The sequence below is a fragment of the Lycium barbarum genome, chromosome 10 (assembly GCF_019175385.1).
Source record: "Lycium barbarum isolate Lr01 chromosome 10, ASM1917538v2, whole genome shotgun sequence".
Taxonomy (NCBI): Eukaryota; Viridiplantae; Streptophyta; class Magnoliopsida; order Solanales; family Solanaceae; genus Lycium; species Lycium barbarum.
Genome location: NC_083346.1, coordinates 93512893 through 93584981, shown reverse-complemented (window position 1 = coordinate 93584981; position 72089 = coordinate 93512893). Strand labels below are relative to the sequence as shown.

General features: G+C 38.4%; 1 protein-coding gene and 1 non-coding gene across 2 annotated transcripts; both read left to right on the top strand.

Annotated features, from left to right (window-relative positions):
- The first annotated feature begins 30611 nt into the window (after nt 1-30611).
- On the top strand, nt 30612-30718 carry LOC132616324 (small nucleolar RNA R71). The gene has a single exon (XR_009573113.1). It is a non-coding gene; the product is annotated as a small nucleolar RNA R71 (small nucleolar RNA).
- A 27690-nt stretch (nt 30719-58408) lies between these two features.
- LOC132613132 (uncharacterized) lies at nt 58409-59035 on the top strand. The gene has a single exon (XM_060327181.1). The coding sequence runs from the start codon at nt 58409-58411 to the stop codon at nt 59033-59035; it is 627 nt and encodes a 208-aa protein (XP_060183164.1).
- The last annotated feature ends 13054 nt before the right edge of the window (nt 59036-72089 follow it).

Below are 72089 nucleotides of genomic sequence, written 5' to 3'. Positions count from 1 at the left end.
CCTTTGTGACCACACAAATGCTATCAATATTGCCAAAAATCTGGGTAAGATTAAGCTCATATGTCATGTTAATATAAGGAATTACTCTCGAAGGACAATAAAAACGGGTCTTAAATCGTCCCAAAATTGTGGTTTGAGATATTTGAAAAAGAAATCCCACAACTGGATTAGAAAAGAAAGAACTAAGTTAGTATTGGAATGAATAAAGCTGCACATGTGTTCCTTAAAATTGTCAAGAAAATGTGTCTCAAACTACTTGGCTCTCCATGTAATGTAAATATTTTACTCAGTCTTGCGCATTTAGTTATATGTCCTTACCACAATAGGTGCATGATCCCTTGAAGTCTAACATTGTGATTATCATAGAAACTGACCTTAAATCAAAGATTGCGCATGGTTAGACATTTACACTTCAGGTATGTATTCTTTCCCTTGCGGTCAATTAAATATTCAGATCATGAAATAACTTGGACAACCTATTTTCACTACCCTAGTTAAGTCTAGCGATCACTAAGAGTGTATTGAGAAAAACAAAAGTTGAGTCCTGATGACTATCTTGAAAATCTACCATAATCAAATCTCCCTATTCCCCAAAAGTATCTTCAAATGCCCGTTCACACCACTTTATTATTTATCTTCTCATCTACTTAAACTGACTCGCATATCACTTCTTTTCATCTCAAATCACCACTTCTCTCTCTCTCTCTCTCTCTCTCTCTCTCAACAGAAAAGCAAAACAGAAAATGTCAGATTCCTCTCCCTCCTCTGATCACCCATACACTCTTGTGATACAACTGATTCCGACTACATCCCCCACTACACTGTCATCAACCCTCCATTTCCTCAAGTAAAAATCTATGGATTTGAAAAGCCGAAAATAAAAGAAAATTGGACAGAGCCCATAGACAGGGGGAAACTTAAAAAGACCCCAAATCCTAAAGTGATGAAGGAACAACCTTAGACTGGGAGTTGCTAGTATTGAAGATTTTTAGGCTAGTATAGAATATATTATGGGATTAGAATCTACGAATGATTCATAAGGGGTTTAAGAACAAGTTTTAAGGCTATAAAAGGCTTGAGCTTTTGATTTACGGTAGAAATCCCTAGAGTTGGTTAAAGTTCTAAAATTTGTTATTAATAACCATTGTAGAATGATTTTTGAACCAGAAGAATTACGTTTCCTAGATTTTAGCAGGAATTGAGGTATGTCTATTTTTATATCTCTTTTGAAGCATGTCTACTTTCATTGAAAATATACTCAAGTATGAATATAGTTGAAACCCTTGTTTAGCTGGATGGTTCTTTTGAACTTATTTGGGAAAAAGGTTCAAAACACATCTAACTTTGGCCAAAATTTCTATAACACACTCCAATTTTGCGAGGGTCCTATGACCTCTCTGGACTATTTTTTTTTTGTGTATTATTGACAAAATTACAAAAAAGAAGGATTATTTGTAATTCAACATGGCAAATAGAGACCGGTCCGTTTAGTTTTAAGTCCACTCTTATGACAAAAAAAAAATAGTCTGGGGGGGGGGGGTAATAGGACCCCGGTAAAGTTGGAGTGTGTTATAGCAATTTCGGCCAAAGTTGGAGTGTGTTGTGGATGCTTTTTCCAACTTATTTTTGAAAATTGAAGATGGTTTTGAACAAGGTCATGCATGTGTAGGGTCAAGCCCGCATCAAACCTTATATGAATTATATTATTGTGACGAACGTGTTTTGCCCCGCTATGGGATGATTTAACTTATGTTCTAAAGATTGAAGCTTGGGCTTTTATCTTGAGATTTAAATTGAACAAGTGATTTGAATAAGGTTTTTAAATTGGTTATGAATTGAAATACCTCTATTGTGAGAAGATGACTTGAGAAGTGAATTCGGCTATAACCCATGATTGATGATTCGGTTAATATGCGATGAATTGTATTTGTTTGTGTTTGGGACTATATGGGAAATCTGTGCTAGTTCAGAGGATGATTAGCCATTGTAGATCCTAACGTATTGATTTTGAACATTGCTATGTCAATCCAGAGGATGATTGACCTCCGAGGTGTGTAGCCCGGTGTATCTATTGCTGCGCTACTCCAGAGGATGATTAGCCTTGGTGGGATAATAGCCCCGGTGTATCGAATGATTGTTCGCCATGAGTTAGCACGTATTGGTTCTTTGGTTTTCCATGAATTGGCTTGTTGATGTTTTTGAATTGGTAGGTGAAAGACTTGATGTAGTAAACAGTAAATGAGATAAATGTGTTGTATTTGTTATTGGTTTCTCTCTGATGACTTTTACTAAGTTTGATGTTGTGCTCTGTCTTTGAATCTTTAAACTGTTTCATGGATATTGCTTTACTGATTTTTACTATCTTATTTTTCTATATTAACTATTGCCCCTTAGACACACACTGAGGACCCAGTACTAAGGCATACTATTGTTGTTTTTGATGGTGTGTCAGGTAACGTTGAGGAGCAAGTTCATGATACGCGTGCAGACTAGGAGAGCTTGCTACTTTCTGGACTATTTGGTGAGCCCACATGTGTTGACACCTAATTTTTGACCTCCCATAATTTATTTTAATTACCCAGAATCATTGAATATCAAATGGAGTTAAATACACATTTCTTGAAGCCAAAATGATTTTTATAAAAATATTCAGATAATATTTTACCATTATCATTTGGTAAAATAATTTCTAAATATTATAGATCGCTTGGGAAATGATTTACATATTGTTATAAATATAGATAACAAATTATAACACTTATCTTATTGCCTAAATTAGCAAGTATTTGTTTTACTCCATTTAATTCAAGGAAATTGGCTAATTAAAATAAACAACCATTTTACCCCTTAAACTTGGATTTTCTGCATAACGAAGTTGTTTGTATAAGTTTCAAATTAATCATAACTAATTTAAAGTAAATTAATTATGATCATATTTGCAAATTTTTCCTATTGGTGTCTAATTACGGCTATATTTGAAGTAATCAATTAATTATCCAATTAGGACCATAATTAAAATAGTTAAAATTCATTATTTAGTTAACTTGAATCATTTGTTATTCTTTTTTTTAATTGCGACCCTCATTAAATATATATATTTTTTTTAAATTGCGACCCTAATTAAATTTAGTCCAACTTATGGTTTAAATTTAATCAAGGCCATCTTTGCAAATTTAGTTATTAATTGGGTCAATATGGCTATAATTGAAGTGTCCGGCAAATTGACATTTTGGCTATATGTTTAATGTGCCCCATATCCTTCCCATATACATATATACAAGGACATACGCTCGTGTATACATATACATGTGTATATCACGTGTATACATGTATATTAGGCCCGCCCTTCCTTTTTTTTTTTTTTTTGGGACTAGGCCCAGTCCACTTAGGACCGACCCGACCCAAAAACCCCTAACTATAAAAACCCTTTCGACGGAGCCAAACAGACCCTATAGGGTCATTTGCACTTCCTTTGCTAGGGTTTCTATTGAAACCTTGCACTGCCAGGCAGCGACCTCTCTCTCTCCTCGTCATATTGCCATTTCTGGCAAGTTTGCAGGACCAACCCTTCTCCAGGCCGGGTGTGACCAGATCAAGTAGAACTTTTAATGCTCTACTCGTTTCTCACCAAACACCGCCCAAACAAGGTGCTATTCCTCTTTCTCTCTTACCTTTTTCACTTCAACGTCTCTAAAATTTTGCAAATCTTAATGGGTTTTGTTTGCATGTGTTTGAAATGCTTGGTTTTCATTGGTTCATGAAGAACCTCTCGGATCGACAAAGTTTGGGGTCAAATCCGGTCCTCTATATGTTTGTTGGATCGATTTCTAGCCATGCATACTTTTGAACGTTGAAATTGTGACCCTTGAAACGGTGTGAAGAAACAATTGCTGTTTGTCCCACATCGATTAAAAAGCTAGGGTTTTGAGATTTGGGGAACCCCCAAATCACATTATTGACCAGTTCGTTCGCAACATCGAATATTACAATATTCACGAAAGAAACTCGGAACACTTACGTTTTCGGGCATATTTTGCTTTAAAAAAAAACTTTAACCTTTCCTGAGTTAAGTTTAATTTTAAATATCTTTTCTTTTATTTTGTCTATGTGGCTGTGAGAAATTTGGGGTTTGAGGAGCAAGAGGCATCTTCCAAAGTCCATTCTCTATGATAGGGTGCACATCAAAAAGTTATTCTTAGTCCCTTTTAGTTTAATTTTTGTAATTTTCTGCATTTTTGTTACATGTGATATTGTTGTTATTTTCTGCATTTTTTGTTATGTATGATTTATTCTAGTCTTTTATGTGAATTTCTGTAAATTCAAATTTGCCTTTTTTTTTTTAGATAATCTGTGTTTTGCTTAATGTTTATCCCTTTGTTTAGTTTTGGTTCTGCTTTAGATTAGTAATTAATTATTTTTTGTATGATTAATTAAGGTTAAATATTCATAGCTTTGATAAATTTTGTTTAGGGGATGCTTTAGCTTAATATGCATAGACATTAGTCTTATTTTAAAATATATTGATTCTTTGTCAAGCAGTGTAGTATCATTTCATCTTTCCTTACTTATTTATCTGAGAAATTGTGAGTTTGATAATTGTTGGGACACTCAGTTATGGATTGGAACTTGAATTATTAATATTGCTCCTATTTTCCTTAATGAGTCATTGACCTTGTTGTTCATCACCCCCCTTAACAAAATACATCATTGTAAAACTAGAGTGATACCTATAGCTGAATCTGTATAATTTTGTTCTTCCTGGATACTTTTACAAGTGATACTTGCTCTACTTAATCTAAAAAATGGAAAATCTGGTTTCTTTATTCGTGTTTGGTACAGTTTGGTGTTGTTTCGTATATTGAAACATAATAAGCATACCTAGATTCTCTTCCAACATGTTCCCCTATTTTAAGACTAAGTACTGCCTCTGAAAACTAAAAAATGCTTATGTGTGTGTTCAGCCTTTTATTGTTTGTTTTTAGGACCTGCAATTCGTAGCTTGCTCTAGTTAACCTCACTATATTAACTTTGGAGTTTACTTGTTTCAAACCTACATTAGTATTCTGTTAAAGTGTTAACTTGTTGAAAAGAACGTATCCTCATCCTCTTAGAACTTTGAAACACTGTAAGTTTAGGAAACTTAAATATGTGATTAAGATTCTGGTCATGTGTAGAGAACTGGTTATAGTCCTAAGCTATTATTAAAGGTTGTCACTTCAGGTTTGTTTGGATCATAGGTGTGACTTATCAAGGACTAGAAAGAGAGTGGACAAAGCTTGGAGTTTCTAGCCAAACTCAGCCTAGTCATCCTCCTTTCTAGTTGCTGGGGTTCCCCTGTGGAAGAACACACCTCATGGGACCCTTAGACACTAAAATGAGTAGAAGTATGTGTAAAATTCATGATACAACTGTATGCTAATTAGTAAAAATGGTTAGAGATACTTCCTTAAAAATGGTGCTCTGTATGCTTGAAGTAATCTGTTTGGCTTAATCATATAATCACATAGGAGTTTGGTTTAGCACATCAACTAGTTTATGACTGTTTTATCAAACTTAGAGTTAAGAAATTTAGTAAAAAATAATTTAGGTTTTCAAACCATTCTTAGGATATAAGACTGTCTTCTTCAGATGATTTTAAAACTATTGTGCCTTAGGGTCAGGATTGCAACATTTTAACTATGAGTGGTATATCCTATTTGTGTTGGAATCTCTTTTTCCTGAAACTTCGTATTTTCCTACTGCTATGTGTTGCAAACAGTTGCTGCTATATGGGGAGTATATGGAATATACTTGTCTTATATACACCAAGGGTGTATACAAAAAGTATACCTCATAGATTTCTTTGGTTTGGGTTCTGGCACTTGCTAGGAAAGCCAATGAGTTGGGCCAATTTTATTTTCTTTCTTGTTCAGACATGTTATCATATGGGTCAGTGTTTGAATATGGTTTAAGTAGAAACATGATTTATATGGGCTTTGCTTTTGTTGTTTCAAGTCTTTGAATCATATTGATTTTCATTTGGAAACATGTGACATCTGTTATGCGAAAAGTATATGTTTCTCTATGTTTGATGTTTATTTAGGTTTTCTTAAACATTCTTAGTGAATTCAAACACCCACTAATCTTTATGCTCTTTGTGTTCTATGTGATTCAACGTCGGGCACTTGGGTCGTCTCATTGCATTAAAACCTGTTGGGCCAAAAGGCCCAACCCCATTCTTGATCAAGACCGGAGGAGAACTAAAAAGGAAGCTAATATTTATGAAGGCCCATCCATAGGTGAAAATGGAGGCTGGTGGGCTTGGTAGGCTCACCAGTTCAATCTTCTTCTTTCATTTATGTTTTATATGTTGTTATGTATATGTATTGTATATGTAAACAAACTGTGTAGATAGTGAAACACCTATGCATGTGTAGAACCTAGGAAAATCACACTTAGTATTTTAGGAATTCTCCTAAATTGAATTTCAAACTCGCTTAATTCTATATCCATGCATGAAACTGGTACTGTTTTCACTATGAAACTGGTACTGTTTTTCACTATAAAACTCGTTCAACATAAGTGGATTTCGAAATGGTTAAAACAAAAAGAATTTGGGCCTTCAGCCTTGCTTTTTCTAAATTCTGACCAAGATAAAACAAATGAATTTCTAGGTTAATTTTTGGGCCTTAGGCCTAACCTCTAAATTTTTGTCTACTTAAACCAAATATAAAAATGGGATTTTGACTCGGAGACGAAATGGATAACAAAATTGGTTTGGTTAAAACCTTTTCGGGACTTAGAGCAATTTCTGATTTTTAGTTAATTGATAACTTCAAATTTTGCATGATACAAAAATGGACTGATTCATATTTGGGCCTTGAAAAGATTTTCTGTAATAGTTTGGACTAAGTAAAGACCAAAGATTTGTTAACTATTGGAGGAAAATACACTTTTGGGCTAGGAAGCCCAAACTTTACATGCGGACTGTATCATGAATGATTTGGACTCATTTCTGGAAAAGATTTTGTGCCTGGAAACGCAACACCTTATTTGACTGAAATAATGAGAGGAATAATTAAGACCTAAATGAAGTATGATGGACTTTGGGTGTAGACTATGTTTTGACCTTTATGGGCTTCAAAGATGATAAAATTGGTATAAATAAAAGAAAAACTCTCCCTTTTTATATATAAAACGTGTATGTGTGTGTGTGTGTGTATGTATATACATATATAGGAGAATACTCCAATATTTTCATATAAATTAAAAATCTGTAATAACTAAACTCATTTTATTAGGACTAGAATAGTAGCGGCTCTACTTGGAAGAAATTCCAGGTGTGTCCTAGTCCGTTAATAAAGTGAGTTCAACACTTACATGGATTTTCAAACCCCAAAAACCCCTTTTCTAAGGGGACCTTTTTGCCAAAAAAAATTTCTCGGATTAATCTTATGAATAAAGGACAGTTTTGCAAGAAAAGAAACACTTTAGAAAATATTCACAATTAATCACACATTGAAGCTCGTAGGTCAACCGTAATTTACAGATCTTTAATACTAGGGTACGTAAAACCTTCCCTCGGGGATCACCAGATCCCTTACCTCAAACTTTGGTACTAAAAGATTTCTCTCTTGCTTGAAAAATCTCTTACCCGGTTTTTCTAATTTCCCTTAATAAATTAGGTCGCGACTCTAAAAACTAAAGTCCAATTTAGAGCACCAACAACCTCGAAGTAGCTTTTATGCACCTGCGTAAAAGTGAACCGTAACAGATGGCTATTCCACTGGGGTTTTTCTAGGTTCTAACCATAAGGGTTTCAATATAATGTGATTTTAACTCTATTTATTTGCTTATGTGTTTAATTTTCGCAATTATAACCGTCATTCATTTCATATCATAAACTCCACCACTCCTGGCAAAAAGAATGGTTTCAAAGTGGACATGCGGGATCGCGGTCTAGCCTTCACTAAAAAAAATAGAAATACATTTTCTTTGGAACACGTTGAACGTTAAGTTAGTGTGCGGTCACCCAACGGCCGACCCGAGTAGTTCGCTAGGGTCCAAGGTCAATTCGAAAAACCCACTCTTGCATATGCCTAGACTAGAGCTAAGACAAATCCAAATATAAAGTAGACTGGGTGGTTTGGATATTTTAGATGTATCCAAACCCGATAGGAAGATTATCCCATGTCAAGTACGGTCTATGGCCTGAAAAACACCGCATCTCATATTATGTGCTATTTGGAAACATGTAATGTGCCTATGAATGGAACCATTTCCTAGTGGGGGAAGGGTGGGGGTGGGGGATTAACCTTTTCTTCTATTTTGTAGATGTCGATCACCTTGAATTTTAATATGGTTTTCACCACGCCGGAGTTGCTGCGTATTTGGTGGGGCCAAATGTCCCCGGAAGAGAAAAAGGGGATTTCATGTCATTTAGGAAATCTGACATCCATCATGACTATGACGGGTTGCAAAGAATTGATAGAAATAATTACCGGGTTTGGGACAGAGGTAGGATGGTTTTTCGATTTGGGGACAACATCGAGATGACGCCGACTTTAGAGGAGTTCAGGGATGTGTTAACTAGTGTAGGCTCGGGATTGAAAAGAAGAAAGAAACCCGACCAAAATGCCTTAATCCCAGAAAAAACCGCCTACTCCCAAATTTACAAAACGCTTTCCTTGATCTACGCCAATTGGGCCCATGGCCTAACCATACCCTTTAGAGAGTTATACAAAAATTTTGGAAGCCGAAATGGATTTATGGAGCATCCTAGGGAATTCAAGACTTATGCAGAATGGACGGCCACCAGACCTTTACTTTCGCCATTTTTCTTTCTGGGAACCATGGTTTTTCCCAAAGATTGGTCCTTAGCCATAGACACCCGAGTCATTTCGATCACCATGCCATCTTCTACGGCATAACCCAACAAGAAGAAAGTAAATACTTTGACCTAACCCCAATCATCCTAGCCAATTTGTACCGAGCCTTGAGCCTCTATTGAAACCACTACAAATACTTCCAAGGTTGTAACTTACTCCTACAATGGTGGATCCTCAAGCACATGATCAAAGTTAGGGGTGAAGAACATTTAACTAAGCTAGCTGAAAGGGATAGTATCTGGCATTTTCGCTCGAACTTCGGAGAACAAAACAGACAAAGTTGGACATTTACCTTTTCCAGGTTGAAAGAGGAAAGCGTTCAATGGATGTTCCACGACTTCATGTCCAATAAAGTTGTGGTTAAGGGTAGAAAGTGTCCATTCTTACTGCTTATGGGAATTCGCCCCTATGCGCCTGCTAGGGTCTTGAGACAATTTGGGAGGATCTATGTCGTACCCCAGGTCGGAGGCATGGGAGCTTTTATCATTGACTATGACATCGATAGAACACCAAGGGCTTTAGATTGTATATGAAAATTGAAGGTTCGCATGATTTGGGGTCCTGACACCTTAGCCAAAGATAGGTTTCGTCCGGGTTGTGTCGTGGAGTATAAAGATTGGTTTAAGGGACGACTTACAAGGTACACTTCCTCCCAGATCTATTCTCTACAGTTGTGTGCAAGATAAGGATTCATGTCACGACCCAACCGGAGGGCCATGACGGGTACCCATAGCTAACCTACCGAGTACCACCTAGCATGCTTCTTATAACCGTATCTCGGTGGGCCAGATAGCTACTAACAGCTATCATAATCTGTACGAGCATGAATTCTTAAATAACAACTCATCTATATGGTTATCATCAACTACTCCCATGCACATGTATATATTTATACAAGCCGACAAGGCTACGAAAATGATATACAAAACGTGAACCGGTGAGGTTGTGAGACGTCTACTATACACATCTATATACGAGACTCTATATAGTGAATAAGAAATCATAAGGATGGGACAGGACCCCGCTGTTCCCAAAATAAATATACAAAAGGGTAATACCAATAGAATGCAACTACGAAGTAAGTGGAGCGCTCCTGAAACTCCGCTAATGAATCACCTAGGGGTCTGATCCATCTCCTTGCCTACCTGCGGGCATGAACACAGCGTCCACTAGAAAAGGACGTCAGTATGAAGAGTGTACTGAGTATGTAAGGCATGAATAACGATATAATAAAGATATAAATGAGCATGAGATAGAAAAGATAACCTGTACATCTGATTGCCTCTTAAGGAGAATATCATGCATGCTTAGCTTTTCCTTTCAAAACAATATCTTATACATACATACATATATATGTATAGTATACTGCCCGACCATACAGGTGCGGTGTTATCATCATTATCCCGCATCCAGGAAGATATGATAAGCTGTCCACTGCAGTGGTGTGTACATCTATATGTCTGCCCGACCGCCTATAGCGCGACGCGGTGTGAGAAAATACATACATATATATTAGGCATGCGTGAGAGCCTAATGAAACATTACTACTCTATCGGAGTGACTTAAGGTCAATAAACCTCCGATTTCTATTATGGAATCATCATCATCGCTATATCTCACCTTGAAAGAACAATTATTATAAGATGAGACCAACAACAATAAGTAAAATCAATAATCATGGAACAAGCTCAATAATATTACGAGAACATCAAGAACTATAAGCTTTGGTATCATTAAGAATAGGATCATCATCATCATCATTATCATCATCCTCATGGAGAGCATTTATCAACAATATCGTAGGAACTTTGAGTATTATGAGCTTCTAGCATTTCTAGGAGTAGGACATTATGGACACCAAATATGGATTCACAATAAAGGAATCATGCCTTTAAAAAGAAAGGGTTAGCCTTACATACATTTACATCTTCTTAACTACTAAATTTTCTCCCCTCGAGTCCCGTAAAATCTACATTCAAGAGGATTTATACTAAGATTAAGTCTTAAAAATACTCTTAAGTTCAAACTAGCATAATTAACGAGCTAATGAAATTTGGGCAGCACTTCCCTATTATATCAACTTCCACCATATCATAAAACAGCTCTCAAACAACAATAACAACATTCACAATATCATAATCAAGAAGTTATATTCAATTTAGTCTCGAGTTTATCCAAAATCCCCTTTTTAGGTTCATCTCCTAGTCATCTTCTTCACTTTAACTCTTATAACTTCTCCACTTTAATTCTTTTCCTTTCTAGGGGTTACTAAACCTTTACATCAACTTAACCATATGAATAAGATGAAGAACATACCTTATAATAGAAGAACTTCACCTCACTCAACTTCCTCCAAGATCAAGTTCACCACAACTTTGAAAGGAAGCAAGAACCATCTCTTTCCATGGATTTATCTTGAGGTGTTAATGTTTGATCTTCTCTCTTGATGATATGGAAAGGTTTGGAGTGATATGGAACCTTCAAGAACTCTCAAGAATCCTCTAGAAATGTGGGGAAATAAGTGTGGGAAGTTGGAATGAAAATGAGGTCTCTTGGGATTTAAAAAGGTGGAAAAGTTTCCCCTTCGCTCCAATTCGGGGTGAGTATGCGGCCCCGGATACTGAGTATGTGGCTGCATACTTCCTCCATAACATGCGGGTGGTTCTGGGCAGAAATCTCACCAGAAATGGGGAGTTTGCGTCCAGTATGCGGCAGCATACTGCTCCAATTTCTCCATTTTCGCGAAATTGCATTCTTATCGATTCGTTTGACCTCCAATCCTTACGGAACCTTCTTGGCACTTGTATAAAACTTCATTAGCCATCTAAGGGCCCCTATATATCCTTCTCAAGGTAATGCTAAGCAATGTATAGCTCAGATTCTACGAAATTTTCCCAAAACATAACTCAAACTCTAATTCTCCAACGAACTTACTTCCACCGCTTCATATGGCTCTGAAACCTTCAGGTATAGACTTAAAATTATCAAATTACCTTCCTAACCTTATAAGGGCTTCATGTCCACTTTATTCTTGCATTAGTTCACTCATAATGCAAACGTCACGAAATTTCTAAGGTGTAACATTCCTCCCCCCTTAGGAACATTCGTCCTCGAATGTTGGGCCCTTAGGGATTCTACAGAAATTTCGCCAGAGTTTCTCCTGTAATATGTCATTACCATCCTGTCACAGCAACCCAAAATATACAACGCCTCACAGGGATACCAAAACAACAACAATAATGGCCACACACGACCAAACAATCTTCAAAAGAAAGCATTACATACCTGAGGACAATGGTATCTCCGTCGAAATGTCCTCTGGAAGTGGAAACAGATGTGGATACCTGCACTTCATATCTTCCTCAGATTCCTAAGTCATCTCTTCCCTATTATTATTTCTCCATAAGACTTTAACTGAAGCTACATCTTTGGTTCTAAGTCTCCAAACTTATCTATCTAGAATAGCAATGGGAACTTCTTCGTAGGATAATTGTTTGGTGACCTGAACATCATCTACAGGTAAAATTCTGGAAGGATCTCCAATGCACTTGCGAAGCATTGATACATGGAAAATTGGGTGGAATGTCTCCAAGTCCGAAGGTAGATCTAACTCATAAGCCACCTGGCCTACCTTACACACAATCTTGTAAGGCCTAATATACCGAGGACTAAGCTTGACCTTCTTTACCAAATCTCATCACACCTTTCATAGGTGACACCTTCAAGAATACCCAATCATTAACTTGGAATTCCAGGTCTCGTCGACGATTGTCTGCATAAGATTTTTTTCGACTTTGGGCAGTCAATAATCAGTCCTGGATAAGCTTGATCTTCTCCGCTGCTTGCTAGATCAAGTATGGCCCTACTAACTTTGTCTCCCCTACTTCGAACAATCTAATTGGTGATCTGCACTTTCACCTATATAGAGCCTCATACGGGGCCATCTGGATGCTGGAGTGATAGTTGTTGTTATGTGTAAACTCAATAAGCAGCAAATGATCCTTCCAACTACCTCCGAAGTCTAACACACATGCCAGTAGCATATCTTCGAGAGTCTGAATGGTGCGCTCAGCTTGTCCATTAGTCTGTGGATGAATGCTGTGCGGAGTCTCACCCGAGTTCCCAAACCTTATTAGGACTTTCAAAAATTAGCTGTAAATTATGCTCCTCTGTCGGAAATGATGGATACTGGAACACCATAGAGTCATACTATGTCTTTGACATACAACTTTGCATAATCCTCAGCTGAGTACGTAGTTCTGACTGGCAGAAAATGAGCCGACTTCGTAAGTCTATCCACAATTACCCATATAGAATCATACTTACGCTGAGAACAAGGAAAGCCTGCAATGAAATCCATATTTATCACTTCCAACTTCCAAGTTGGAATTTCCATGGCTTGTAGCAATCCCTCGGGCTTCTGATGCTCAATCTTTACCTGTTGACAGTTAGGAAATTGAGTCACGAACTCTGCTATATCTTTCTTTATTCCGCCCTACCAATAAATGGATTTAAGATCATGATACATCTTTGTTGCTCCTGGATGAACAGAATAACAGGAATGATCGGCTTTCTCTAGAATCTGTCGACGTAATCTTGTAACACCAGGAGCACATAATCTGCCTCAGTACCTGAGAACTCCATCTCTAGAAATTTCAAATGGTGACTTTTTCTTCTGAGAAAGTATATCTCTATAATGAATTAACATGGGGTCCTCATATTGGCACTTTTTCACTTCCATTACTAAAGATGAAATAGCTGCATTTCGGATAGTAACTCCCGCATTGCCTGAGTCCATCAAGTGAACTCCTAGACTAGCTAGCTGTTGAAGCTCACGAGCCAATTCCCTCTTCTCTGGCTGAACATCACATAAACTGCCCATAGACTTGTGGCTAAGAGCATCAGCTACTACATTCGCCTTTCCCGGATGATATAAAATACTCAAATCATAATCTTTCAATAGCTCAAACCACCGCCTTTGCCGTAGGTTCAACTCCTTTGCTTGAAAATATACTGGAGACTCTTGTGGTCTATATAAATGTCAACATAAATGCCATATAAATAATGTCTCTACATCTTCAATGCATAAATAATCGCAGCTAACTCTAGATCATGGGTCGGGTAGTTTATCTCATGTTTCCGAAATTGCCTTGAAGCATAAGCAATCACTTTACCGTGATGCATCAACACACAACCCAACCCAACACAACACAAAAAGCATCACTATAAACAACATAGCCCTCTGATATTTCTGGAAGTGTCAGGACCAGGGCCGAAGTCACGCTGTTCTTCAGCTCCTGAAAACTGAGCTCACAAGCATACGTCCACTAAAATTTAGCTGATTTCTGAGTCATCTTCGTCAGTGGTGTAGAAATAGAAGGAAATCCTTCTACAAATCTTCTTTGAGAACCTGATAGACCCAGAAAACTGCGAACCTCCGTAGTTGTTGTAGGCCTTAGCCAAGTATTTACAGCTTCAATCTTCTGGGTATCCACTCGAACACCATCAACCGAAATAATATGCCCAAGAAAAATTACAGAATTCAACCAGAACTCACATTTCGAAAACTTTGCATATAGTTCCCAAGCCTGAAGAACTCTAAGGACAGTACATAAATGATGTGCATGCTCTTTCTCAGATCGAAAATATACCAAGATATCATCAATAAACACAATCACAAATAGATCTAGGAAAGGCCTGAACATATTATTCATCAAGTTCATGAATACCGCTAGTGCATTAGTCAATCTAAACGACATTACCGGAAACTCAAAATGACTATATCTAGTTCTGAAGGCTGTCTTCGGAATGTCCTCTTCTCTAACTCTTACTTGATGGTACCCCGATCTTAGATCTATCTTTAAGAACCATTTGGCACCCTGCAACTAATCAAATAAGTCATCAATCCTTGGAGGTGGATACTTATTCTTTATAGTTACCTTATTGAACCGTTTGTAATCAATACACATCCGCAAGGAACAATCTTTCTTTCTTACAAACAACACAGGTGCTCCCCAGGGTGACGAACTAGGGCTAAAAAAGCCATTCTCTACCAAATCTTTTAACTACTTCTTCAACTCTTTCAATTCTGCAGGAGCCATTCTATAAGGAGGAATAGATATGGGCTCAGTATCCGGTAACACATTAATGGTAAAATTAATCTCCCGTTCTGGTGGAAGACCTGAAAGCTCGTCGGGAAATACATTCGAAAGCTCATTCACTACCGGAACAGATTGCAGAGTTGGCGATTTTGCTTCTTGTTGACACCTAATTTTTGACCTCCCATAATTTATTTTAATTGCTCAAAGTACGTGAATATTAAATGGGGTATTTTAAATGCGATTTTGCTTCTTGTTGACGCCATAATTTCTTTTTGCCACGTCAGTCGAAAATGGTACTAAAATACTAAAAAATTAAGACTGGGGGGTAATAGGTCACCCGCAAAGGTTGGGTGCGTCATAATTAATCTGGCTATACGTTGGGGGGGGGGGTGGGTTTATGTATTTTCCCAATGAATTTATAAACTATGCAGATAATGTTTTACCCGTAAGGTTAGTACAATAATTTTTATAATACACCATTTGAAAATTATTTTTACAGCAATTAATGATGCATTTTACCAATTTCAACCCGAAAATAGTTATTTATTCAATTGTCCGAATTATCTGAAATTCATTAGCAAATATTTATCCCATTTTAATTCAATAAAATTGATCGATTAAAATGAATAATCATTTTTACCCCTAAATTTTAATTTCTGTACAATCAATTTATATGGACAATTTTAAAATTAACTATAATTAATTATGGTTAATATTTGTAGTTTGGTTATTACGTGTTTAATTATGGTTGGAATTGAAGTAATCAATTAGTTAGTCAAATAGGGCCATAATTGAAATAACAAAATTCATTGTTTAATTCAATTAAGGCCATACTTGTGAATTCAATATTTTGTGAAAATCAGTCATGTTTTTTAAATTAATTGATTATTTAGCTTTAATTACATTGTTTAGTAATCATTCTTTTTTTACCTACTCATATGCATTAATATATTATTTATTAATATATTCGCATATCAAGTGTGTGTGTGTGTGTGTGTGTGTATATATATATATATATATATATATATATATATATACACCAAGAAAATTAATTAGAAATATAACTACATGATAAGAAGAAATATAGGAGTGAGGAAGTACCGAGTAGGATTGTTAAAAATTTATTTGAAAATAACATTAATTTCCTGCTTTGTTCTTTGAACTTTTCTTATTGAAGGAACTTATTGAAAAATTTAGTACCCCCCTCTTATAATTTCATTAATATTAGAAATAATAAAGAAAATAGAAATAATAGTCTCCAAACCCAAATATTAGACATTAAGAAGTTTAGAGAATAACCATATACTAAGAATAACAAAATCATGATGACAAGGAAATTACTTAAGCATAATATATATATAGATATATATATATATATATATATATATATATATATATATATATATATATATATATATATACACGAATCGGGCTGCCCCTCTGTTTGTTTAAATGGACCGAGTCCAGCCCAACTGGGCCAGACCCGGCTCAAATGACTAATGCATACAGGCAAAGATCTTCTCCCTTTTCCTACATAAGGCAAACAAGTTTTAAGTGGCTTTAGAGGGTTTCCTTGAGTGAAACCCTAGCCGCCGTAGGGCCACCTTCTCTCTGATGTCGTCATTGTGCCATTTTTGCCAAAGCTATAGAGCGGGTAAGGCTTTTTACAGGCTTGGTTGGGTCAATTTGAGGCAAAGCATTAATTGCCTTCGATTGTAACCTATCTCTACCCAAACGAGGTGTTATCTCGTCCTTATTATCATGTTTTTCTCTATTTTGTGAACGTTGAACGTTGATGCTCTGTAAATCTTTAATTGTTTTTTGGTCATTTGTGAATTTTGAACCTCGGGTTGCTACTGGTTCACTTGGAACCTAGAAGATCGACCTTTTTGAGGGAAAAATCTGACACTTCATTCGTTACATCTAATCCTAACCCTCCAAAGTAGAGGTGAGGAGGAAACCCCTAAAAGGGGAGTTATCCCACATCGAATGAGAGTAGGTTTTGAAGTTTTGGGGTTTTCTATTTAAAGGGCCCTATTTTCTTTGTTGTAAACCAGGCTTTGAGATATTTTGGAAAAAAAATATACTCATTAAGACTCAAAATACTTAAAGATTTCTTTCAAAATTTGATTGAAGTCTTTTAAAGGAATTGTTTTAGTCAAGTAAAGAATTTTAAAAGAAAAAGGGAAAAATTGTTCTTCTTGTTCTTGTTTTGCTGAGTTATGTGGCTTGAGTTTGGGGTTTAGAGGTGTAATCTTCAAGTTTGAAGCTCAATCAGTGGCTATACTCGCAAAATGTAACCTGTCTTCTATTTATTTGCTTATGAGTATAAAACTGCTAGTTCAATTATCATTTAATGTTGCTTAGGCCTATCATGTTTAGCTTAAGTTAGTTCTCTTTTTTATTTTAGTCAGATGTCTAACGTTTGTTTGATTGTTAGCTAAATAAGAATAACTTAGATTCATTTAGTTTTGGTTGGCTGATTTAGATAATATTGGAAGCTTTGTGAAATTGTCTAAACTTTTTAAAAACTCTGTTAAGTATGGCTTTCAGTGATAGGGTCTGTTGCTTGCTAGGGATTTAAACAAAGGGAAATAAGCCTAGTTGATTCAAATATGATGAGTTGAGGTTCATTTGATAGTGAAGATGTTCACATAGAGTAAAACGGATCAATAGTTTATTGATGTTATCGTCTGTGTTATAAGGTTTATATGAGGAGTTTGCAACAATGATGTTTTTTTCCTTCTCCCGAAAAGATGTTTAGTCCAATTAATTAGTCTAATAAGAACTCATGTTTGAATCCCTTTAGGAGCCTGACAGAACTTGGGATGGACAATATGAAATCTTGCTTAGGAGACTTGTGAATGTGCTAGATGACTGATAAACTGTGATGGGACATGGCTCTATATAGTGAATTATTCATTTAAGTGTTAGGTAACTTCTATAGTCAGCCGAAGAGGCATAGTGCTAGACCCAACAAAGATCAAAGCAATCCAAGAGTTGCCTCCTCCTCAAACCAAGAAAGAAGAAATGAGTTTCCTAGGAAGGCTAAATTACATCGGGCGGTTCATAGCTCAATCCACCATTATTGTGGAGCCCATCCTCAAGCTTTTGAAAAAGGACACTCCTACAGAATGGACAGAGGAATGCCAAGAGGCATTCGACACTATCAAGAGATATTTGTCCAACCCACCAATCCTAGTACCATCAAGGCCGGGGAGTCCTTTGTTGTTATACTTGTTAGTTGCTGAAAAGGCATTCGGATGCGTATTAGGACAACATGATAAAGAAGGGAAAAGAGAGCGTGCCATTTATTGTCTGAGCAAAAAGTTCACAGCCTGCGAGGCCAGATATACGCTAGTGGAAAAAACTTGTTGTGCTTTAACTTGGGTAGCTCAGAAATTAAGGCATTATTTGTCTTCATACACCACTCACCTCATCTCCATGATGGATCCTTTGAGGTACATATTCCGTCAACCCATGCCCATTAGGAAGTTGACCAAATGGCAGATCTTGTTAAGTGAATTCGACATTGTATACATAGCCTAGAAAGCCGTCAAAGGACAGGCTTTAGTGACTTACTAGCCGCAAGCCTGGTGGATGAAGAACTTGAACCACTTCGTATCCATTTCCCAGAAAAAGAGGTATTGGCTATAGAAGAAGGAGCAGCAGAATCCTATACTTGCTGGAAATTATTCTTTGACGGAGTAGTGAATTACGAAGGTTCCAGAATCGGAGCGATCTTGATATCAAAAAATGGGCAACACTACCCTATGGCTGCTAAGCTCAAGTTCCGCTACACTAACAACATGGTCGAATACGAAGCCTGCATCCTAGGTCTCAGAATGACACTAGACATGGACATCAATGAAATATTGATCATTGGAGATTCTGACTTGCTGATTCACCAAGTGCAACGCGAATGGGCCATTAAGAATGAAAAGATCTTACCATATGTGAACCTGGCACAAAGATTGTGCAAGAGGTTCAGAAAGATTGATTTTTGACATACGCCAAGGGTTCAGAATGAATTTGCTGATGCACTGGCCACCATAACGTCAATGATCCAGCATCCTGAAAGAAGTCACATCGACTCGCTAAGGATAAGTCTGAAAGAAGAACATGCCCACTGTTGCCATGTGAAAGCTGAGCCAGAAGGCAAGCCGTGGTACAGCGATATCAAAATGTATCTGGAAGGACGGGAATACCCTGAAGGCATTACAAATGGACAAAAGAAGACCATCCGAAGAATGGCAAACGTTTTCCTCCTAAACAAAGAAGTGATGTACAAACGGATGCCGGATTTGGGTCTTCTCAGATGTATTGTCACGACCCAAATCGGAGGGCCGCGACTGACACTCAAGACCCTACTCGGCTGAGTGCCCTACTATCTTTACGCTCATAAGTCACAATCTTGTGTGAACCTTCAAATTATGAAGTGACGCTTCCGTCGAGTAAAACCGGAAAAACCTTTTGATAAAACTCGTTCACCAGGTCAGGGACTTCTCCCTTATCGTGAATTCAGAGAAGACTTTGGTCACAATAAAATATTTAAAACAATGCATATGAACACGTCGAACTACATGGCCGCTTTACACAACTGTCGATATCTCGACACACTATCCACAGGACACTGTATGCAAGAGCCTCTACAAGGATCAAGTTAAAATAACATAAGTTGAGACAGGGCCCCAATATACCCGTAATGCTTCTGACTTGTGGACATGCGTAAGTACTCTGACTCGACAACACTCTGAATAGAAATGGAGTTAGCTAATCCAGCTGATAGCCCGGGAACATCCTATGGCAAGTGTCCTCTACTGAACAGTCTGCACCTGTGTGGCATGAAACACAGTGCCCCCAGGCAAAGGGATGTCAGTACGAATAATGTACCGACTATGTAAGGCAGAACTGAAACAATATATCTCGATCTGAATGATAAAAGGAGTAACAGAATCAATCTGTACCTGTCACTAACACTGCGAATCATGTACGTGCATATGAACTTTTAATGCATCATGAGTATACATATATATAAATATAATGCATGCCTTCACCGTCCTCATGAAATGATGTCGTGCATGTATGTAAATGTGAAAATGCATGAAAATCTTTGGAGACCATTAAAAGACTCCCTTCGGAGCAACTTTTAGTTCAAAACGGGAATCTCTTCCTTTTTCTTAAAAATGGGAACTTCTTCCCCTTTTTCAAAAAAGGGAACTTCTTCCTCTTTTATTTATCTCATTCGAGACTCAAAAATCAAATGTGAAATTCATAGGAATAAGGAAATCTTATGAATGTCCCTGATACGCTCAAATTACACCTATTAATGGTATAATGCGGACGTTGTCAAATATAATAACCCAACAAGGTTGGGGTCGAATCCCACAGGGAATATGGTGTGAAAAGGTTACTAAAGTCGTAGGATGCTAAATTTAGGTCTAATGTCTTAATCCGATGATTTTGGTAAAAAGTGGGTTTTCTATGACTAATTGCTACTTACTTGCTTTGGTGGAAATTTATGGTAAAAGAAACTAACGTTGTATCCCCTTTAGATGAGGTGTATAATCATGGGTATTGATCTCGATATACTTCTAATGGATTGCTATATGAATGCACTTAACCTCTATGTGAATCTCTACTGTTTTCTAATAAATAAAGATTATTTCTTTCTATGATTTTCCCAAATATAAGAAAGTGATATGAAGAACAGTTAATTGTGCCAAGTAGACTCGTCTTATTCCTAAGTGAATCTATTAAACAAAGTTAAAGCTTTGAGTTCTTGTTATTTATCCTTACCAACCCTAATCAAGGTTTATGACTTTAATCAATGCTTGCAACCATTAATTATGAATGAAGAATGAAGAATAAATAAACCCTAACAATCCATTATACATATATCAATCACAAACCCAACCACAAAACACCCATCAATGGGTTAGCAACCCTAGTAAGGAAACATAGCTACTCAGAGAAAAAGAAGAACAATTGACAATAATTGAAACCATAATGCTTACAAATTGATTGCTTGATATTGAGAGGAAAGTAATTGTAATTGTTTGTAATCCAAAAGACTTCCAAAACTATGAGTATTTAGTGCTATGAAGAATAAAACTAAAAACTGGTGTAATCTCATATTAGAAACCTATAACAGGTATTTATAAAACCCTAAATCGTGAGAAGTGAAAATACCCAATTGCCCGTCGGGTCCAGTGTACGATCCATTCTACGGTCGGCAAAACAGTTATGCGGACCGTCAAATTGCTTCCTTTCATCCGTCAAAGAGTCTCCAACATTTTTCGCAATACATTTTGACGGACCGTCAAATATTATGCGGTCCGTATAATTGTTCTGCAGGAATGGATCTTCGAAACACAGCTCACAGTGACCATTATACGGTCAATTTGACGGTCCGTAGAATGTTTTATGGCCCGTCTAATTTCTCCGTCAAATGCCTCTTCAGGGATTTGTTATTTTCTCCACTTCTTCAACTTTTGCCGTCAAAACACTTAATACCTAAAATCCAATAAGAAACACGTAAAATCATGTAAACTTGCTTAAAAACAAGTAAACTTATAGCCGAGAAGCATCGATTGTGGCGTAAAATCACGCCGCATCAACACCCCCAACTTAAAGTATTTGCTTGTCCTCAAGCAAGCCACACAACACAACGACTCAATCTAACACCTAGATATCACAGAGTAAGAATGTCTACATTGATTTTGACTCTCAACTGCCGGCATGCCTGTATTTATTTATTTATTTTTCGTGAAAGAACCACCCCATTCTTAGATTTTCAAACCATATACACAACCCAAGAACGCTATGACTAATAATGAAGCTTCAATGCATGACATTACCTTATCGACATATTACGCTGCACACAAACGCTATTGTAGGCGGTCACTTTATTTTGCTCAATCCTCATCCTTATGCCCTCACATAGACCAAAGGATGTCCCAACACACATATATACAACAAGAATGGGACGAATAGGAATGAGAAAAGAAAACACTCACACTCACAAAGAATTTCATATCTACACATGCAAATACCATAGGCTTGCTTTTATTTTCTATGTTTTCATCCTAGGCTTGTTCGGTTTTGATCACATTAGGACTTGTTTTGGCTTCTAATGTAGGCTTAGGGACGGGTAGGATACCTTTTGGATATTAGTGACTCACCCTCCTTGAACGGTACCACAACTCTTCACCTTAATTCACCTCTATTCTTTCCAACCCCTTTTATTTTCTTTCAAGTTTTCAACCTCGATGTGGATTTATTCCTTAACAACTTACAAATCTTTTTGTGTTTCAATTTTTCTGATTTTTTTTTACACACTTACCACATCGAATCTCCACTAGCAGACTCCACCACCCCCAACTTATGTTTTTAACATCTACTTCACATTTAATTCACCCCCAACTTAGGTATTTTTCCTTATTTATCTAGTAGCATCAAGGAGGGAACAAGTGCGAAAATGGATTAATTGCACAAAGGGTAAGGTTTCATAATTGGCTAGCCAAGAAAAAGGTCAAAAAGGGAAACTAGGGATATTTTCAATTTTTTGTAAGGCTTATTTAGGCAAAGTGACTAGTTATACAAAGAAAGCCTAAGATCATCTCACAACCAAACTAACTTTCGGATTTCAAACACGACCAACCGGGCAAGTTCTAGATTATACATGCATAAACAGAACCAAACTAACAACTCACACACACATTGGCATAAGGACAATTATTTTTACAATTGTGTCCTAAGTAGTCATTTATCACACATAATATCCTCCAATAACTGTTCTAAGTATGCATTTTTCAAAATTTCGAGGGGTCCAACATTTCCACCAAATGATAACAACATGCCATTAGTTACAGAACAATACCAAATAAGTCAAAACTACTCTATTCAACCTAAGCAACATCCTAAACATGCCAGTTTCAACAAAATGATTCCCCTCAGGAAAAGAACTCTGGCAAAGAAAAGCCGAGAGGGTCCTAAACACATATATATAATATTAACAATAAACACATAGCCCACCCCCAAATAAAGAGCATGCATTGTCCCCAAGGCATGAAAATATGTCAGTCGGCCCTTCCTGCGGTGTTTCAGGGGCTGCTAGCTCATGTACCTGGGATGCTAGAGCAGGCAGCCCAATTGTGAGATCTATAGGAATATCTGGAGTAGGGTGAATGTCCCCATCTCTACTCTTCCAGAGATCATACACATTCTAGGCTAGTAACCGATGATCTCGGTGTGCATAATGATCTAGATTTTTTCGTAAGCATAACGCTGTAATGAGGCAAGGATATGCGAGTGACAACTCCTTTGTCATTGCTCTCTGATGAATTTGTTGAACCACCAACTCCCCCACATTTATGTTGTACCTTGATATGATGGAAGCTACGAGTATGGCCCGCTCAATTGGCAATGTGTTATCTGACTGACTGGGGAACAACCTATGGATCAACACACTCCACCAAAATTTTCCTTCCACTGACAAATCCGCTTTCTTCACCGGTAACGAGGTGTTTCTACTCCACTCAGGGGAACCCCTTGCTATCACCGAGGCAACCCACGGCAACTCAGACTGTTTGTCATTCCGATCACCACCCAACTTGTATTTAAGCTCATCTGTGTTTCGCGGTGGTACATAATCGGGGCCAAAGTAGAAACGATTGATTGTCTCGGTAGAGATATTAATTCTCCGACCTCGGACTGTCACTTCTTCCAACGGAGGTGGCTTCTTCTTCCTAAGCTAAACTGGCTTGAAAGTATTTTTCACTTCCGCCGCATAATTAGCATAGAATTCCCGCACTAGAGACGAGATGTACTCCCCTGGAGGGTGGCTAATGAAGTTCCACTAATGGTGGTTAAGAGTAGCAAGAATACGTGGAAAACCCTCCAGTATGTCTAGGCTAATTCATTTCTCCTCATGGATGCTTTTCTTCGGACCACCCCCCTCTTTCTCTTCAAGCCCCTGATCATATATTTCTTTGGAGCCCGGCACAAAAAATACGACACTGTGCTCTGATCTTTCTTTCATTCGGATTTCCCGCAGCCTGGCAGCTTCCACTTCGTCTTCCGAGCTACTAGAGGATATAGAAGTGCCCCTCTCTTCAGAATGGGAGGACACTTGTACCTGAGTAACACCCCTAGCTCGGGTGACTCTTGCTGCCAGTGGCTCGTCATCCCCTACACTAGTTGCCCATTGGCCGGACTCATCACGGAGCCCCCTGCGACTTTGAGCTTTGTCCCTGCCTCTACCTCATGAAGTAGTTGGAGCACCTCCTCGAACCTTGGGAGGCATACATGTGGAAAGCATATCAGTATCACCTTCAACTTATGTATTAAATGCACAATAATTCTTTTTTATCTGCTCAGAACGAAAGCGTCAAATATTTTGACGGGCCGTAGAAAATTATACGGTTCGTACAATTGGCCGTCAAATGGTAACAGTCGACATTGTTATAGCTAAACATTTGACGATGGGGTTTGACGATCCACATAATTTTTTGCGGTCCGTCAAACCTCTCGTCAAATGGTATCAGTGATTGGGTTTTGGTTGGACCATTTGATGATGAGGTTTGACGCTCCGCAGAATTTTCTGCGGTCCGTCAAACCTACTGTCAAATGGTCACAGTTCATTATGCTTGACTTAGACTTTTGACGACACCTTTTAACGGACCGTCAAAATTTCTACGGTCCGTCAAACTTGTTGTCAGAATTCTTCTACTCAGTTCATGTCATTCGATTGTTACACTCCGATTCTTTAATTCAACACACAAGGTTATACTTCACAGCACCATTGTAGAACTCATATAAAGTCGGGGTTACTCAGACTTCACCCTTTTCTTTATCAATTTTTATGATTTAGGCATTTCGTCGAACAGTTGGCGGGCATAACAATGATTGAATCCAAAAGCTTGAACACAATCATTGGAATGCCCTCCAACCCATCATACCATCACTTATGACTTCATCAATATCCAACCTTGTGCACAAACCCCACCCCCAACATATATTATGAATTATGGAATATAAGTCCTAGTGATGATCACAGGAACATAGAATCACATACCTGCTTGCTTGTTGTAGTAGAGAGTATAGCACAACAATCACAATTCTTTCACAGGGGCCTTGCTCTCTCTTAAGAACAACCAACACCTTAATTTATGATTTTCTGATTTTTTTTCGTTTTCTGAGACGGCTGGGAAGTTGTGGGCAAGGGAAAGAAAGAGTTATAAATGGAAAGGAGTAGTGTAGATACGTGGGGCATAATTTTAGGGAGTGGATAGGAGGAGTTGTAAAGATTTATGCTTTAGTGGGAGAGGGAATGTGAAGGATGTTGAGGAAACGTATCTGTTATGTGAGTGGGAAAGGGAAGGTTTAAACCCAGCCGCCTTTGACTATTTATACTAAAATAAATAAAAAATTAAAAAGCCCTACCGTCAAAATTTTTTACGGACCGTAGAAATTTCTATGGACCTTTCTACGGTCCAACAAATTACCTGGGGCAAAGAACTGGCAACCTTCAAACTGTGACACTTTTACGCTTTGTTTGACGGACTGTAGGATTTTCTACAGTCGTCAAATGTTGGCGTAAACGCGTCACAGTGAGCAGATTTTTCTTGTACCATTAAACGTTCCATTATGTGGTCCGTCAAAATTTTGACGGTCTGTCTAATGTACCATTTAACAGTAACAGTGAGTACTATTTGTTGACTTAATTCTGCGCTTCCTTTTGCGGTCCGTATAAATTTGACGGACTGTAAAATTTGGCGCAGAATTTCCATCGGCGTTTTGCACTTTTTCCTCCAACTTGTTCATATCCTGCACCAAAACAAACATTACCCTATATGCTGCAAACGAAAATAAATAAAAATAAACATTACACTTGGGTTGCCTCCCAAGAAGAGCTTGATTTAACGTTGCGGCACGACGGCTGTACCCCTTCATTCCTTATCTGTGAACACCAAGTCAACGTTCGTTCCGAGGTGTTTCAACCGGTATCGGTCAACAATTCTATCTTTCGAAACCATCCCGTGATAGTGCTTCAACCTCTGCCCATTCACCTTGAATGTCCGAGTTCCATCTCCGGACTTCAACTCAATCGCTGCATGGGGTGAAACACCTACCACCTCAAATAGACCAGACCACCTTGATTTTAGCTTACCCGGTAGCAACTTCAACCGAGAGTTAAATAACAAGAAAGGATCACCCTTGCAGAACTCTTGCTTTAGGATTTTCTTGTCATGTTATTGCTTCATCCTTTCTTTATATAGTGCTGCAATCTCATATGCCTGGTACCGAAACTCATCTATCTCATTTAATTGAAACAACCTGTCCTTGGTCGCTTCTTCCCAATCCATATTCAATTTCTTCAAAGCCCACATGGCCTTGTGCTCAAGTTCAACCGGCAAGTGATAAGCTTTTTCGAACACAAGCTTGAAGGGTGAAGTCCCAATCGGAGTCTTGAAAGCAGTCTGGTATGCTCATAGAGCATCATCAAGCTTGCGGGCCCAATCAGTTCTATTTGCATTTACTGTTTTCGCTATAATACTCTTGATCTCCATATTAGATACTTCAACCTGCCCACTTGTCTGTGGATGATAGGGTGTTGCCACCCTATGTTTTACACCATATTTCTCCATCGAATGCTTCCACCTCCATAACAAAATTCATAGGCATCTCTTGTCGTTTGCCTATATTCCCTTGCCTCTGACATTGAACACAAGACCGCACCAAAAAATTAGCATCATGAATGATGGTCGGCCAGTAATAGCCGCATTCAAGTACCTTAGCCACAGTCCGGTTACCACTATAATGACCCCCAGCAGGAGAGTCATGGCACACCTTTAGAATCACCATCACTTCACTTTCAGGAACACAACGCCGAATGATGTTGTCAGCGCATGTTCAGAACAAATAAGGCTCGTCCCACTTGTACTTCTGAGCATCCCGGAAGAACTTTTTTTTTGGTAGGCTTTGATATCTTCTGAAACTATGCCTGTTACCAAATAATTGGCAATGTCAGCATACCACGGTGCTACCTCCATTGACACAGCTAAAACCCTCTCATCTGGAAAATCATCATCTATGTCTAGCTCATCAGAAGGTCTCCCGACCTATTCAAGCCGAGATAGATGGTCAGTAACTTGATTCTCGGTGCCCTTGCGATCATTCACCTCAAAATCAAACACTTGCAGCAATAGTACCCATCGGATCAGTCATGGATTTGCTTCTTTCTTCGCTATAAGGTATGTCAATGCTGCATGATAAGTGTATACTACGACTTTGGACCCCAACAAGTAAGCTCAAAATTTCTCAAAAGCAAACACAATGGTAAGCAGCTCTTACTCTGTCACTGTGTAATTCATCTAGGCAGCATTCAGTGTTCTGCTTGCATAATAGATCGGGTGCATAATTGTATTGTGCATCTGCCCAAGCACAGCACCTATTGCAAAACCACTAGCATCACACATCAGTTCAAATGGCAAGGACCGGTCAGGAGCAACAATAATAGGAGCAGAAGTGAGACGCTCTTTTAACTCCTCAAACGCCTTCCGACATTTATCATCAAACACGAACTTAGCCTCTTTTTCAAGAAGCTTGCACATCGGGTTGGGAATCTTGGAGAAATCTTTGATGAAGTGCCTGTAGAACCCAACATGTCCCAAGAAACTTCGGACACCCTTGACTGAGATAGGTGGAGGAAGTTTTGCAATCACCTCAATTTTTGCTTGATCGACCTTAATTCCCTTTTCAGAGATTTTGTGACCGAGGACGATCCCTTCCTTCACCAGAAAATGGCACTTCTCCCAATTTAGCAGGAGATTTGTCTCCTCACATCTTTTCAGCACTTGACCCAGATGGCCAAGACAATCTTCGAATGAATCACCCACAACAGAGAAGTCATCCATGAACACTTCCAAGAAGTCCTCTACCATGTCAGAGAAAATTGACATCATGCACCTCTAAAAAGTGGATGGTGCATTACACAGACCAAAAGGCATCCTTGTAAATGCAAACGTCCCATAAGGACAAGTAAAAATAGTCTTCTCCTGATCTTCTAAAGCAATGTTGATCTGATTGTAGCCCGAATAACCATCAAGGAAGAAATAGTAGGAATGCCTCGCTAGCCTGTCAAGCATTTGATCAATAAAAGGCATAGGGAAGTGGTCCTTGCATATGGCTGAGTTGAGCTTGCGATAGTCCATGCAACAGTTCTAGTTGGGATCAACTCATTCTTTGCATTCGGCACAACAGTGATGCCGCCCTTCTTGGGAATACATTGGACCGGGCACACCCATTTACTATCAGCGATTGGGTAAACCACTCCTGCATCTAACCATTTGATGATCTCTTTCTTGACGACCTCTTGCATATTCTCGTTCAGTCTCCTCTGATGCTCTACACTCGGTTTGCTATCCTCTTCCAGCTGAATTTTATGCTCACAGATCCCAGATGGGATACCCTGAATGTTTGTTGTGGTCCAACCAATAGCACGCCTATACTCCCGCAATACCTCCAAAAGCTGTAGAATCTGCTCCTCAGTCAATAGGGATGAAACAATCACCAGCAATGTATTGTCCGGACCAAGAAAATCATACTTTAGATGTGATGGGAGCTACTTAAGCTCCAACTTGGGTGGCTCAATAATCGAAGGCTTTGCTGGAGGAGTTGTTCTATTTTTCAGATCAAGATTTAGCTTCTTTGGGTGGTAAGAATATGAACCCAACCAAACCAGTGAATTAACTGTCTCCATATAACCTTCCATGTCCTCAGTATCAAAGTTTACAAGAATACCAGCTAGAGCTTCACCCAGACTTTCTTCTTCCATCTTGAATTCCACTGCTTCATCAACAACATCAAACGGATCAATTATCGAAATACTCTCGTAAGCACTTGGTAACTTCATCCCTTTGCTAGCCTCAAAAGTAACTTTTTCATCGTTGACTCGGAACTTGGTTTCATTTTTCTCTGAATCCATCAAAGCTCTCCCTGTAGCAAGGAAAGGTCGCCCCATAATAATAGGATCGTCCTGATCTACACTATAGTCAAGAATCACAAAATCAGCGGGCAACATAAATTCACTAACCCGCACAAGTACATCATCGACCACCCCAACAGGTGTTTTGATAGACCTATTAGCCATTTGTAACCTCATAGTTGTCGAACTTGGCATCCCCAAATCTGATTGTTTGTATATAGCAAGGGGCATCAAATTAATACATTCCCCATTATCACACAAAAAACGAGCAAAATCATGATGCTCAATAGAACAAGGAATGGTGAATGCCCCGAGATCACCCTTTTTCTAAACAGTAGTAGTTGAGATGATGGAACTCACAGTGTGAGTCAAACTCACGGTTTCATGTTGAACCTCTTCTTGGTCAGCAGTTCCTTCAAATATTTGGCAAACCCGGGCATCTATTTGACAGCTTCCAAGAAGGGGAAATGAAGAGATAGCTGCTTCAACTGATCATAAAACTTCTCGAACTTAGCATCCTCCTTCTTCTTTACCAACCTCTGAGGAAAGGGAGGTTTAGATTTGAAAAGCTTGGTCAAAGGGCGGAGAGCCCCTTTCACAGTCTGCTTACTCGTGTTATCAGCATCCTTCACTATCTCTGGAATATCAGCAACCCTCTTGTCAACAGGATTCTCATCAACAATAATTGGTGCTTGAGACTACACCTCATCCTCTTCATCTATCGGCTCAAGATCATCCATCTTCTTATCAGCCCCTTGGAGTATTTTACCACTCCTAGTAGTGATGGCAAACACACGGTCTATACCGCCTCCCCCATTCTTTGGATTTGGAATAGTGTCACTTAGAAGTCCTCTTTTTTGAGAAGGGTGCTGCTCTTTAGAAATATCCCTCATCTGTGACTCAAGCTTCTTAATAGCCGCTGTATGGGAACCCACTATCTCTATCAGCCCAAATAAAATCTTCTCAGACTTAGACTGATTGGCCAGAATCTTCTCAAGCATTGATTCAACCTTCGAACTACCTTCCTCTGTTGACTGCCCTTTCGGTGGTATATAAGGATTGGAAATCTTTTTCCCAAAATTGGTATTGTTGTTGTAGCTCCCTTGGTTCGCACCACCATAATTATTGTTGTAGTTCCCAGAGTTGTTATAAGCACATTGACCTTGCTGAGGTCTCCATTGATTCTGATTTTGATAACCACCTTGGTAGTTCTGCCTTTGGTAACCCCCTTGAGAGTTATTAATATAGTTAGCACCTTCAACCTGCATAGGGGCCCCATCATGAAACGGACCATCTTGAGTATGGTACATCCTTTTTGGAAAAACTGTATCGTCTTCACAAACATTTACCTTCTTAATCTGGGATTCATCAAACTTCTTTGTTAGCAAGGAAATATTTGTTGCAAGTTCTGCCAGTGTTTGTTGGGTATCTTGATTCTCCTTTACCATATTCTGGATCATAGCACTACCATACGGTACAACATCAGCATTATTTAAGTACCAAGCCTGATTATGAGTTGTCAGCTTGTTCAGTATGTTGGTCACTCATCGATAAAATTTGTTCATGAAACAACCATCAGCTGCATTATTATCAACTGACTGCGTCACTGGATCTAACCCTCGGTAGAACTTCTCCATTAATATATGATCCGGAAAACTATGATTCGGACTCTTCTGCAAATACTCCTTGAATCTCTCCCAGGCTTCATATAGTTGTTCCCCCGGTCGCTGCTTAAATTCATAGATTTTGTCACGAATTTCAGCTTTCTTGCTAGGGGGTTACCATTTTGTGAGAAAAGCAGTCACCATCGCTGCCCATGAAGTAATCGAATTTCGGGGCAGCTTCTCAAACCATGTTCTTGCCTCTCCAGTTAAGGAATAATTGAATAACCTCAACCGAATAGCATCCTGTGGAATGTTGTTCTGGATGTGATTAGCACACACATCCACAAAATTCTGCAAATGACATTGAGGGTCATTGTCGGTAGAGTTCCGAAAGTATCCCTCAAGCTTCAACAACTGGTATAGAAAGGAGTCAATTTCACGATAGCAGCTCCAACTAGAGGCTGAACAATAGCTGACGCATAGTCATCCTCCGGAACAAGATCGGCGAAAATATTCTCATTATCTAATTCATTCGCCGGATTATTCAACCGATTCCCCTAGTTACCAGCACATTGATTTTGCGGATTCTGATTCATGTTCTCCTGGTTTACACAGAGTAGCAAACAAGGTGTGATGGAATAAGCAAAAGACTTCAATCAAAGCAAAACTATCTAGTAATTTCAAAACCATATTCCCCGACAACGGCACCAAAATTTGATACGCTCAAATTACACCTATTAATGGTATAATGCGGACATTGTCAAATATAGTAACCCAATAAGGTTGAGGTCGAATCCCACAGGGAATATGGTGTGAAAAGGTTACTAAAGTCGTAGGATGCTAAATTTAGGTCTAATATCTTAATCCGATGATTTTGGTAAAAAGTGGTTTTTCTATGACTAATTGCTACTTACTTGCTTTGGTGGAAATTTATGGTAAAAGAAACTAAGGTTGTGTCCCCTTTAGATGAGGTGTATGATCATGAGTATTGATCTCGATATACTTCTAATGGATTGCTATATGAATGCCCTTAACCTCTATGTGAATCTCTACTATTTTCCAATAAATAAGGATTATTTCTTTCTATGATTTTCTCAAATATAAGAAAGTGATATGAAGAACGGTTAATCGTGCCAAGTAGATTCGTCTTATTCCTAAGTGAATCTATTAAACAAAGTTTAAAGCTTTGAGTTATTGTTATTTATCCTTACCAACCCTAATTATTTTCCCAAATAAATCAAAGTTTATGGCTTTAATCAATGTTTGCAACCATTAATTATGAATGAAGAATGAGGAATAAATAAACCCTAACAACCCATTATGCATATATCAATCACAAACCCAATCACAAAACACCCATCAATGGGTTCACAACCCTAGTAAGGAAACTTAGCTACTCATAGAAAAAGAAGAACAATTGACAATAATTGAAACCATAATGCTTCCGAATTGATTGCTTGATATTGAGAGGAAAGTAATTGTAATTGTTTGTAATAAAAAAGACTTCCAAAACTATGAGTATTTCGTGTTGTGAAGAATAAAATTAAAAATTAGTGTAATCTCATACAAGAAACCTATAACAGGTATTTATAAAACCCTAAATCGTGAGAAGTGAAAAGACGCAATTTCCCGTCGGGTCCAGTTTACGATCCATTCTACGGTTCGCAAAACAGTTATGCGGACCGTCAAATTCCTTCCTTTCATCCGTCAAAGAGTCTCTAGCATTTTTCACCATACATTTTGACGGACCGTCAAATATTATGTGGTCCGTATAATTGTTCCGCAGGAATGGATCTTCGAAACACTGCTCACTTTGACCATTATACATTCAATTTGATGGTCCGCAAAATGCTTTGCGGCCCGTCTAATTTCTCCGTCAAACTGCCTCTTTAGTGATTTGTTATTTTCTCCACTTCTTCAACTTTTGCCATCAAAACACTTAATACCTGAAATCCAATAAAAAACACGTAAAATCACGTAGACTTGCTTAAAAAAAGTAAAACTTATAGCCGAAAAGCATTGATTGTGGCGTAAAATCACGCCGCATCAGTCCCCTTCGGGAATTAGACATCGTTATGAAATCGCATAACTTATGGATGCCCCTTCAGGCTTAAGAAGTCAAGGAACTCAGGATATCCTACATCTAGGAGTGGATTCATTATGGATATCATTGCGCTTCGCGCTTGTCATACATCATGCCAAAAGGAAGAAAAAGGATAACCTTAACATACCTAGATAATTTCCTTCTCAATCCACAATAAAGCTTAACATAATCCTCTTGCGTCTACAACAAGTGAAATGATACCATTATCAACAAACAGTGTCGCAACTATCATATCTTGCTAATATTATAACCTTCAGAAAATCGAGCAGCACCTCCCCTATTTATACTACATCCCCAAGACCACTAAGGGTCATCAAATAGCCCAACAACAACAACAACAACAACAACAGCAATCAACAATAACAATAACAATATCATCAACACCAATAGGCTCCATAAAACATCCCACACGATGCTCTCCCAATTCATCAACCAATCACTAGACTTTACGAAGCTTTAACTACTAAATCTCCATGATACAATTCATAATATCCATGGTAAAGAATATTCTTACCTCAATCAAGGTTGGCAGAGCTTGACATCTTGTTTATCTTTGATAAATTCCTTTGCCCCGTCAAGATTTAACTTTTGGCACAAAAATCACAAAACTCTATACGTTTTCCGAACCTCGTATATAGTCCCGTCACTTTAATCTGCTCACTGGTTACCTGTCAATGTTTCTTTTGATCTGTCATATATTTTTGGATGAACAGGAGTGGAGAAAATGAAGTTTAGGGTAAGATTTTCCCCTTATATAGTGGATTAGAGTCGGTGGCACTGTAGCAGCACTGTAGCAACTCGGTTACTGTAGCAGCGTTTCTGTTCTATCAGACTAACTTGTAACGTTCATAATTCTCTACTCCGATTTCGTATCGATGAGAGGTTTGTTGCGTTGGAAACTAGACACGACGAAATTTATTTTAGGATTTTGAAACACCTTAAAACTCCTAATATAGTAGGAGATATACCTCTCCAAAGTTGACTAAAAATCTGCCCAAATTTCTGCCAACTTTTTCCAAATTTTTGACAAACTTATTTTCTTTGATTTGCTCGGTCCCAGAATCTTCTGAAACTCTCCATACATGATATTTATCATTAATAATACTTGATAATAGTCATGTACTTTGATTCCAAGGTTGTCCTTCCCGGTTACGACTTACAAGATCATAATTCATCCTTTGCTCATACAATATACTTAATAATGCTTCATTCGTCATAATCCAAAGTTGTTTTGCTTAGCCATAGCTCGACATACTTATTTTCAAATTTAATAAATGATTCTTCGAAAGTACGGGGTGTAACATGCTTCCCCCCTTTAGAAACATTCGTCCTCGAATGTTGTAACTTGCGAGCTTACGATGCTATCCTTAATTCCTTGAAATGGTCGTCCTCATTTTTCACGTTTGCCTCATAATATACTTGCATTTAGTCCACTCTCACGTTTCTATAGCACATTCTCAATATATTGGTTCATCTCGAGTTTTGGTTTCTTCAAGTTAGTGCATTTCCTCTTTGAACTTGGGAATATTGTGTTTAATCTTAGAACTGAATTTATTCTTCCCTCCTTTTAAAAGATGATCTCATGTACAAGTAACCTTCGAGTATTAACCGTCTTTGATAGTCATCTGGCCGACCTTATTGATCCTTCAACTCCTCTATTCCATATAATGCCGGAGTTCTTTTCATCGCATGACTTAACTTATTTCCTTTTTTGCCAGTTGAGTTCCTGTATCAAATCAAAACGTTTATGCATATTGGATACAATCCTGATACCTTCTCTACTGTCTTTTCACTTCTATCTTTCATGACTAGTAGTCCCCTAGGCTAATGAATTAATAGGGACATCGAATTCATTGGGCCCCTTTTACGGAGTATCCGACTATCCCACGCTCCTTTAGCCCTAGTCTTTCTTCACGACTATCTTCTTAATATCCTTGAAATTCTCCTTGCTCTAGGTTCCTAATTCCGATTTATATTTATACGATACCATTAAAATTTGATACTCTCTACCATTAATGCCCATGATTCTCCCTTTCATTCGCTTAGCTCATATTGTCCCGTAGTTCTCTTAACTACTTGTTGGTATCACCGTCATGCATCATAGTCCTTCTAATCTTCTGCCAGTTCCTGTTCTTATCATGAAATCTTCACGAATTACTCCTTTTTCTTTCTCCTTGCGTCGAGTCCTCATCTTCCCTTTTGATACTACTATTTGCTCGTATTTATACATACCCCCTGTACATTCATTTATTTTCCTTAAGATCGAATTTCTGTACTCCTTATCAAAACTCTTATCCCATGTTATCGATGTTTTGACTCTTGGCCAATATTGTTAGCTTATTATCCTTCCTCTTGTCCTTGATGGCTACACAACTTCCTTTGCCAATTCATTAGTCCACTTTTCTTACTTTTGCCCTTAGGGTCTTCCTTGGCTTCCCTTGCTCATAAAGTGCTGTTTCTCCTTTTGCTAGTTTATAGTGTGTGCCTAGAAATCTGTAGAACATTCCACTATAAGTACAGACCCGTCATCAACCCGTCCTGATCTTGTGTGTGTATATATATAAAAACTTCTAGAGCAAGCCTTTGCCTTACTCATTAACTTCCTTTCCCATATCAATATCTCTTCGTTATCTCCTGCTCACCAATCTATAAATCGTAATACTGCATTTGGGTTCCTAATGTCAACTTTCCCTATATCTTCAACCAATCATAATTCTCTGAAATCTCGAATGCAACTCATTCCAGTTTCTTTAATTACTGATCATTTTTCCCTCCAGGGTTCTTCCCTTAAATTAAATTCAAATCATTCTAAAACTTCTCTTTGAAAGCATCTCATAATTGTTCATTCACTCATGACTTACCGAACATCAGGTTGTCACATTTTCCCTTCACTCTTTCTCCATAGCAGAAACATTCAAACAATTCAATTTGTAAAAATTTCGGCAGAGTTTCCTCTATACCTCTTACAACCTCATTCCTGCACACAACCCAGAAAACACATCCAATACCTCACAGGGTGATCACTAATACCCGTAATATCTCGCTCCAGTTCTTATATCAAAGTCTATTGATATCAATATGGGAGGAAACATACCTTTTGGAATATCAACTTCAATTGTCATCAATTATCTCATAGCGACATAATCAACTACTTATCCACAATCAAAACATTTAGGGTTGGAGTCAAGGACATCACATCGTATAATTTAGCTGTACGGCACGATCTAAGATGAGAAGGAAGGGTCGATGGTTCCTAAATGCCCTGCAACCTCTTGTTTATAAGTGTGGCGCGCTTCACACCCATAAACAAGACTCTACTGGACACAGCTTTGCAGACAACCCCTAGGACGAACTGCTTTGATACCACTTTGTCATGACCCAAACTGGAGGGCCGCGTCTGACACTCAAGAACCTACTCGGCTGAGCGCCTTACTATCTCTATGCTCATAAGTCACAATTTTATGTGAACCTTCAAATTATAAAGTGACGCTTCCGTCAATTAAAATAGGAAAAACCTTTTAATAAAAATCATTCACCAAGTCCGGGACTTCTCCCTTATCGTTAATTCAGAGAAGTCTTTGGTCACAATAAAATATTTAAAACAATGCATATGAACACGTCGACCTACATGGCTGCTTTACACAACTGTCGACATCTCAACACACTATCCACAGGACACAGTCTGCAAAAGCCTTTACAAGGACCAAGTTACCATAACGTAAGTTGAGACAGGGCCCCAACATACCCGTAATGCTTCTGACTCGAGGACATACGTAAGTACTCTGACTGAGGAACTCTCCGAACAGAAATGGAGTTAGCTAATCCAGCTGATAGCCCAGGAGCATCCTATGGCAAGTGTCATCTACTCAATAGTCTGCACCTGTGTGGCATGAAACACAGCACCCCCAGGCAAAGGGACGTTAGTACGAATAATATACTGAGTATGTAAGGCAGAACTGAAACAATATATCTCGATTCGAATGATAAAAAGAGTACCAGACTCAATCTGTACCTGTCACTAACACTGCAAATCATGCACGTGTATATGAACTTTTAATGCATCATGAGTATACATATATATACATATAATGCATTCCTTCGCCCTGCTCACAGCACTGTAGCAACTCAGTTACTGTAGCAGCCCGGTTACTGTAGTTCTGTTTCTGCTCTCTCAACCTAACTCGTAACGTCTATAATTCTCTACTCCGATTTCGTATCGATGAGCGGTTTGTTGCGTTCGAAACTAGACACGACGAACTTTATTTTAGACTTTTAAAACACCTTAAAACTTCTAACATACTAGGAGATATAATTCTCCAAAGATGACTAAAAATCTGCCCAAAATTCTGCCAACGTTTTTCAAAATTTTGACAAACTTATTTTCTTCGATTTGCTTGGTCTCAGAATCTTCCGAAACTCCCCATATATGATATTTATCATTAATCATACTTGATAATAGTCATGTCCTTTGATTCTAAGGTTGTCCTTCCCGGTTACGACTTACAAGATCGTAATTCATCTTTTGCTCATACAATATACTTAATAATGCTTCATTCCTCATAATCCAAAGTGGTTTTGCTTAGCCATAACTCGACATACTTACGTTCAAATTTAATAAATGCTTCTTCGAAATACGGGGTGTAGCATGTGTAGATGCTGGAGAAGCCACCAAACTTCTAGAAGAAGTACATGCGGGAATTTGCGGACCCCCCATGAACGGATTCGCACTAGCAAAGAAGATTCTACGAGCTGGATATTACTGGATGACTATGGAGAGTGACTGCTGCAAGTATGTGCAAAGGTGCCATTAATGGCATATCCGTGGTGATCTGATCAAAGTCCCTCCAAGTGAGCTTAACGCTATGAGCTCACCATGGCCTTTCGTCGCTTGGGGCATGGATGTTGTCGGACCCATTGAACCCGCAGCCTCGAATGGCCACCGATTCATTTTGGTTGTCATTGACTATTTCACCAAGTGGGTGGAAGCAACAACTCACAAAGCAGTAACGAAGAATGCGGTGGCAGACTTTGTGCGAAACCACATCATATGCAGATTTGGTGTGCTCGAGTCCATCGTTATAGACAACGGAGCAAACTTGAATAGCCACCTGAAGAAGGATATCTCTGAGCAATTCAAGGTCACCCATCGCAATTCGACAGCTTATCAGCCGCAAATGAACGGAGCCGTAGAAGCAGCCAACAAAAATATCAAGAGGATATTGAGGAAAATGACTGATAGTCATACGGGTTGGCATGAGCAGTTGCCTTATGCTCTACTAGGATACCGTACTACAGCCAGGACTTTAACAGGAGCAACTCTATACCTGTTGGTCTATGAAACTGAAGCAGTCATACCCGCTGACGTTGAGATACCTTCCCCGAGAATCATTCATGAAGCGAAATTGGACAATGTTGAATGGGTCCGAGCTCGTTATAAGTAATTGGCCTTGATTGATGAGAGAAGGATGGTTGCTGTCTGTCACGGTCAATTATACCGGCAAAGGATAGCAAGAGCTTTCAATAAATGAGTCAGAACCATACTTTTTCAGATCGGGCAACTAGTGATTAAACAGATTTTTCGACATCAAGAGGAATATAAGGGGAAGTTTTCTCCCAACTGGAAGAGGCCTTACGTAATCCGTAAAGTAATCTCCGGAAGAGCGGTAGTATTGGCATAAATAGACGGTCAAGAATGGCCGAAGCCGATTAACTCAGATGTAATGAAACACTACTATGCATGAAGAAGGAGCTTCTCAGTTTGTAATCGTACATTTTTCTTGAAATCATTATTCCATTTGCTTATATTAGTTGTTTCGTTTTGCTTGTAACCGTTTTGTAATAGATAGGCTAAAACAAAACACCTTTGGTAATATGAACTATGCTATGACCTGATTTCCGTACAATGGGATACATAGGTAGTCCATTTGGGACCCGGTCGCGTTATTAGTAAAAACCAAAAATCTGTTATTTTATTTCTGAACTACGTCCGACCTGAATTCTTGCCGCGATAGGATATGTAGGCGCTTTTTGAGCTCGGTCGCGTTAAAAGAAAAACCCAAGAAAACCCCTATGAAGCCTCAGAGATAGGACTTCACAAAGAAGCAGTGACTGCTGCATGCCCAACTGGGGCAGAGCAGAATTTTTGAGAGGATCTCAAAAATTTGCACCGTCAGCCACTACAGGATATTCAGCTAACCCAGAATTCTAAACTGGGGCAGAAATTTTGAGAGGACCTCAAATTTTCCTGGAAGATTCAGCATAAGAATTGATGGATCGAGATTTAAACTGGAGCAGAATTTTTGCGAAAAGGTCTAAAACATTTCTCATAAAGAAGCAAAAACCCCAGTCACGGAAGAAAGGATCTCCCTCACTCAAAACACATGTCATGACAATTAAAAATGCTCACAAATTAGATACCCTTATTATAGCATTACAAAAATAATTTTTCTGCATAAATGAAAATAAGTTTATCTTTCGAAATACCGGAGCTAAAGGGGGTTTCGGGTCCAGAAAGCCAAAGATACAACAGCGCCGGTAACACGGATAAACTTAAGATAGGATAAAATTAACCCGTTTCTGATGTAGGTCCCCAAGACATCGGAAGATGATCCTTTTTTCTAATTTTGCTCGTTGTGCAGGAAACGCTTCGCTAAAGAAGGTCCAGACCGCTGCTAAGATCCGGCTCCTAGAATATTTATATCCAACCACGAGGGTTATGAAGGTTTTGAATGCCAAAAGGGCAAATATCTAGCCACGAGGGCTATGAAAGGTTTTGAATGCCAAAAGGGCAAATATCTAGCCACGAGGGCTATGGAAGGTTTTGAATACTGTAAGGGGAAAATATTAAGCCATAAAGGCTACAAATTGATTGAAGTTGCCGCAATGGCAAGTGTTTAGCCAGAAGGGTCAAAGAAAAACAATACGACATATCCGACCAAGAGGGTCAAAGCCGGAACAAAGGATGAAAGAAAGATGATTTAGCCAAAGGGGTTGTATCTGTTATTTACATCACATCTACAAACTGCCGAGAGGGCCAGTGCATGTTTATTTTCCTGCCGTCCAGAAGGTCATTCATACAAACTGCCGAGAGGGCCATTGCGTGTTTATTTTCCTGCTGCCGAGAGAGCCATTCATACAAACTGCCGAGAGGGCCATTGCACGTTTATTTTCCTACTGCCGAGAGACCTATTCATACAAACTGCCTAGGTGCTCATTGCACGTTTATTTTCCTACTGTCGAGAGGGCTATTCATACAAACATGCTAAGAGGGCTACTAATACAAACATGCCAAGAGGGCTATTCATTCAAACATGCCAAGAGGGCCATTCGTACAGACATGCCAAGAGGCATTTATTTCAATTGCCAAGAAGGCTATGCATATAAATTATGGGATATGACAAGACAGCAAAGCAATGTAAAATCGGTCATGAGGCCACAGTATTCACCCCCAAAGACAAAATCAATGGAAAACCGGTCAGGATACCATAGTATTCGCTCAAAACACGAGACGATATAAATATTATCATGATACCGCAATATTCGTCACTCAAAAAATCACACGTTACACAACAGATGGAAGCATATTTGCAGCTGTTAGTCAGAGCAAGTTGATCAAATCAAATCCAGACAGATTGCGGAGCAAACATGGAACTTTTTCTTACGTAGCCAGTCGAGATAAGGTGCCCATGAGAGTTAAGCGCTTTGGCAAGGACTTGGAAGATCACCCCTCACCATGCTCAGCCATAAGGAACTACTTATTTGCTTACATAATTTGTTTTTATTATTCCATAACAGTCGGACACACACCGGAATACACATAAAGGCATTCCCTCATAAGGGATACCTTTTTCCTCCGATTGAGTCGAACTACAAGTGACTTGATTCCCAAGAACAGGGATATGTAGGCAGATTCATTACCAGAAAGTTAGTGACACTCTTACCAATCACACCGGACTTCCCAGCTTGACAGCCGAAAGATCAAAGAACTTGTTTAAAATGCATTTAGAAGTCATAATCATGTTGAACTACAAATTGCCTGAATTCTCATGAAACTTGAGATATGTAGAAAACCCAGAACCTAGGGTTCGGCCATACATTTTGGAAAAATTACATAAAATGAGGGGAAATTGACTTGGGTCAGTCAAAAATCAAGGTTAGTCAAATTTCGTTGCTCGGGAATGGTCCCGCCATCCCCGAACACCGAAGGGGCATTTGTTCACACCTAATTTTTGACCTCCCATAATTTATTTTAATTGCTCAAAGTACTTGAATATTAAATGGGGTAATATATGTTTTTTTCTTAAAAAATCAGAATGATTTTATAAACTATGCAGATAATGTTTTACCTGTAAGGTTTGGTAAAATAATTTCTATAATACACCATTTAAAATTTATTTTTATAGCAATTAAGGATGCAATTTACTAATTTCAACCCGAACATAGTTATTTATTCAATTGTCCAAATTATCAGAAATTAATCAACAAATATTTATCTCATTTTAATTCAAGGAAATTGATCGATTAAAATGAATAATATTTTTTACCCCCAAATTTTAATTTCTGCACAATCAATTTATATGGGCAATTTTTCAAACAACTATAATTAATTTAGATAATTAATTATGGATATTTATAGTTTTCTTATTATGTGTTTAATTATGGCTGCAGTTGAAGTAATCAATTGGTTAGTCCAATAGTGCCATAATTGAAATACCAAAATTCATTGTTTAATTCAATTAAGGCCATACTTGTGAATTCAATATTTTGTGAACATCAGTCGTGTTTTTTTAATTAATTGATTATTTATCTTTAATTAAATTGTTTAGTAATCAATCTTTTTTAACCTACTCATATGCATTATTATATTTGCATATCAGGTGTGTGTGTGTGAGTGAGTGTGTGTGTGTGTGTGTGTGTATACACGAATCGGGTTGCCCCTCTCTTTGTGTAAAAGGACCGAGTCCAGCCCAACTGGGCAAGACTCGGCCCTTCTCCCTTTTCTCAGTTAAGGCAAACAAGCCTTAAGGGGCTTTGGAGGGTTTTCTTGAGTGAAACCCTAGCCTCCGTGGGGCCACCTTCTCTCTCATGTCGTCATTCTGCCATTTTTGGTAAAGCTATAGAGCGGGTAAGGCTTTTTACAGGCTTGGTTAGGTCAATTTGAGGCAAAGCATTAATTTCCTCCTCCCGATTTTCACCTATCTCTACCCAAACGAGGTTTTATCTCGTCCTTATTATCATGTTTTTCTATATTTTGTGAACGTTGAACATTGATGCTCTGCAAAACTTTAATTATGTTTTGGTCGTTTATGAATTTTGAACCTCGGGTTGCTATTGGTGCACTTGGAACCTAGAAGATCGACCTTTTTGAGGGAAAAATCCGACCCTTCATTTGATTTTACATCTAATCCTAAGCATCCAAAGTAGATGTGTGGAGGAAACCCCTAAAAGGGGAGTTATCCCACATCGAATGAGAGGAGGTTTTGAAGTTTTGGGGTTTTCTATTCAAAGGACCCTATTTTCTTTGTTGTAAACCAGGCTTTGAGATAATCTAAAAAAAAATATAATCATTAAGACTCGAACTATTTAAAGATATCTTTCAAAATTTGATTGAAGTCTTTCAAAGGAATTTTCTAAGTCAAGTAAAGAATTTTAAAAGAAAAAGGGGGAAAATCTACTTCTTATTCTTGTTTTGCTGAGTTCTATGGCTGGAGTTTGGGGTTTAGTGGAGTAAATCTTCAAGTTTGAATCTCGATCAGTGGCCGCCCTCGCAAAAGCTAACCTATCTTCTATTTATCTGCTTATAAGTATAAAATTGCTAGTTTAATTATCCTTTAATGTTTCTTAGGCCTATCATATTTAGCTTAAGTTAGTTCTCTTTTTTATTTCGGTCATGTGTCTAATGTTTGTTTGGTTGTTAGCTAAATAAGAATAACTTAGATTTATTTAGTTTTGGTTGGCTGATTTAGATAATATTGGAAGCTACGTGAAATTGTCTAAACTTTTAAAAAACTCTATTATGTAAGGCTTTCAGTGATAGGTTCTGTTGCTTGCTAGGGATTTAAACAAAGGGAAATAAGCCTAGTTGATTCAAATAGGATGAGTTGAGGTTCATTTGATAGTGAAGATGTTCACATAGAGTAAAAGGGATCAGTAGTTTATTGATGTTATGGTATGTGTAATAAGGTTTATATGAGGAGTTTGCAACAATGATGTTTTTTTCCTTTTCCCGAAAAGAAGTTCAGTCCAATTAATTAGTCTAATAAGAACTCATGTTTGAATCCCTTTAGGAGCCTGGCAGAACTTGGTGAGGACAAAAAATGAATGTGTGTTGAATGAACATAGGGTGCAGAGTTGTTCCTTGGCTAAATAAGTTCACCTATAATGTGCTTGACCCCAACCCTGTTAAGTGTAAGAAGTTCACTTTGATCTTTTTTGACCCAGTCTGCTACTATGTGATTTCAAACTGTTTGTGCTATTTTCATTTTTTTGTTTTTGTAAATTGGCTTAGTTGTTTGTTGCCAAGGTTAGATTTTTTTTCCTTGGTGAAAGTAGTATAAAGGCATGAGCTGCTATGTTGAGGTTGCTTGAAACGATGTTTTTTTTTTTAATCTGCCCATGGAAGGGACTAGCCTAAACTGTATTATACATTACATATTTTTCAAAACTGGGGGCATGCTTGCCCTTTGGCTCTTTTAGTCTGGTGAGTGTAACAGTTTGCTTGTGGCAGTCTTGTGTGCGGCACAACTTTCATATCACTCTTTAAATTTTGGATCTTTAAAATATACTGAAAAGGGGCATTTCTGCCACCTCATCCTTTGAGTGGATCAGTTTTTTTTTTGTTAGAATTTCTTTAAGAAGACATGGTGTTTTGGAAGGTCTTACATTGGTCCCTTTTGAACTACTTAACTACTTGAGTTCCTAGAGTCTAACTGTTACACCCCATAGTTCTGTACGTTGAGATTCGTAAGTGTTGGTTTTTTTAAGTATGGACTCTAGTGGTTGCCTTTAAGGATAAATATACGAGATTATATGCATTTATCTCAGGGTTATGAGGGTTTAAGTTTATATAATAAGTTATGGAAGGGTTGCAGGGCAAGTGAATCAAGGAAATTAAGTTGTTGGACTTTGGAGAAAATATGAGGGGAAATTTTGGCCCTACTTGAGGAGAGGATATCTTTTAGTATACGAGGAGTTTTGAGGCAAAGCAAAAGCCTAAAGTGAAGTTCATGAAGTCTAGCTTCCAACGCAATAAATTGCTCATCGATACTGCATCGGGGTAAGGAGATATGGACGCTGCAAGCCTGGCTGCCAAGCCAGGAAAATGGTCTGTGCAAACGCGCCACGAGATAGCGCGAACGCGTAGAGGGGTGACCAGACAACCCAGCGTGAACGCGCCATTACCCAGCACGAACGGGCTGAGCAATTTCTAGGTTGGTACAACCCGACTCTAGAACTTAATATAAAGGAGCTTATCCCCTTATTTTCAATTAAAACACCCCTCCAAGCTTCCCAAATTCTTTGGAAATTTCCCCTAACTTCCATTCAACTAAGTTTAGCGCAAATTAAGTGGAAACCTCTGGATTTAGGCTCGGACAACGTATAGTTGCAACTGTAATACCGTTTTGAGAGGGGTTTCGGCTTGGATTAAAGGCAGATAATGAAGATATTGCGGTTCTAGCGGGAGTAAGGTAAGAATCATCCCTTATTGATATTAATTTAGGTTGTTTACGGAGGTAAATGTCACGACCCAACTAGGGGCCGCGACGGGTACCCGGGGCAACCCACTAAGCACCGCTCGTTCTATTACTCATCATACTCATTATACGCTCTTTTATCACGTTTATACTTAATTCATAAGAAAATCATCTTCCGTTTGTAGACATAAATACTTTTATATGCATAAGCCTTTCGGCCATCAAAATAATAATATATACATCGTAGCAATCTTGTGAGATCATATGACCCACACTGCGTATCTACGATCCTCTACTGGAGTGCTAGACATAAGGACGGGACAAGACCCCGTCATGCCCAAAAATACATATACATGACTATATACGCAAAAGAATAATCAAGCACCTCCGGGACAAAGGAGTACCTTCAATCAGCTGACGGCTACTATGGATCTGGGTTGAGCTCACCTCCCTGTCTACCTGTGGGCACGAACACAGCGTCCAAAGAAAACGGACGTCAGTATGAACATTGTACTGAGTATGAGAGGCATAAAAGATGAAATAAAGCAATGATGTAAAAGAAGTATCAATATGGAATAACTGTATCGGACTGTCAAGGGTAAAAGAAATAGTGCATGCTGGCATACTCATAATCATCATCATGTCATGTATGCATAAATATATAAGCTGCCCGTCCATATAGGATCGGTGTGATAATCATTAGCCTGCGTCCAGGCCTCCCGCGTCCGGGGCATAAGCTGCCCACTATAGTGGTGTGTGCATCTGCCCGACTATACAGGTACGGTGTAATATCATCATCATATGCTCATCATAATACATGCATGAAGAATCAAGGACAACTATACTTTATCGGGGTGACGTAAGATCGTGATCCCCCGATTTCATAATGGAACATTCGCAAGCATTCTTCCTCACCTTGAAGGAAGTAGTATATAAGGTGAGTGTGTACAATGCATAACATCATCGACTTTATGGTACTCTGCCTCACCTTGAAGGAACAATACATAAGGTGAGTGTATACGATGCATGACTTACTTAACTTAATGGTGTTCTGCCTCACCTCGAAGAGAATAATGTATGAGGTGAGTGTTTACAACATACGACATCATTAGTGGTATCGGAACGTCATATCATGAACTCTAGAATCTTTAGACTCAAGCTTATCATCATTGGACTCATAACGTACCTCTTATCTCATATAGCTATTCATAGTCATAGACTTTTATCTTTCCGGGATATAAATAGAGAATTCATGAAGAGAAAGGAGAATCATACCATCGGATTCATTCCATATAAAGAAAGGACTAGCCTCACATACCTTTTACGTTTAACTAGGCTATCATTCGCTTGTTCTCCTTCAATGTCACGTTCCTCCCTTCAAGAGAGAATTCGCATTAACGTTAGTTAATCGACTATAAGAACGCGCTACTATTTCTAGGGAAAATTGGTCAGCATTTTCTTTATTTATACTACTTTTCCCACGTTCTATATTAACTCCCACACACACACAACAACATTCACAATATTGCAATCAACAATCATCAATTTATATACATTGACCACAATCCACCATTTCTCTTCAATTTCTCCACATTTATGGTTATAGCTTGCTATCGTGTTTCCCCATATATAATACTTATTTCATGTCCTAAATTTTATTTATAACGTATTCATAATCACAACACACCAACATTCACGATTCAATCCAACTACCATCCCACTATGACACTATTCACTCATTAATGACCCATTTCCTATGTCTTTCTACAATTCAAATATATTAACCTTCCAATACCTTAAACAACATGGTTTAGTCATGAAACTTACCTTATATGATGGTTGAACAAGCCTTGAATGGAATCACTCCACTAGCACCAAAACCCTACTTCACTTCCTTTGGGTTTTCTTGAGAGAGATGAACTTTAGCTAGGTTTCATACACTTTGCCTCATGGATTTGGTGTTATTAATCATGGATTTCCTTGATTTTATTGTGGATGGATGCTAGAGAATGTTCTAGAGGTCTCTTGACTTGTGGGGAGTGGGAATGAAATGAAAAAGGTCCCTTATATTAATGCACCAAAGCTGGCCGAACCACTTTATATGGACCAACATACGGTCCGTATAATTTTCACTGGCCGTATGTTGGGACCGTATGTTTGGTCCAGTGAGCCATGTTGTTCTGGACTGGATCTGCGGCCTGGACATACGGTCCGTGAATTTTATACGGCCAATATGTCTGGCCGTATAATGTCCAGTTGTCCGGAACTTGTTTTCGTCGACTCGTTTGATCTCCTATCCTTATGGAACCTTCTTAACACTTGTTCACCACTTCAATACCAATCTAAGGTACGTTATTAATTGTCTCCAAGACATCGTTAAGCCCTCATTGGCTCGTCGTCAATAATTCCTACCCAATACATAACATATCCCTTACTTCCTTCGTCGAACTTCTTTCTTTGCGTCTATCATCTTCAAGTCTCGATTAAAATTATCAAATGCTATCTCTTACTTATCAAATCATTGTGTATTTCAATCCCTTCGCTAGCTTATTCACTGTACACTAACGGGGAAAATTTCCAAGGTGTAACATTCTCCCTCCCTTTTGGAACATTCGTCCTCGAATGTTAAACACTCGGGACTACGAAAATTTTGCCAGAGTTTCCCCTGTAATTTGGCACTACCAACCTGTCACAAAAACCCATAATATCATCGCCTCATAGGGCTTCATTACAATACCAACATATCTATGGCCACGCACGACCAAAAGCATGAACAGTAAGCATACATACCTTATATCGTAGGCGTTTCATCTTGGATCTCCTCTGGGGGTTGTAATAAATGCGGGTACTTGGACTTCATCTTCTCTTCTGCCTCCCAAGTCATTTCTTCCCGATTGTTGTTTCGCCACAAGACTTTGACTGATGATACCTCTTTATTTCGAAGTCTGCGCACTTGCCTGTCTTGGATAGCATTAGGCACTTCTTCATAGGTTAGCTTTGCTGTCAATTGCACATCATCTATCGGGACAATATTTGTGGGATCTCCAACACACTTTCGGAGCATCGAAACGTGGAAGACTGGATGAACTGATTCAAGCTCCGAAGGCAAGTCCAATTCATAGGCCACAAGAATAGCAAGCATCTGAACCCTGGCGACACCGTCCGGAATGTAATCTACCGCACTGACTGCACTGCGGTACTGGGGGTCTCCTCTGGCTATAATCTCCCCCAAACGGAGAATCTGGGTCCGTCGAACTCTGACCCTGTCCTGAATGAAAGGAGCGATCAAATCTCCTACCCGTAAATCGAGGAGGTGCACTGGTCACTGACTGGCTGGAATGTTGGGAATAAGTCTTCCTCGATCCCCCTCTGTAATCGCTACCTGTCCCCATAGATCTGGCCCTCTTGCTTTGCCTTCTATCAATGTCGCGATCACCCCTTTGCGGATGATTATGTTTTTATGATGATAACAATGATGATGATGATGACCCTATTTCTAGAAGTCTCAAAGTTTATGGTTTTTAATGCTATGATGAGATTATTGCGCTTATTTTATGATTTTCTTGATTTTATTAATTATTGTTGATCTCACCTTATAATCATTGTTCCTTCAAGGTGAGACATAGCGCTGATGATTGTTCCATAATATAATTGGAGGTTACCGACCTTACGTCACTTCGATAAAGTGGTAACTTCTATTTGGGCTCTCATGAATTGCTACTTATATGATATATATATATATATATATATATACACACACACATAGGGGATATGGGAAAAGGGCGAGGTGTTATATACGCATAGCCACCTGATCAGTTGGTATATTATAATATCATCCTGGATACGGGATGCCCAGACGCAGGATATATGGGTAAAGATCGGGTTGCACGTTCCGCAGCAATACAAAATATTTACGGATCAAGCTGTACGTTCCGTAGCAACATTACGTTATATAAGTATGAGAAATGTTTTTATGAAAAGGGACAAGCATGCATGATATTCTCCTTAAGAAGCAATCAGACATACAGGTTATTCTTACCTCATGTTATGTTCTGTACCTCTTATTATTATGTTGTTATTCATGCCTTACATACTCAGTACACTGTTCGTACTGACGTCCTTTCTTGTGGACACTGCGTTAATTCCCGCAGGATCAGGTAGCCAACCATACGATCCAGACCAGTCAGATCTCCTCTCAACTGCAGTCAATGCGCTCCATTTGTCTGGAGCTACAACCCTTTTTGATATACTATCTTGCTATATAGATATGTGGGTATGACAGGGCCTTGTCCTATCTTTTCTACAGTTTATATTCCATAGAGGTCTATAGACAGTTTTATATAGTGGGAATGTCATATAGCTTTGTGGTCTCTTATTTTATGTACAGTGCATGTAGTGGCCATGTCGGATTGCATTGTAATCCTTTGCACGTATATATATATATATATATATATATATATATATATATATATATCCGTGTGTATAAATTATGAGTTTTCGAGGCAGAGTTTATTGCATAAATTTTATAGTAGATGCTACCGTTCAGATATGAGTTAGAAATGGACCACCAAGTTATTCAGCATATGGCAAGTACGAGTTTAGGGGTGCTTGGTCAGTAGTGGTCGGGCACTCATCACGGCCTATTGGTTAGGGTCGTGACACTAACTTTCTCACTTATGGCCTAAGGGTTTAAACTATGTGAGTCCCTTGTGCTACGTACTATGTCATTAAAGTTTGTCTTGTTTAAAGTCTGATAAAGTGAGCAAATTTCATGTATGACCTTATTTGATCATGTCTCTTCTTAAGGGTCTGCTATTGTGATTTAAGTGTTGAATCATTGCTGTCTGGAAGAGTCATTTGTCTAGATTTTGGAATAGAGTACAACAATATATCTTGATGATTGTTTTCCTATAAAGAAAACGAGATAATGAATTGTTGTGTTAAAAAGGGCTTTGGCTGTACTAAGAACATTAACTATAAAAGAGATGTAGTTTCCCTTAAAGAAGAATGTGGAATAAATATTGTTTAAGTCATATAAGATCAAGTGTTTGTCTATGAAATTCTGTAATTTGCTGCTAAACGCTACCTATACTTGTGAACGTGAACCTAGACTTGGTTTTCTTTTGATTCATGATCTTCACATGGGAAATTTTGCTTGCTATTGTTGTCCAGTTTGTTGATTGAAGTCTAAGTCTTCATTTTTTTCCCTTCTCCCTTCCCTTACTTCTTTTTTTAGACTCAGTTGGGCTGTTGGTCGTGAACTTAGTCTTAGGACCTTATTAGTCTTGTTAATTGTGATTGTGAACTGGTTTTGGCCTGGTATATCTGTGTATGAAAACATTCCTTATATCACTACATTTAGCACATAAATAGGGAGACAAATTAGCACTTGGGGATCAAGCTTAAACTTTCCCTAATGCCTACCATGCCTGGGATTCACGAAATTCGTTGGATGTTGTGTGGCATTAGGATTGAGAAAGTGAAAGTATTCCTTTTGGTGCTGTTTTAGCATCTCTATAGCTGAGTATATCTATGGCATGTCAAGTGGGAAAGAGTGTATACCTAGGCATAAAAATCTTGTGATCTGTTTAATGCCATTTTCATATTTGGGCTCTGTTTCTCTTTTCTATTTTTCTGTGTTTCATGTGGGCTTTGTTATGTTAGGCCCATAACCTTGAATCCTAGATTTGTTCTTTTACTCCAGTTCATAAACATTAATATGTGTCTTCCTGTCTAAATTTTCTTCCAAGCATAGTGATTGTTTTATTTTGACAAATTGGCATGTTATGTATCTCTTTCCCTTCTTTCTTCGCTTGCATAAAAATCCTATTGTTTTGGGGGGGTGGGGGGTGGGGTGGGGGCATTCTTACTGCATAAAATTCGTTGGGCCAAAGGCACAATACCCTTGTTGATTGAGTCTGTGGGAAATGAATAGAAAGGGAAGCTAATATTCTTTGAAGGCCCAGCCAATGGGTGACATGATACTGATGGGTTTGGTAGGCCCATCAGTTAAAAATTCATTCTCCTTCCTTCTCCATTTATGTATATTTTCCATATATATGATGTATACGTACCGAATATATGATTATTGGAACCCATTATGTATGTTAGAACTTAGGAAAATATTTAGCAATTTAGGTAAGTCGCAAAAACAAATCAATTTTTCAAATATGGTTAATAATTCTTTCCTTAATTAAAGAGGTTTCAAGAGTTAGTTTTTCCCTCCAAATGTCACGATTTTAAAAGCAACAGTAGGAAATGGGATTTACTTAAAGGAAATGGTGTTAAATCTAAAACAAAGTAATTACATACTTCAAAAAATTGATTAAAGAACCTTTCCATTTCAAGTATGAGGCTGTTAACGTTTTGAGTGATAAAAAGGGCCAAAAGACGTTTTTTGTTTTATGGAGAGACAGTTGGGCTAAGGTTAAAAGAAGCACAAATATGAATACTTTGGACTTTGGTAACAAATTTGACCGTTGAGACTTAGACTTGGAATAATATTTCTGGTAAAGGATTTTGGGCCTGGAACCCTCTAAAGACCCGTTTTGTCGTTACCGTGATTCTTCCATTTTTGCCATCATTGCCCAGTTCCTAAGTCTCATTAGAATTATTTTGACCCAAGAAGATTATTGGCATGACTTCCTAGGCATCGTTTTGGGCTTTGGAATGTTTTCTAGAAAAATTTGGCATTAACCGAAAATAGTTTGACCGGGAGTTGACTTTTGGGTGAACGAGTTTTATTCGGAGATCCATCGATTCCAAGAGGTTCATAGAGTGATTTATGACACATTGGTGGGACTGGTTCTGCTCCCAATGCGCTGGGGTGCATTTTGGGACTTGGTTTGGGAATGGTTATTGAGGTTTGGGAGTTGACTTAGTCAACGGTATGTCCGTTGGGAAATCCGAGGTCACGGGTGCGTTCGTAGTGTGTTTTTACATGTGGATGCATGTTTTGTTTGTTGAAATCGGACCTCGGATGATTATTGAAAATCAGGTTAGAAAGTTGGTTTTTGGCCACTCGGGAGTTGACTTAGTCAACGGTATCTCTGTTGGGAAATCTGAGGTCATGGGTGCGCTCGTGGGGTGTTTTTACATGTGGGCGCATATTTTGTTTGTCAAAATCGGGTTCCGGATGAGTGTTCGGCGTTCCGGGGCGGAAAACCGGGGCATCTGGTGTCTAGTGTCCTCTACAGCAGACCCCTTACTGCTGTATCGGCACCGCTGCAGCGTCCTTAGGACCGCTGCAGCCGTTTGACTACTGTAGCGGTAGTGGTGACTGCTGAAGCGGTCTCACAGAAAACTGAAGTCGGGGCCAATATAAAAACCCTCATATCTCCTTCATTTTAAGTCCAAATGGGGGCGATTCAAGCTAAAATTCAAGGAAATTTCATGATAAATCCAATGGATCCATCCCATCAGCATTTGGAGATCATTTGGCACGAAAATTGAGGAAAAACAGAGACTATGTCGGATTTGGACCTCATTTAGGATACCTTCTCTCTTGGAAGCTTGGGGATGAATGGATTCTTGGTTATTTCTCAAGATTTTTCCTATGGATAAGGTCTATATCTTATGCTTAATAGTTTCCATTAATTAATCCATCATTTTGGTTTTGTAAAACCCTTCCTCTTCAAAAAATCTCTTTCCCAAAACTAGGGGTTTTCAACCCAAATTTGGGATTTTTTATGAAAGAGTTCTAGAAATGAATTGTCTTCCTAGATTGTGAATAAATGATGTTAATGTTACTATTTATGCTCGATAATGATATATCTAGGCTTGTTAACCAATAATCTTACATTCTAGAGTTGAAATTCTTGAATCAAAGTTAGGGTTCTTAGACCCAAGGGTTTTCTTAACAATGATGATTTTAACAATTAATTGAGTATTACTATGATTAAAGTAATGGGTTTTGCCCTTTTGTTATTGAATTTGGTATTTTGGTCATAAAATTTCCATTTTGGTCTTGAGACCCGTTTTTCCTAAATTAAGGGTTGGAATTTGACCCGAATAGAAAGTAGCCAATATGGGTATCATTATTCGTGGTTTCTTACATAAAATTCATATGTGATAGAGTTTGGTTATTTGGAGACGATTCGAATGACAAAGCAACGTGTAGGTTCGTGGCATCTGTTTAGCTGGCAGGGAGGTTATGGCTTCCCTTTCGATAGACTCCGATTAGTTTCATATATTCGTTTAATAGAAGGAACGGAGAATGCATGTATAGGAATTGGGGATTTGGGATGGAATCTTAGGATGGTATTGTTGTGTGATTTGTGTGTTCAGGCTTATGGCCTGTAGATTCCTTAGGTTGTTTGATGTGGTTTTTCGTTAATATCGGTGGATATATGTCACTTGGAAGTAGCGAGTGAACCCTATTGTTCTGTCTAATGATGAGAAATTCCCGTAATATGTGATTATTGTGTTATGCCATTGCTAATGAATCCAGTGGATAAATGGGAGGATAAAATACACCAACGATTGTGATTGAGTTATAAAAAGAGTTGTTACAAATGATTGTGAGTGTAAGGTGAGATTACTTATTCTAAACTAATAGGTTGATTTAAGGAAGTGGTAATAATGTAAATTGACCTGTTGTGTGTTGGGACTAGCTGCCCCGCTGTGTTGTGCTTGATAATTCTATTGTGTTGGCTCGATGCCATGAGTTGTTGATAGAAATTAGACCTCGTTATCCTTCTTAGTTCGGATATATTAGTGGCATACCTACTGTGGTATTTGTGATATTGATATATTGTTGACATACCCACTGTTGGTATTGTGATTAGATATATTGTTGGCATACCCACTGTTGGTATTGCGATATTGGTATATTGTTGGAATACCCACTGTTGGTATTGTGATATGATATACTGTTGGCGTACCTCATTGTTGGTACTTGTGATACTAAAATTGATTATTGATACTTGATATACGCATTGCACGCATTCTCACACATTCATGATGTATGACCAATACCAGTGATGATCCGGTACCGTTGATTGAGTAACTGAATTTGATAAATTTCTTATTTGAGTGATTGTAAAAAGGCTAATGTCTGAAGATCCATTACGGAATCGTTAATTTTATGTAACTGATGTTTGAGAAACTCTTTTACCGAGTGATTGTGAAAAGGCCGATGCCCAAGGTTCAATTATGGAATCATTGATATTGCATACATTTCCTCATATTCATGATGCTTGGCCGATACCCGGTGATGATCCGGTATCGTTGATTTAGTGAAACTTATATTTTGATAAACCCTTTGAGTGATTGTGAGGAGGCCGATGTCCGATGGTTATATTCGGGCATCGTTGTTGCATAGCTAATTCCGGTGTTATCCCGGAATCATTGTTATTGCATGGACTCCACGGGTCCCCCAGAGTGGTGCCGGTGAGACCTCTCTGTGAGCAATTAGCCAGGGTTCCGTCTGTCTATTTGGCAAAGATCCGGGATGGGTGACACTCAGACTTCACGAGTCACGCTGGGTTGTGCTACCGAGACGTCGATATTTTCGTACGGAGTACATGTGTACACCTCATTTGCATGGAATGGCATTGCATCCATACATCTTGCATTGCATTGCATTTATACTTCTTGCATTGCATTGCATTATGGCTTGTTTGAGATGATTTGGTGTTTACTTGTGATGATTGGTTTCAGATTGATTTATTCAGACTTGGCACATTTGGGATTAGATGCTTTATTTAGGCAACAACATGTACTTGGATCTGGATTTATTGATTGAACTTGTTATGGTATCCTATCAGCCATCCGTAAGATTAGTTATATGTTTGGTCTCTATGTGATATAGGATAATGAGTGATTTAATGATGAGTTGACTACTAGACTAAAACGATCGATTTAATGATATGTAAGTTCCGAGATCGTTGTGAGCTTGACCGGTGAATTAGTAGAATGAAATTAATGCTTAAGGGTATTGATATACCGTGTGTGATAGGTAGACATATGACTTGATTGAGTTGTTATCATGTTTATCTGTGAATTCTTTTACCGATATGTGTTACTAACCATTGTCGGCCTATGATACTTGCTCAGTACATGTGGATTGTACTGATATTGCACTTGCTACACCCTTTTTAGGTGTAGATTGTTTCAGGTGGTTGATTGTGATATGAAGCTGAAATGTACGGTGCCTATCTGGAAGGCCTCCTCCCACTTTATTTTAGGACGGAGGTTGAGTCTTAGAATATAATGGTAATCTGAGATTATTAGTCGCTCTTGTACTAGTCTAGACCAGGTCATGGGAAAGTGTATCGAGTTTCAAATCATGTACTATTGTAATCTTATAAATACTTCAGGTTATTGAATATTTTGTAACGTTCCGCTGTTATTTCTAAATATCATTGGTTTAAATAATTCGACTCTACTTAATTGACGTGCTATTCGATAGAGGGTTCGCCTGCCGAGGTGGGAAAGATAGGTGCCCGCGCGACCCCGAAATGAGTCGTCACAAGTTGGTATCTGGCATAGGTTACCGGTCCACTATGTACAAGAGCAATGTCTAGTAAAGTCTCGTCGAATGGTACAGAGACGTCTGTACCCAGCCGCGAGGGGCTATGAGGCATCTACGAAATGCTCTTATTTCTTTCCAATCGTGCTACTTGGGTCCAATTGGTATCTATGCGTCCTTGTCTTATTCTCTCTCAACTTGGCGAAACTCGTGCTAAGTCTAGTGTTATCAATTTCGTGTATTGTGCTGCGGTATGATATAAGAGGGATCATCTTATTGTAAATGTGTGGTCTAGTTCAATGTCAGCTTGGGTTTGCGGTTCTATTGAGGAAATGTGGTTAAGACTGTTTCATGGTATTGGTTCCTTAAGAATTGGAGGGTTGGTGATATTAGTCGAAAGGTCGCCGTGTTTCTATGTGTTTGTTGCTCGAAAATGATTAGTATGATTAGGCTTAGTAAGGAGGATTCTCTTTATGAGAGGATTGATTGTTGGTAAAAGGTTTCAACTTCGACAAGGGTATGATGGTAAGTGTAGCACGAGTGAGTTTATGGCAGGTAAATGGTTTCTAAATGGTTGAACTCTTGAGAGTTGATATGCAAGAATGAGTGTGAGTTCACTAGGGATCATGATATTCGACAAGTATAGTGATTGTGTGTAGTAGATGAGAGGAGTTGAGACTAAGTTCATAAAGGACGACCTTGATGAGAATAGTGTAAAGGATTAGAGTTCTTAAGATGAATGGGGATTAGTACCTGATGTGTAAATGGGACTGAGTCATGATAAACAAGAGGTGGATTGGCAATTTTGAGTACTAAGGTGGGAACAATTTGTATCTGGTAGACATAGTTGATTATGGTTGTGTTTGATATTAGAATGATAAGGATTTTATGGATCCAAGCTGTAGTTGTTTATGTGCATATATATGCTTAAGTTCGACGATTAGGGTATTCTTATTCGTTGATTAGGGATTAGGTTTTGACTTATTCAAGTAGGTGGATCTTTGAAATTCAAGATAAGGAGATGAAATGATGGAATCTTGGTAAGGTAAGTGGGTCATTGTGGACCAAATGCGAACGTCGTTAGACTTAGAGGAGATTGGGTTTGAAGTTTGATGCGTTGAAGGAAACTTTAATGTACAGGGTATGTGTGTGAATCTACTACTTTGATTGTTTCACTTGGTTGTGGGGTCGTATGACTTCATGGCATTGTGGTCTGGCATGAAGTAGATGAGTTCATGATTGTGTCATAATTTGTGATGCGGTATGTAGAGGACTAGTGGGATGTTGGCATAGCCAGTTGAAGTTAGTATTGTAAAGTTCCTTAGAGTGGCGCAGCGGACGTGTGATGGTTTGAATGATTTCTGAGCGGTAATGAAAGTGGCTTAAATGAGTTATGTAGACAGAATGATTGAGATAGGATATCACACTATTGATTTGAGGATTAGAATTCATAGGTTTGAATTTGAGGCGGCACTTCTACCAAAATCGTGAATCAGTCGTGATACCCTTGTGATGGATCTTTTGTATAGACTGTGAAAGCGGTGAGTTCGGCTAACGAATTCTTCTGAGTTGTAAGAGGTCAATAAATGAGTAATATTTATAGAATGTCTTCGGACTTTATGGACTAGAAGTGATTTATAGGACTGCATGTTCTTAGTATCGAAAAAATTCGAGTGGCATAAGATATATGTATTGGGTGCGGTTGAGAAACTAGAGGTTGCGTTCCCGAGATTTTGTTATCAGGTGCCTTGGGGACATTTCAGATAAGACTTAGCTTTTAGAATTGAGAGAAATGAACTATGGTTTGCTATGCACGGTAAGAGGGTGATGGGTCCCTAGTAAATCTGTTTAAACGGATGTGATAAGGAACGCCTGATTTTTTAGTATTGTTATTATAAGTCCTTATGGTTCTTCACTAGAGTCAGACTTTCGATTAGTACAATGGGTATTAATGATAATGGTTGTGCTTCAGAGAGATTCTATGATTGTGATAAGGCTCCGTTCTGATAATTGGATGTTGGCAGAACTTGCTCTATGCATTACTCGACTGTAAGTTCCTAGATAAGTGATTTGAAGAGTTAAGGAGACTTAATATTGACAAAGTCAGCTACGAGAAAGACAAGTTTCGATGAAATAGCTTAGAGTTTTCTCGAAGATTTAGGATTCTCTTTCGGAAAGTGTAAGTCATGGTTTCGGGTTGTATTGTGTACTTCTAAGAAATTGTGATTCAAGGAGCGACTAGCTCCGAATATATTACTAGCGTAGGCTCGGGATTGAAAAGAAGAAAGAAACCCGACCAAAATGCTTTGATCCCAGAAAATCCTACCTACTCCCAAATTTGTAGGATACTTTCCTAAATTACGCCAATTGAGCCCATGGTCCCATCATACTCTTTAAAGGTTTGGAAGCCCGGACGGATTTGTGGAACATCCCGGAGAATTCAAAACTTATACCGACTGGACGGCTACCAAACCCTTATCCTTTGCCATTTGCTTTTTGGGGACTATGGTTTTTCCCAAGGATTGGTCCTTAGCTATAGATACCGGAGTCATCTCAGTCACTCATGCCATCTTTTACGGCATAACCCAAAAAGAAGAAACCAAGTACTTTAACATAACCCCAATCATACTAGACGATTTGTACCGAGCCTTGAGTCTCTGCCAGAACTATTACAAATACTTCCAAGGTTGTAAGTTACTCCTGCAATGGTGGATTCTCAAACATATGGTCAAGGTTAGGGGTGACCAGCACTTGAGTAGGGCGGCTAAAAGGGACAGACTTCAGGATTTTTTCCCAAACATTGGAGAACAAAAAAGGTAAAGTTAGACATTCACCTTCTCCAGGTTGAAGGAAGAAAGCATTCAACGAATGTTCTATGACTTCGTGTCCACCGAGGATTTAGTTAAAGGAAAAAAGTGTCCATTTGTGCCGCTTATGGGAATTTGATGGATTCGCCCTTATGCTCCAATCCGAGTCCTAAGACAATTTTGGAGAATCCAAGTCGTACCCCAGATTGGAGGCATGGGAGATTTCATCAAAATTGACTAAAAATCTGCCCAAAAATTCTGCCAACTTTTCTCAAATTTTTGACAAACATATTTTCTTCAATTTTCTTGGTCCCGGAATCTTTCAAAACTCTCCATACATGATATTTATCATTAATCATACTTGATAATAGTCATTTCCTTTTTCAAGGTTGTCCTTCCCGGTTACGACTTACATGATCGTAATTCATCCTTTGCTCATACAATATACTTAATAATGCCTCGTTCCTCATAATCCAAAGTTGTTTTGCTTAGCCATAGCTCGACATACTTACGTTCAAATTTAATAAATGTTTCTTCGAAATACGGGGTGTAGCATGTGTAGATGTCGTCGAAACCACCAAACGTCTAGAAGAAGTACATGCGGGAATTTGCGAACCCCATATGAACGGATTCACACTAGCAAAGAAGATTCTACGAGCTGGATATTACTGGATGACTATGGAGAGTGACTGCTGCAAGTATGTGCAAAGCTGTCATTAATGCCATATCTATGGTGATCTGATCAAAGTCCCTCCAAGTGAGCCTAACGCTATGAGCTCACCATGGCCTTTCGTCGCTTGGGGCATGGATGTTGTCGAACCCATTGAACCCGCAGCCTCGAATGGCCACCGGTTCATTTTGGTTCCCATTGACTATTTCACCAAGTGGGTGGAAGCAATGTCTCACAAAGCAGTAACGAAGAATGTGGTGGCAGACTTTGTGCGAAACCACATCATATGCAGATTTGGTGTGCCCGAGTCCATCATAACAGACAACGGAGTAAACTTGAATAGTCACCTGAAGAAGGATATCTGTGAGCAATTCAAGGTCACCCATCAAAATTCGACAGCTTATCAGCCGCAAATGAACGGAGTCGTAGAAGCAGCCAACAAAAATATCAAAAGGATATTGAGGAAAATGACTAATAGTCATAAGGGTTGGCATGAAAAGTTGCCTTATGCTCTACTAGGATACCGTACTACAGCCAGGACTTTAACAGGAGCAACTCCATACCTGCTGGTCTATGAAACTGAAGCAGTCATACCTGCTGACGTTGAGATACCTTCGCTGAGAATCATTCACGAAGGGAAATTGGACAATGTTGAATGGGTTGGAGCTCGTTATGAGCAATTGGCCTTGATTGATGAGAGAAGGATGGTTGCTGTCTGTCACGGTTAATTATACCGGCAAAGGATGGCAAGAGCTTTCAATAAATAAGTCAGAACCAGACTTATTCAGATCGGGAAACTAGTGCTCAAACGGATTTTTCCACATCAAGAGGAATATAAGGGGAAGTTTTGTCCCAACTGGAAGGGGCCTTACGTAATCCGTAAAGTACTCTCCGGAAGAGCGGTAGTATTGGCATAAATAGATGGTCAAGAATGGTCGAAGCCGATCAACTCAGATGCAATGAGACACTAATATGCATGAAGAAAGAGCTTCTCGGTTTGTAATAGTACTTTTTGATTGAAATCGTTATTCCATTTGCTTATATTAGTTGTTTCCTTTTGCTTGTAACCGTTTTGTAATAGCTAGGCTAAAACAAAACACCTTTTGTAATATGAACTATGAAATGACCTGATTTCCCCACAGTGGGATACATAGGTAGTCCATTTGGGACCCGATCGCGTTATTAGTAAAAACCAAAAATCTGTTATTTTATTTCTGAACTACGTCCGACCTGAATTCGTGCTGCGACAGGATACGTAAGTGCTCTTTGAGCTCGGTCGCGTCAAAAGAAAACCCAAGAAAACCACTAGGGAGCCTCAAAGCTAGGACTTCACAAAGAAGCAGGGACTGTTGCATGCCCAACTGGCAGAATTGTTGAGAGGATCTCAAAAATTTGCACCGTCAGCCACTACAGGCTATTCAGGTAACCCAGAATTATAAACTGGGGCAGATATTTTGAGAAGACCTCAAATTTTCCTGGAAGATTCAGCATAAGAATTGATGGATCGAGATTTAAACTGGAGCAAACATTTTGTGAAAAGGTCTCAAAAATTTTGCATAAGGAAGCAAAAACCCCAGTCACGGAGGAAAGCATCGCCCTCACTCAAAACTCATGTCATGACAATTAAAAATGCTCACAAATTAGATACCCTTATTATAGCATTACAAAAATAATTTTTCTGCATAAATGAAAATAAGTTTATCTTTCGTAATACCGGTACTAAAGGGGGTTTCGGGTCCAGAAAGCCAAAGATGCAACAGCGCCGGCAACACGGATCAAGTTAAGATAGGAAACAATTAACCTATTTCTGATGCAGGTCCCCAGGACATCGGAAGATGATCATTTTTTCTAACTTTGCTCCTTGTGCAAGAAACGCTTCGCTAAAGAAGGTCCAGACCACTGCTAAGATCCGGCTCCCAGAATATTTATATCCAACCACGAGGGCTATGATGGTTTTGAATGGCAAAAGGGAAAATATCTAGCCACGAGGGCTATGAAAGGTTTTGAATGCCAAAAGAGAAAATATCTAGCCACGAGGGCTATCAAAGGTTTTGAATACCATAAGGGAAAAATATTAAGCCACAAAGGCTACAAATTGATTGAAGTTGCCGCAATGGCAAGTGTTTGGCCAAAAGGGTCATAGTAAAACAATATTGCATATCTGACCAAGAGAGTCAAAGACGGAAAAAAGGACGAAAGAATGACGATTTAGCCAAAGGGGTTGTATCTGTTATTTACATCAGCTCTACAAACTGCCGAGAGGGCCAGTGCATGTTTATTTTCCTGTCGTCGAGAGGGCCATTCATACAAACTGTCGAGAGGGGCATTCATACAAACTGCCGAGAGGGCCATTCATACAAACTGCCGAGAGGCCCATTGCACGTTTATTTTCCTACTGCCGAGAGGCCCATTCATACAAATTGCCGAGGGGCTCATTGCACGTTTATTTTCCTGCTGCCGAGACGGCTATTCATACAAACATGCCAAGAGGGCTACTAATACAAACATGCCAAGAGGGATATTCATTCAAACATGCCAAGAGGGCCATTCATACAGACATGCCAAGAGGGAATTAATTCCAATTGCCAAGAAGGCTATGCATATAAATTAATGGATATGACAAGACAGCAAAGCGATGTAAAATCGGCCATGAGGCCATAGTATTCACCCCCAAAAGACAAAATCGATGGAAAATCGATTAGGATACCACAGTATTCGTTCAAAACACGACACGATACAAATATTGTCATGAGACTGTAGTATTCGTCACTCAAAAAATCAAAAGTTACTCAGCAGATAGAAGCAGATTTACAGCTGCTAGTAAGAGCAAGTTGATCAAATCAAATCTAGACAGATTGCGGAGCAAACATGGAACTTTTTCTTACACAGCCAATCGAGATAAGGTGCCCATGAGATTTAAGCTCTCCGGCCAGGACTTGGAAGATTACTCCTCACCATGATCAGCCATAAAGAACTACTTATTTGCTTACATGATTTGTTTTTATTATTTCGTAACCGGTCAAACACACACCGAAATACACATAAAGGCATTCCCTCATAAGGGATACCTTTTTCCTCCGATTAAGTCGAACTACAGGTGACTTGATTCCCAAGAACAAGGATATGTAGGCAGACTCATTACCAGAAAGTCAGTCACACTCTTACCAATCACACCGGACTTCCTAGCTTGACAGCCGGAAGATTAGAGAACTTGTTTAAAATGCATTTAGAAGTCATAATCATGTCGAACTACAAATTGCCTGAATTCTCATGAAACCTGAGATATGTAGAAAAACTAAAAGCTAGGGTTCGGCCATATATTTTGGAAAAATTACATAAAATGAGGGGAAATATGACTTGGGTCAGTCAAAAATCAAGGTTAGTCAAATTTCGTTGCTTGGGAATGGTCCCGCCATCCCCGAACACCAAAGGGGCAATTGTTGACACCTAATTTTTGACCTCCCATAATTTATTTTAATTGCTCAAAGTACTTGAATATTAAATGGGGTAATATTTGTTTTTTTCTTAAAAAATCAAAATGATTTTATAAACTATGCAGATAATGTTTTACCTGTAAGGTTTGGTAAAATAATTTCTATAATACACCATTTTAAATTTATTTTTACAGCAATTAAGGATGCATTTTACTAATTTCAACCCGAAAATAGTTATTTATTCAATTGTCCAAATTATCAGAAATTAATCAGCAAATATTTATCCCATTTTAATTCAAGGAAATTGATTTATTAAAATGAATAATATTGTTTACCCCCAAATTTTAATTTCTGCACAATCAATTTATATGGACAATTTTTCAAATAACTATAATTAATTTAGATAATTAATTATGGATAATATTTATAGTTTTCTTATTATGTGTTTAATTATGGCTGCAGTTGAAGTAATCAATTAGTTAGTCAAATAGTACCATACTTGAAATAACAAAATTCATTGTTTAATTCAATTAAGGCCATACTTGTGAATTCAATATTTTGTGAAAATCAGTCGTGTTTTTTTAAATTAATTGATTATTTATCTTTAATTAAATTGTTTAGTAATCAATCTTTTTTACCTACTCATATGCATTAATATATTCGCATATCCGGTGTGTGTGTGTGAGTGTGTGTTTGTGTGTGTGTGTGTGTGTGTGTGTGTGTGTGTATTTACACGAATCGGGTTGCCCCTCTCTTTGTTTAAATGGACCGTGTCCAGCCCAACTGGGCTAGACTCGGCCCTTCTCCCTTTTCTCAGATAAGGCAAACAAGCCTTAAGGGGCTTTGGAGGGTTTCTTTGAGTGAAACCCTAGCCGCTGCGGGGCCATCTTCTCTCGCATGTCGTCATTCTGCCATTTTTGGTATTATATATAGAATCGGGTTGCCCCTCTCTTTGTTTAAATGGACCGAGTACGGCCCAACTGGGCTAGACTCGGCCCTTCTCCCTTTTCTCAGATAAGGCAAACAAGCGTTAAGGGGATTTGGAGGGTTTCCTTGAGTGAAACCCTAGCCGCCGCGGGGCCACCTTTTCTCTCATGTCATCATTCTGCCATTTTTGGTAAAGCTATAGAGTGGGTAAGGCTTTTTACAGGCTTGGTTTGGTCAATTTGAGGCAAAGCATTAATTGCCTCCTCCGATTTTCACCTATCTCTACCCAAACGAGGTGTTATCTCGTCCTTATTACCATGTTTTTCTCTATTTTATGAACGTTGAAAATTGATGCTATGCAAATCTTTAATTATGTTTTGGTCGTTTGTGAATTTTGAACCTCGGGCTGCTATTGGTGCACTTGGAACCTAGAAGATCGACCTTTTTGAGGGAAAAATCCGACCCTTCATTCGTTTTTACATCTAATCCTAACCCTCCAAAGTAGATGTGAGGAGGAAACCCCTAAAAGGGGTGTTATCCCACATCTAATGAGAGGAGGTTTTGAAGTTTTGGGGTTTTCTATTTAAAGGGCCCTATTTTCTTTGTTCTAAACCAGGCTTTAAGATAATCTGAAAAAAAATATAATCATTAAGACTCGAAATATTTAAAGATTTCTTTCAAAATTTGATTGAAGTCTTTCAAAAGAATTTTCTGAGTCAAGTAAAGAATTTTAAAAGAAAAAGGGGAAAAATCTTCTTCTTATTCTTGCTTTGCTGAGTTCTGCGGCTGGAGTTTGGCGTTTAGAGGAGTAAATCTTCAAGTTTGAATCTCGATTAGTGGCCGCACTCGCAAAAGGTAACCTCTCTTCTATTTATTTTCTTATGAGTATAAAACTGCTAGTTTAATTATCTTTTAATGTTGCTTAGGCCTATCATGTTTAACTTAAGTTAGTTCTCTTTTTTATTTTGGTCGTGTGTCTAATGTTTGTTTGGTTGTTAGCTAAATATGAATAACTTAGATTCATTTAGTTTTGGTTGGCTGATTTATATAATATTGGAAGCTACGTGAAATTGTCTAAACTTTTAAAACACTCTATTATGTATGGCTTTCAATGATAGAGTCTGTTGCTTGCTAAGGATTTAAACCAAGGGAAATAAGCCTAGTTGATTCAAATAGGATGAGTTGAGGTTCACATAGAGTAAAACGGAAATAAGCCTAGTTGATAGTGGAGATGTTCACATAGAGTAAAAGGGATCAGTAGTTTATTGATGTTACAGTCTGTGTAATAAGGTTTATACGAGGAGTTTGCAAAAATGATGTTTTTTTCCTTTTCTCGAAAATATGTTCAGTCCAATTAATTAGTCTAATAAGAACTCATGTTTGAATCCCTTTGGGAGCCTGGTAGAACTTGGCGAGGACAATATGAAATCTTGCTTAGGAGACTTGTGAATGTGCTAGATGACTGATAAACTATGATGGGACATGGCTCTATGTAGTGAATTATTTGTTTAAGTGTTAGGTAACTTCTAAAGGCACTCTGCCTGTTTGCTGTCTCATCTCCAAAAGGGAAGGGAAGAGCTTGTGTTATATCAGATATGTATTGATTTTGATTAATCTACTTAGACTGCATTTTAATAATGTTTAGTTAAAAAAAAATAATGTGTGTTGAATGAACATAGGGTGCAGAGTTTTTCCTTGGCTAAATAAGTTCACCTATAATGTGCTTAACCCCAACCCTGTCCAGTGTAAGAAGTTCACTTTAATCTTGTTTGACCCAATCTGCTGCTATGTGATTTCAAACTATTTGTGTTATTTTCCTTTTTTTTTGTTGGGTAAATTGGCTTAGCTGTTTCTTTCCAAGGTTAGATTTATTTTCCTTTGTGAAGGTAGTATAAAGGCATGAGTTGCTATGTTGAGGTTGCTTGAAACGAGTTTTTTTTTTAATCTGCCTATGGAAGGGACTAGCCTAAACTGTATTATACATTAAATAGTTTTCAAAACTGGGGGGGCATGCTTGCCCTTTGGCTCTTTTAGTTTGATGAGTGTAACAGTTTGCCTATGGCAGTCTTGTGTGTGGCACAACTTTCATATCACTCTTTAAATTTTGGAATTTTAAAATATACTGAAAAGGGGCATTTCTGCCACCTCATCCTTTGAGCGGATCAGTTTTTTTTTTTGTTAGAATTTCTTTAAGAAGACATGGTGTTTTGAAAGGTCTTACATTTGTCCCTTTTGAACTACTTAACTACTTGAGTTCCTAGAGTCTAACTGTTACACCCCGTAGTTCTGTAGGTTGAGATTCGTAAGTGTTGGTTGTTTTAAGTATGGACTCTAGTGGTTGCCTTTAAGGATATATATACGAGATTATATGCATTTATCTCAGGGTTATGAGGGTTTAAGTTTATATAATAAGTTACGGAAGGGTTGCAGGGAAAGTGAATCAAGGAAATTAAGTTGTTGGACTTTGGAGAAAATATAAGGGGCAATTTTGGCCCTACCTGAGGAGAGGATATCTTTTAGTATATGAGGAGTTTTGAGGCAAAGCAAAAGCCTAAAGTGAAGTTCATGAAGTCTAGCATCCAATGCAATAAACTGCTCATCGATACTGCATCGGGGTAAGGAGATATGGACGCTGAAATTATGGCTGCCAAGCCAGGAAAATGGTATGTGCGAACGCGCCATGAGATAGCGCGAACGCGTAGAGGGGTGACCAGACAACCCTACGTGAACGCTCCATTACCCAGCACGAACAGGCTGAGGAATTTCTTGGTTGGTGCAACTCGACTATAGAACTTAATATAAAGGAGTTTACCCCCTTATTTTCCATTAAAACACCCCTCCAAGCTTCCCAAATTCTTTGGAAATTTCCCCTAACTTCCATTCACCTAATTTTAGCGCAAATTAAGTGGAAACCTCCGTATTTAGGCTCGGACAACGTATAATTGCAACTTTAATACCGTTTTGAGAGAGGTTTTGGCTTGGATTCAAGGCAGATAGTGATGATATTGCGATTCTAGTGGGAGTAAGGTAAGAATCTTCCCTTATTGATATTAATTTAGGTTGTTTACGGAGGTAAAGCTAGTAAATGATTGTATAATGAATTTGTTGGTTGAGGAATTTGGAAAAACATCGTGTGGGATGCTTTATGGTGCATATTGGTGTTGATATATTGTTGTTAATATTGATATGGTTGTTGTTGTTGGTTATTGGATTATAATTTCGGACTAGGCATATAAACAAGGGAGATGTTGCCCGAATTTCAGCAGATTCTAAATGGAATTAAATTAAGGATTTGTGATGGGCGTATGACTTTGAGCCTAACAATAGTACGAATGGTCTATATGTAGATTTACGAGCTTGGAAAGATAAATGTTGAATCACCAAGAAGACCGAAAGGTATGTTAAGGCTAGTCCCTTTCTTTCGAATAGCATGATTCCTATGTTATGATTCCATACATATCTTCCATAACATCCTTGTTCCCGAAAAGCTAGAAGTTTCTAATTCCCCAGGGTTTTTATGATATCAAAGACAAGATATTTTCTATGATGACCATGATGACAATGATGACTCCTTTCTTGTGAACTCATACATATTTTCCATGATATCCTTATTCCCACAAGCTAGAGATTCGTGATTCTTCAAGTTTCTTATGACGCTAAAGATGATTATGTTTTTATGATGATAACAATGATGATGATGATGACCATATTTCTAGAAGTTTCAAAGTTTATGGTTTTTAATGCTATGATGAGATTATTGCGCTTATTTCATGATTTTCTTGATTTTATTCATTATTGTTGATCTCACCTTGTAATCATTGTTCCTTCAAGGTGAGACATAGCGCTGATGATTTTTCCACAATATAATTGGAGGTTACCGACCTTACGTCACTTCGATAAAGTGGTAACTTTTATTTGGGCTCTCATGCATGATGCTTATATATATATATATATATATATATATATATATATATATATATATATATATATATATATATATATATAGGGGATATGGTAAAAGGGCGAGGTGTTATATACGCATAGCCACCTGATCAGTTGGTATATTATGATATCATCCTGGATGCGAGATGCCTAGATGCAGGATATATGGGTATGGATCGGGCTGCACGTTCCGCAACAATATAAAATATTTACGGATCAAGATGCATGTTCCGTAGCAATGTTACGTTATATAAGTATGAGAAATGTTTTTATGAAAAGGGCCAAGCATGCATGACATTCGCCTTAAGAGGCAATCAGACATACAGGCTATTCTTGCCTCATGTTATGTTCTGTACCTCTTATTATTATGTTTTTATTCATGCCTTACATACTCAGTACACTGTTCGTACTGACGTCCTTTCTTATGGACACTGCGTTCATTCCCGCAGGATCAGGTAGCCAGCCATACGATCCAGACCAGTCGGATCTCCCCTCAATTGCAGTTAATGCGCTCCATTTGTTCGGAGCTACAACCCTTTTTGGTATGTTATCTTACTATGTAGATATATGGGTATGACAGGGCCTTGTCCTGTCTTTTCTACAGGTTATATTCCATAGAGGTCTATAGACAGTTGTGTATAGTGGGAACGTCATATAGCTTTGTGGTCTCTTATTTTATGTACAGTGCATGTAGTGGCCATGTCGGATTGCGTTGTCATCCTTTGCACATATGCCAATATATATATATATATATATCCGTGTGTATAAATTATGAGTTTTCGAGGCAGAGTTTATTGCATAAATTTTACTGCATATGTTATCGTTCAGATATGAGTTAGAAATGGGCCACCAGGTTATTCAGCATATTGCAAGTACGAGTTTAGGGGTGCTTGGCCAGTAGTGGTCGGGCACTCATCACGGCCTATTGGTTAGGGTCGTGACACTAACTTTGTCACTTATGGCCTAAGGGTTTAAACTATGTGAGTCCCTTGTGCTACATACTATGTCATTAAAGTTTGTCTTGTTTGAGGTCTGATAAAGTGAGCAGATTCCATGTATGACCTTATTTGACCATGTCTCTTCTTAAGGGTCTGCTATCGTGATTTAAGTGTTGAATCATTGTTGTCTTGAAGAGTCATTTGTCTGGATTTTGGAATAGAGTACAACAATATATCTTGATGATTGTTTTCCTATAAAGAACACGAGATAATGAATTGTTGTGTTAAAAAGGGCTTTTGCTGTACTAAGAACATTAACTATAAAAGAGATGTGGTTTCCCTTAAAGAAGAATGTGGAATAAATATTGTTTAAGTCATAAAAGATCAAGTGTTTGTCTCTGAAATTCTGTAATTTGCTGCTAAACGCTACCTATACTTGTGAACATGAACCTAGACTTGGTTTTCTTTTGATTGATGATCTTCACATGGGACATTTTGCTTGCTATTGCTGTCCAGTTTGTTGATTGAAGTCTAAGTCTTCATCTTTTTCCCTTCTCCCTTCCCTTACTTCTTTTTTTAGACTCAGTTGGGCTGTTGGTCATGAACTTAGTCTTAGGACCTTATCAGTCTTGTTAATTGTGATTGTGAACTGGTTTTGGCCTGGTATATCTGTGTATGCAAACATTCCTTCTCTTGTATATCACTACATTTGGCACATAAATAGGGAGGCAAATTAGCACTTGGGGATCAAGCTTAAACTTTCCCTAATGCCTACCATGCCTGGGATTCATGAAATTCCTTAGATCTTGTGTGGCATTAGGATTGAGAACGTGAAAGTTTTATTTTTAGTGATGTTTTAGCATCTCTATAACTGAGTATATCTGTGGCATGTCAAGTGGGAAAGAGTGTATACCTAGGAATAAAAATCTTGTGATCTGTTTAATGCCATTTTCATATTTGGGCTCTGTTTCTCTTTTCTATTTTTCTGTGTTTCATGTGGCCTTTGTGATGTTAGGTCCATAACCTTGAATCCTAGATTTATTCTTTTACCCCAGTTCATAAACATTAATATTTGTCTTCCAGTCTAAATTTTCTTCCAAGCATAGTGATTGTTTTATTTTGACAAATTGGCATGTTATGTATATCTTTACTTGGAATATTTTGGATGCTTTCTAATTTACATCCCCTTCTTTCTTCACTTGCATAAAAATCCTACTGTTTGGGGAGAGGGAGGGGGGGGGGGGGGGGGGGGTTCTTACTGCATAAAATTCGTTGGGCCAAAGGCACAATACCTTTCTTGATCGAGTCCATGGGAAATGAATAGAAAGGGAAGCTAATATGCTTTGAAGGCCCAGCCAATGGGTGACATGGTACTGATGGGTTTGGTAGGCCCATCAGTTAAAAATTCATTCTCCTTCCTTCTCCATTTGTGTATATTTGCCATATATATGATGTATACGTACCGAATATGTGATTATTGGAACCCATTATGTATGTTAGAACTCAGGAAAATATTTAGCAATTTTGGTAAGTTGCCAAAACAAATCGATTTTTCAAATATGGTTGATAATTCTTTCCTTAATTAAAGAGATTTCAAGAGTTAGTTTTTCCCCTCCAAATGTCACGATTTTAAAAGCAACAGTAGGAAATGGGATTTACTTAAAGGAAATGGTGTTAAATCCAAAACAAAATAATTACTTCCTTCAAAAAATTGATTAAAGAGCCTTTCCATTTCAAGTATGAGGCTGTTAACGTTTTGTGTGATAAAAGGGCCAAAAGATGTTTTCTTTTCTTGAGAGACAGTTGGGCTAAGGTTAAAAGAAGCACAAATCTGAATACTTTGGACTTTGGTAAAACTTTGGACCATTGAGACTTAAGACTTGGAATAATATTTCTGGTAAAGGATTTTGGGCCTGGAAGCCTCTAAAGTCCCGTTTTGTCGTTACCATGATTCTTCCATTTTTACCCGAGAAGTAGTTGGCATGAATTTCTAGGCATCGTTTTGGGCTTTGGAATGTTTTCTAGAAAAATTTGGCTTTAAGCGAAAATAGTTTGATCGGGAGTTGACTTTTGGGTGAACGAATTTTATTCGGAGATCCATCGATTCCAAGAGGTTCATAGACTGATTTATGACGCATTGGTGGGACTGGTTCTGCTCCCAATGCGCTGGGGTGCATTTTGGGACTTGGTTTGGGAATGGTTATTGAGGTTTGGGAGTTGACTTAGTCAACGGTATGTCCGTTGGGAAATCCGAGGTCACGGGTGCGTTGGTAGTGTGTTTTTACATGTGGATGCATATTTTGTTTGTTGAAATCGAACCTCGGATGATTATCGAAAATTGGGTTAGAAAGTTGGTTTTTGGCTGCTCGGGAGTTGACTTAGTCAACGGTATCTCTGTTGGGAAATCCGAGGTCACGGGTGCGCTCGTGGGGTGTTTTTACATGTGGGCGCATATTTTGTTTGTCAAAATCGGGTTCCGGATGAGTGTTCGGCGTTCCGGGGCGGAAAATCGGGGCATCTGGTGTCTAGTGTCCTCTACAGCAGATCCCTTACAGCTGTCTCGGCATCGCTGCAGCGTCCTTAGGACCGCTGCAGCCGTTTGACTACTGTAGCGGTAGTGGTGACTGCTGAAGCGGTCTCACAGAAAACTGAAGTCGGGTCCAATATAAAAACCCTCATATCTCCCTCATTTTAAGTCCAAATGGGGCGATTCAAGCTAAAATTCAAGGAAATTTCATGATAAATCCAATGGATCCATCCAATCAGCATTTGGAGATCATTTGGCATGAAAATTGAGGAAAAACAGAGACTATGTCGGATTTGGACCTCATTTAGGATACCTTCTCTCTTGGAAGCTTGGGGATGAATGGATTCTTGGTTATTTCTCAAGATTTTTCCTATGGATAAGGTCTAAAACTTATGCTTAATAGTTTCCATTAATTAATCCATCATTTTGATTTTGTAAAACCCTTCCTCTTCCAACAATCTCTATCCCAAACCTAGGGTTTTTCAACCCAAATTTCGGATTTTTTATGAAAAAGTTCTAGAAATTTATTGTCTTCCTATATTGTGAATAAATGATGTTAATGTTGCTATTTATGCTCGATAATGACATATCTAGGCTTGTTAACCAATAATCTTCCATTCTAGAGTTGAAATTCTTGAATCAAAGTTAGGGTTCTTAGACCCAAGTTTTGGGGTTTTCTTAACAATGATGATTTTAACAATTAATTGAGTATTCCTATTATTAAAGTAATGGGTTTTGCCCTTTTGGTATTTAATTTGGTATTTTGGTCATAAAATTCTCATTTTGCCCTTGAGACCCGTTTTTCCTAAATGAAGGGTTGGAATTTGACCCGAATAGAAAGTCGCCAATATGGGTATCATCATTCATGGTTTCTTACATAAAATTCATATGTGATAGAGTTTGGTTATTTGGAGACGCTTTGAATGACAAGGCAACATGTGGGTTCGTGGCATCTGTTCGGTTGCCAGGGAGGTTATGGCTTCCCTTTCGATAGACTCCGGTTAGTTTCACATATTCGTGTAATAGAACGAATGGAGAATGCATGTATAGGAATTGCAGATTTGGGATGGAATCTTAGGATGGTATTGTTGTGTGATTTGTGTGTTCAGGCTTGTGGCCTGTAGATTCCTTAGGTTGTTTGATGTGGTTTTTCATTAATATCGGTAGATATATGTCAATTGGAAGTAGCGAGTGAACCCTATTGTTGTGTCTAATGATGAGAAATTCCCGTAATATGTGATTATTGTGTTATGCCATTGCTAGTGAATCTAGTGGATAAATAGGAGGATAAAATACACCAACGATTGTGATTGAGTTCTAAAAAGAGTTGTTACGAATGATTGTGAGTGTAAGGTGAGATTACTTATTCTAAACTAATAGGCTGATTTAAGGAAGTGGTAATAATGTAAATTGACCTGTTTGTTTATTGGGACTAGCTGGCCCGTTGTGTTGTGCTTGATAATTCTATTATGTTGGCTCGATGCCATGAGTTGTTGATAGAGATTAGACCTCGTTATACATCTTAGTTAGGATATATTAGTGGCATACCCACTGTGGTATTTGTGATATTGATATATTGTTGACATACCCACGGTTGATATTGTGATTATATATTGTTGGCATACCCACTGTTGGTATTGTGATATTGGTATATTGTTGGCATACCCACTGTTGGTATTGTGATATGATATACTGTGGGCGTACCTCATTGTTGGTACTTGTGATACTTAAATTGATTGTTGATACTTGATATACGCATTGCACGCATTCTCAGACATTCATGATGCATGGCCGATACCGGCGATGATCCAGTACCATTGATTGAGTAACTGAATTTGATAAATTCCTTATTTGAGTAATTGTAAAAAGGATGATGTCTGAAGATCCATTCCGGAATCGTTGATTTTATGAAACTGATGTTTGAGAACTCTTTTACTGAGTGATTGTGAGAAGGCCGATGTCCGAGGTTCAATTATGGAATCGTTGATATTGCAAACATTTCCTCATATTCATG

Bases quoted from the DNA above. Each gene is read 5' to 3' on its own strand.
- LOC132613132 (XM_060327181.1), top strand. From the start codon at position 58,409: ATGAGCTCACCATGGCCTTTCGTCGCTTGGGGCATGGATGTTGTCGAA.